The 66,739-nt window shown below is 46.0% G+C and overlaps 3 protein-coding genes across 5 annotated transcripts in view; all 3 read right to left on the reverse strand.

The window, feature by feature from the left end:
* LOC310791930 (stonustoxin subunit beta-like) overlaps positions 1 to 3,750 on the reverse strand; it is a 60,864-nt gene extending 57,114 nt beyond the window's left edge. For both annotated transcript variants that reach the window (XM_083653613.1, XM_083653612.1), the window contains exon 1: positions 3,675 to 3,750. In XM_083653613.1, coding sequence (XP_083509739.1) covers positions 3,675 to 3,724 — 50 coding nt within the window. In that variant the 5' untranslated portion in view covers positions 3,725 to 3,750. The remainder of the gene's footprint in view (positions 1 to 3,674) is intronic.
* A 3,305-nt stretch (positions 3,751 to 7,055) lies between these two features.
* Positions 7,056 to 20,965, reverse strand: LOC310792206 (NLR family CARD domain-containing protein 3-like; the record flags this gene model as incomplete). The annotated part of the gene is made up of 5 exons (XM_083653934.1): positions 7,056 to 7,122; positions 7,392 to 7,652; positions 11,159 to 11,365; positions 14,584 to 16,366; positions 20,875 to 20,965. 5 exons carry the CDS (start codon positions 20,963 to 20,965, stop codon positions 7,056 to 7,058), a joined length of 2,409 nt encoding a protein of 802 aa, XP_083510060.1.
* A 16,515-nt stretch (positions 20,966 to 37,480) lies between these two features.
* Positions 37,481 to 60,739, reverse strand: LOC310791931 (uncharacterized protein). 2 transcript variants are annotated; one of them, XM_083653614.1, is made up of 6 exons: positions 60,648 to 60,739; positions 57,267 to 57,309; positions 54,991 to 55,090; positions 46,026 to 46,172; positions 45,149 to 45,267; positions 37,481 to 37,611 (listed from the first exon to the last, which is right to left on the reverse strand). In XM_083653614.1, the coding sequence occupies exons 3-6, from the start codon at positions 55,070 to 55,072 to the stop codon at positions 37,543 to 37,545; spliced, it is 417 nt and encodes a 138-aa protein (XP_083509740.1). In that variant the 5' UTR covers positions 55,073 to 55,090; positions 57,267 to 57,309; positions 60,648 to 60,739; the 3' UTR covers positions 37,481 to 37,542. The 2 variants fall into 2 exon arrangements, with proteins under 2 accessions (XP_083509740.1, XP_083509741.1); XM_083653615.1 differs by lacking the exons at positions 57,267 to 57,309; positions 60,648 to 60,739 and adding an exon at positions 56,444 to 56,567.
* Between the last annotated feature and the right edge of the window lie 6,000 nt (positions 60,740 to 66,739).

The raw sequence follows: 66,739 nt of genomic DNA on the forward strand, positions 1-66,739 counted from the left end.
AATAATAGCCTATAATTATTGTTGGAAGAACGTCTAGGCTACAACGAAATGTGTCTTTGTTGCTTTATTAGTTCCAAAGCCGATCTGCTGTGAATTAGTCTCAAATGAAGCTTAGGTGAAACTTCAGACCAGAAAGACCTTGTTTGTTTCACACTAACTCATTCCCCTCTCTCCTTTCAGCTGCCCTGCATTCAACTGATTAGGGGAGCGTTAGTGATTTTTCTAAACCAATCACAGTTGGCCACATCTTCCCATTCAGCCAATCTCAGCCTTAGCGGCAACCTTTAAAAACTGCTCTCTTCTCATACACAGTCTGCTGTTATTTCAGTGTGATTGCTGCAACCCTCCTCCACCCCATTCTCCTCCAGGGGTCTCATCTATCAAACCTTGTGTAGAATCCCTACTAAAACCATGACTAACCTGTCCAGTGACTATCTACTCTATCCAATCCGTGTTTCACCACCCAGTATGATATCGTCTTGCAAAGGTATCCCACACAGACGTAGTTATGTAAACAACAAAACGGTTAAAAAGTCAACAAGACAACTTATGCAAATAATCTGCACCAACCCTGACACTTCTTTAACTCCAGCGCCCCCAGTGGTTTAGTGGCAAAGAGAAGTCAGTGAGAAGTGTGCACAGGCGCACCTTATCCTACACAAACTACATTCCAAAGCTGAAATGCCAGACTGCTGTCCAACTGAAGTGCGCTGTTCCCCTCTGTTGGTTAGTTAATTTGTCCTGTTGGAAAATTGCTTTGCATCTGTTGTGACAAGCGGAGATAATTGTTGTTTACAGTGAATGTGTTTGGGAAGTATAGCCTATGGGTTGTAAAAAATATGTTTTGAATTATATCTCCCATGACAATAGAGTCTGTTTTTTGCCGTTCACACCTCTCTCAGCCTCAAGTCATTGGAAATATTTAGAACTTGGAACAATCATTATTCTACCAGTCAACACTGGAATCTTCTCTTCTTCTTTTTATCTTTGTGATTAATGATTTAAATCCATGTGGTCATGAATGGGCTGTTAATGGTCATTTACGGTATGTATGTATTTATTTTCTGTCTATATGAATAGTTCATTTGCAAAAACAGATTTAAATCCATTCTTAAAATTAGCCCAATAGACAACATGCTGATACGCCATAGCCTATGAAAGTACATAGAGGATAATTTCCTGTGTTCTCAGACTTGTAGGGAGATGCTGCTGCTTTATCCACAAAACTGCATGTCAATGTAATAAAAAGAAGGAAGAAATAGGCTATCAAATAACATGTCGGTGATGTCAGGTTATGGACGTGATCGCGATGGGATGCATGTGAGTGTCAAAATGCGACATTTACACTTCAAGTTGTACTCTTTGATTGAATGGTGATAAGAACATATTGACGCACATAATTAGCGAGCAGGCGACAGATTACAGAGAATTTTTAATGGCAGAAATCGGTTAAAAATTAAGCAGAGAATCAATGGTTAATCACAGGCAGGTTGCCTGTGTCTGTGCGCATTTCCAGCAGCGAGAGGAGGAGAGGAGAGGCACACCGCTGACTGAGAAGTGAATACAGTGATTAATACATGATTTTTAAGGTGCAATGTTATACCTAATACACATGACATTCTGAATATCAGACCAAATCCCCTTTTTCCCTCCATCTCCAAATCGGACCACTTTTTTACTTTTTTCCTCAGTCGCGCTCACTGCATTCACCACAGCCACTGGTGGCACTCTCTCGACATTTTCTTTTTTCATGCCTTCGCCATCATGGGGGAAAAAATATCGCGTCCCTCAGTCCGCTCTCGACATCAACGCTCTTCTGCTGATTTCTCGGTGGATACAGCTGCTTGCAAACATGATAGATCGCTGGCTAAAAAGGAAAACTACGTCCTCAGAAGGGGGACCCGCTCAGAAAAAACAAACAGGACAAGTCGAACAACAAGGCACTTCTAGTTGAAACGTCAACACAGAGTAACATCACTGTCAGTGATGTTTAGTGTTACGTTATTGACGATGAAGAATTTGATATCGATAAGGAGGGAGGAGCCCGGCCGGGTGGCAACCCACGAGCCCGGTCCCTCTACGTACCAGAGCCCTCCCCCTCCACCGGTCCCGGCAGAGTAGTTCCGGAGCAGCGGATTGAGTGGCCCTGACCACGTGACCACCTTCGACCCTTCCTAGAGGGCTGACCGTGGGTAGCTACTGGGACGTAAGTTGGAGCTTGGCCAGCCCCGGCTGGGTCACCTGGGCGAGGGTGTATGATGTTGCGAGACACGAAACATCCTATGACCCCACGGTACATCACTGAGGAGACGTCCCAGTTGCATCCATGCAATGTTTCTTTCTTTATTAGTTAGCCTGGCTTAGCCAGTGACTCATAGGAATAGACTACGTGACAACCAGGAAAGACTAGTGACTACTGGAGAGTCAGTTGACAGCCCGAACAGGGACGGCACCCGGGTAGCAGTATGGGTTAGCTCCCCAGCCTGCGTCTTCCGTGAGGAAGAAGCCCAACAATCCACGAGAGGCCTTTTAGGAGGGCCATTCAAGCCGCAAGTGGAGTCTGCAGTGCCACCAAGTACTGGTACTGCATGGTATCCACCAAGATGCCATCACCTCGGAATGAGATGTTTGGAGCGGGGGAGTCTGGTACAGCGCACAGGTCCTAGACCTGGAGAGACGAGGGAGGAGCCCGGCCGGGTGGCAACCCACGGAGCCCGGTCCCTCTATGTACCAAAGCCCTCCCCCTCCCCCGGTCCCGGCAGAGTAGTTCCGGAGCAGCGGATTGAGTGGCCCTGACCATGTGACCACCTTCGACCCTTCCTAGAGGGCTGACCGTGCGTAGCTACTGGGACGTAAGTTGGGGCTTGGCCAGCCCCGGCTGGGTCACCTGGGCGAGGGTGTATGATGTTGCGAGACCCGAAACATCCTATGACCCCAGGGTACATAGGATACGTCCCAGTTGCATCCATGCAATGTTTTTTTCTTTATTAGGACGTTAAAACGTTAATCCTCCTTATGCCGAGTGCCAGTGATGTCAACGCTGTTGTCGCCACTCAAATTACATTTCTCATAAAGCAGCCATGAAAATTTGGTGGAAGCATTTAAAGTGAAATGACACACAGATGGTTTATAGTCACTTCAATAGAACTCTCCCCAATGCAAAATTCGAACAGGTTTAGTTGCCAGTAATGACAGTAAGAAAGGCAGATGTAGTGAGCAAAGATGGATGATTTAATATTCCATAGCTCTGACCTAACAAAATCTAACTGACATCACTATTGTGAACACAAAACAACACTTCTGATAATATGATATTAGTGTTTTAGTAGAGTGTATCACTCAATACAAAAAATAAAGGCTTTCATAGAACCAAAAGCCTATGGCTTAGTCTGCAGAAAAAACGACAAAAGCCATAGTAATTTAGACTCAGGTGTGCATAAACTACTTCCTTTTTAAATACAAAAATGTGAAATTACAGTATTATCGCTTATTGGACAGGAGAAGCAGGTATTTGTCGGTTATATTGCCTGAAAAAAATCCCCCTTAAAGTCTATAGATCCCCCCGAAAATCTATAAATCCCCCCTATCTGAAGAACATAAGGGGGGAATTCCCCCCTAGTTTACAAAGTGAATTTTAAGCCCTGGGTCTGTTGAACAGTAACAGTGATCCTGACCTGAGAGTCTCCAGTCTACAGTGTGGACTCCCCAGTCCAGCCGAGAGCATCGTCAGCCCTAAATCTTGTAGGTCGTTGTTATTCAGGTCCAGCTCTGTCAGACTAGAGGACTGGGAGCTGAGAACTGAGGCCAGAGCTTCACAGCTTTTCTCTGAGATCTGGCAGACACTCAGCCTGAAGGACAAGAAGACATGTTTTTAATGTTATTCTGTTATATACTTATATATATTTTATATTTTATGTCAGTATTGTATTATTTCTACTGACAGACTGTAAAATGAGGCTAATTGACTAACATAGCTAACAGCTAGCTATAATGCCAGAGGCTAATACTGGCTATTTACTGTATACTGTACTGTATTATCTGTCTATCATGTGTCAGTCTTCAGACCACTATAATGTCTGACCTCATCACCGTTCACCAACAGCTTATTTTTTGGACTTTGAGCACCTGAGTGGTCATCCCCTTTTTTCAAATGTTTTGCTGTGGAAACGTTACATTGATGATGTGTTGGTCATTTGGGGAGGAAGGGCTGAGCAACTGAATGAATTTCACATCCTGCTAAATGAATTATCGCCTCACCTTAAGTTTACTATGCAGTTTGATGTCAATAAACTAAATTTTCTTGATCTATGGATCATAAAGGAAGATAACAAGTTGTACACAGATCTTTACACCAAGCCAACAGACCGTAATACATTACTGAGGGCCGACAGCCACCATCCTCTTCCCTTGAAAAAGAGCCTGCCATACAGCCAACTATGTCGCGTGAAACGTATCTGCACTAAAGACACTGATTTTGAGCATAATTCTTCTAAAATGCTGGCTAAATTTGAAACAAGAGGCTATAAAAGAAAACTCTTGAAGAGGCTAAATTAAAAATCTCTCAAAAAAACAGAAGAGATTTTCTAAAACCTAGTCCAAAAAAGAAGTCAGATGTAATTGTTTTCAGCACTAAATACACAAAGTGTGCGGAACAATTTAAAGGAGTAATCTTGAAACACTGGCATATTTTGAATTCTGATAAACATATTGAACACTTATATAAAGAGCCCCCTCTGGTGGTTTTTAAAAGGGGCCGCAATTTAAGTGATATGTGTACTGCTTCAGATCTTCCTCCTACTCCTATGTCCTCTCAAACTCTCTTAACTCCTATTCCTAATGGTAATTATAAATGTGGTGCATGCGCACAGTGCAATAGCACGAACAAAAACCAATTTTTTCGACACCCACATTCAGGAAAGAAGATACCTGTTAGAAGAGTTATTTCATGTACTACAAAGGGAGTGATATATTTACTTGTTTGCTCCTGTGGCAAGGGGTATGTTGGTCAAACAAAACGCCAACTTAAGCAAAGAATTGCAGAACATCGCAGTGCTATTAGACGCAAAGATGAAACCTCTCCCATTGCAGTCCATTTCATGGAAGCTAATCACTCTATCTCATCACTCCGCTATACAGGGATTGAAAAAGTATTTCTGTCTAGGAGAGGAGGAGATCTAGAACGTAACCTGTTACGAAGAGAAGCATACTGGATGTATGAACTAAATACACGTTATCCTAATGGTTTAAATATTGATTATGACCTGAGGCCGTTTCTTTGAATTATTATTGAAATGCTGTGTAAATTGAGACAATTAGGCCAACTTTGTTGCCTAAATAGATGCCTTGTTGGCATCACATTTAAAAAAATATTAATGATTGTATATTGTAATTGTAAAATGCTTTTTCCTAAAACAGATCAATGGATTGTTGGAAATGAAAAACTGTACCTTACTGTACCTTATTGTATTTATATATGTTTTAACCCTTTTTGTAATTGTTTCACCTGCAACTGATTGGAGAAGGTGTGCCCTATAAAAAGGGTCACACCTCCTTATGTTGTACTGCACCCTGACGAAGGCACTTTTGCCGAAACATGTTGGTGTAACCATTAAAACACAGCAGAGGAGATTCTGAGTGTGCGACTTCTTTTCTTTATGTTACTTGGACTTTGAGCACAAAATAAATACAGTGGCTAACAGTGTGGCTAATCAACAGACCAGGTCATGACTCACCAACACATTAACTATCTTACAAATGACAAAATACACTGGAGGGGGGCTTTAATCTCATTATTGTATTATTTCTACTGACAGACTGTATTAATGGGGCTAACTGACCTTATATTTAATCTCATTATTGTATTATTTCTACTGACAGACGGTATTGATGACGTTAACTATATTTAATGTCAATAATGTATTATTTCTCCTGACAGACTGTATTGATGAGGTTAACTAACTCTTATATTTAATGTCAATATTGTATTATTTCTACTGACCTGACAGACTGTATCATTGAGGCTAACTGACCTTATATTTAATCTCATTATTGTATTATTTCTACTGACAGACGGTATTGATGATGTTAACTATATTTAATGTCAATAATGTATTATTTCTCCTGACAGACTGTATTGATGAGGTTAACTAACTCTTATATTTAATGTCAATATTGTATTATTTCTACTGACAGACTGTATTGATGACATTAACTATATTTAATGTCAATAATGTATTATTTCTACTGACAGACTGTATTGACGAAGCTAACTAACCCTTATATTTAATGTCATTACTGTATTACTTCTACTGTCAGACTGTATTGATGAAGCTAACTAACCTTATATTTAATGTCATTATTGTATTATTTCTACTGACAGACTGTATTGATTAGGTTAATTAACCCTTATAATTAATGTTTTATTGCATTATTTCTACTGACAGACTGTATTGATGAGGTTAACTAACCCTTATATTTAATGTCTGTATTGTATTATTTCTACTGACAGGCTGTATTGATGAGGCCCTGGTCTAGAGCAGGTCCCAGTGTGTTTGCATGGTGCTGTATACTGAGCTGAATGGAGCACTAACACTGACAGGGAAACTGGTTAAAACTGGATAAATCCACCAAATGGTGCATGCACTGTTACGCTGCACAACAGGCCATGCAATAAATACATACATACATAAAGTGGGTATAACTTAGGAAACACTTTAAAAACAACATAATTTAAATAATAATATAAATACAAATATGAGAAAGAAGATGAAGAAGGGACCAAACAGATTACACAAAATGGCACAAAAGCAAGTCAATAAATGTGTGTTTTACAGAGTTTTAAAGATGATAGTGAATCTGCAGCCTCAAAGTGAACCCACTTTCAGTGTTGAATCTGAGGGAAAGTTGGGAGGACCTGAAGATCTCAGCTGGCCCTCAGCTCACAGGGAACTAAGCGCTTCACAGTGTAATTCAGGAACAAAACTAGCCTGCTTTAAATGTGTTCAGTGACCTTTTAATATGAATTATCTATCTAACTGGTAACCAGAGGACAGGTGTTAAAACTGGGAGATGATGATGTCACATTCCCACTGGTTAATATCTAGCTGCTCTATTTCGAAGCAGCTGGAGATGTGACATTGAATTATGGCTGAGAGGAACAGGGGTAACCTAAGAGGGGTGGTAACCTAATAGCAAGATATCAGAGCATGATTGATCCTCTCTGTCACTGAGCTTCAGTGCTGTGTATATGAAGCTGGATCAATACAACTCAAATCCTTGTGGAAAACCTGCACAGCGACCTTTGCAGATTCAGGAATCCTTTTTTGAGAGAACAGACCTTAGTTTGGAGAAATGTGTCAAATCAGCTGAGAAAAACTGTAAACTGATTTTACCTGAGAGTCTCCAGTCTGAAGTGTTGACTCTCCAGCTCAGCAGAGAGCAGCTTCACTCCAGAATCCTGTAAGTTGTTGTTACTCAGGTCCAGCTCTCTCAGACACGACAGGGGGGACTTCAGAGCTGAGACCAGGACTTCACAGTCAGACTCTGACAACCTGCATCCACTCAGGTCCAGCTCTCTCAGATGGGACGGGTTGGACTTTAGAGCTGAGCCCAGGACTTCAATGTACGCCTCTGACAAGTTGCAGCCACTCAATCTGAATAAAGAATAAAGCAAAATAGCTACAGGTATAAGATAAAATATCCCTGAAAGCTTTCAACAATCGAGTGTTTCATAATCCAGTGGACTTCAGCATCTTGTCAGTGTGGATCAGCATCCTGTCAGCCTTATAGAGTCTTTCCATCTGAAAGCAGCCAGGCTGTCACAAGGTTTAGTTAAATTTCAGAATCCAATTTTTACAACATTGGACACCATTTTCAGATGGTAGTTTCCTGACAGTAATGGTAAAAAGCAGAATCTGAGTCGGATGGGGAACTTAATCCTGACTTAACAATAACTTGATCCTAAATTAACCTTGACTTGTTCCTAAATTAACCCTTGCTAGGCTGGAGGTAGACATTTATTTAACAAGCTACACAAACTAACATGTTGGTAGTTAGCACCACCATAGTCTGATTGGGGGAAAGCAGCATGGTGGACTGAAGGGCTCATTATACTCAAGCAAGCTCCGTGGGGGTGGAGCTCCGCGAGTCACCGTGCGGACCTTGCGCTGGGGCAGATGCTATTATACTCAGAAGTGATCAGCGAAGTGATCAGCATGTATTGTACAATGGTAATAGTGAGAACAGCCTGTGAAAAGTCGCAATGAAACGTTATTATGTGCAGTACTGAGTGCGCTTTCACTCTCAAACGACCGTACATCAGCACATGAATGAATCACCAAACTTGTTTTTACTGAAAGCCGTTTCAGTTCTCAGCCCTGATAGCCTACTCTGTGCTGCTTTTAAACTCTCTCAATCATGCTCTCAACACAACACATTTACTTGGTGAAATGACTAAAAACGAACAGTTGCAAATCAAAGTTTATAGCCTACCACATGGGTCAAGAAATGTGGGGAAAACACAGCTCAGTGTTCAGGGCTCAGTGGCTTGAAAGCGGCCATGTTTGGAGAGAAGCTGTGCGGAGGTCGCGCTGTGAGAAAAAAAATCAGGCACACGGTGGCCGCCCTATGGAGGTAGCGAATAACCACGGCCAACAAATTTACGTCATTTGACGCGCCCGGCCCTCGCTCCACCCCCGCGCCCTTCACGGCATGGTGAGCATAAAGCAGCCTTTACCTCTCTCATTGGTGGCGACCATTTCAGTCGGTGCCGGATGGAAATCCCATTTCGCTCCCTGCAAGCACTGCATTGGCTCCGACCCGCTCTGACTGCGGCTGCGACCATATTTGGATTTCCTTTCCAAGCCCCCGTGTCGAATCTGTATGCCTGCTGCTGTACGTGTCGAATCTGCTGACCTCAAATGCCTGCGCCGCTGCCTTTGAAACAATAACAACAGCAGTGCTAGTTGCTAGCTCATTGCTACACGCTGAAAACGATTGATGTGGATTATGCAATGAAGCAGCCTGCACATGGTACGTTCGGTGGATGGCTGTAAACAGCTTTTCCCCCCTCTAGTCCACAATAGAAAGCGTCCCCAGCCAGACTCACCTCGCCCCTTTGCTGGGAGAGTCCGGTAAGCGAGACTAGCACCACCATAACACTTAAAGCCCCCCCCCCCCTCCAGTCAGTTTTTCATACCTGTACACCATTGATGTTCTATGAAAACGTACATGAGCGCGTGCTGTAATAACACACGTCATCATTTGAGCCAAAGATCATATATTAGAACCAAAGGCTTATACTTTGTTCCACTGCAACATCATGGCTGTAGCGCTGTTGTCCAAAAAAGGAAAAGAGCCTCGCTCCTGCATTCAATATACGATCTTTGTCTTCCTTCCAGGCCAACACAGTCTAGGTGGTAGACCGGAAAGGGTATGGCTGACTACCTCTGCAAAATGTTTGTCCAGAGGCCACAATATTGTTATTAATATCAACAACCAGCCAGTATATATCAAAGTTATGGAAAGAGTGTGAATCAAACTGCTTGACAGTTATATCAAACTGGTCATTAAGTGGCGTTTTACTGCCATGTAACTAACATTCACAGGCTAACAGCTAGCTAATGCCAGACGCTAATGCTAACTATTCACTGTAACTCATACAGTAATTATTATTATCTGAATACCATACATCAGTCGTTAGACAACCATAATGTCTGTCACTGACGTCATCACCTGTTTTCCTTAGCAGCTTATTTTTAGGACGTTGAGCCCAAAATAAGGTTATTTGTCATCAAAATAGACTGGCGAACACTGCAGGGTTGTGTCGGAACTGGTGCGGTCGCCCCCCCCTAACCTCGAACCCATCAAAGTTAGAAGCTTATCGCATAATAGTGTGTTCTAATCATATGTATAATCACATAATAATGTATTCTAAGGTAATCAAATGTAACCCATTACATTTCATGTAAACTGCATGAAATTTATTGTTGTGCCATAACTGGTCAAATTGGGGGGAAATACTCAAACACAGTAAAAACTATAATTTGAAGCCTTCCCTCCAGGATGGATGCTTAACATCAGGGAATAAATTACTTTTGAAAAATGGCCAAATATAGCACTTTTGAATGGAAGTCAATGGAGGGCAGAATCGGTCAACCCGGGATGTGTAACAACTAAACTAACCCAACACAAAACTTAAGATCGAGGGATTTGACACGCAGGGAGCGGAGCCGGTCAGTCGGAGCTGGTCGGAGACAATGGCAGAGCTTGCAGGGATGTCCTTCCGCTGCCAACTGAAATGCGTAACCTCGTGCGTAGCTCGGATGCTGCGTGGCCTCGCCTGCTCTATTGGCATGCGCAGTGCACAATTGCTTGCTCTGTGGGCATGCACAAGTGCACAATTGCTGAACTTCTCATCACTGATGACATCACTGTCACTGATGATGTCACAATGCCTATGAATTCATCAGTGCCCCTGACATCATCAGCGATGTCATAAGATGATTTTGGTCAATAATGCTGGCACTGATGACGCTGCCTCGCCTGCAGCTCTGCTGCTGTGTGGCCTCGCCTGCTCTATTGGCATGTGCAGTGCACAATTGCCCAACTTCGCATTACTCGTGACATCACTGTCACTGATGATGTCACAATGCCTATCACATCAGTGCATGACAACATCAGTGATGTCATAATGATGATTTGGTCAATAATGATGTCACTGATGACATCACTGATGTCATAGACATTGTGACATCATCAGTGGGGCAAAAATAGAAACAAACATTGCCCACTTGCTCCCTTTTATATAAAGGAGAATGTTCATTAATGTGCGTTGTCCCGCAAATAAATAAATGAATAAATAAAACATTTTTAAAGTAACACAAATGTACTTTTACTCTAGTACTTTTAAATAGGCTACTTTTGATTAACTTGTACTTCTTGAGTTAATCTTCACTAAAGTAACACTATTTATTTGTACTTGAGTAGGATTTATCAGTACTCTTTCCACTTTCCACCTCTGGTGAAAACAACATGAGCAACATCTGAGATCTAAGCCTCTAAAACCACATCCTGTCTGATTTCAGATGGAACAACTTCAGATGCCCTCAAAGTACAATATTGAAATCTCATCAGCACATTATTAAATATGATGTCTGACCTGAGAGTCTCCAGTCTGCAGTGTGGACTCTCCAGTCCAGCAGAGAGAAGCTTCACTCCTGAATGCAGCTTCCATTCTGAATCCACACTCAGCTCCCGAATCAGGTTGCTGTGACTCAGGTCCAGCTCTGTCAGATGGGAGGGGTTGGACTTCAGAGCTGAGGCCACGACTTCACAGTCAGTCTCTGACAAGTTGCAGTACATCAATCTGAATACAGGATAAAGGAGGAGATGGACTTCAGAGCTGAGACCAGGACTTGAGAGCTGAGGTCTCTGAGCGTTCAAAGTTGGAAACTCTGTTTACAGATTTAGCCAAATGTAACATATCAAAACAGAGCTGAGACTAAGTAAAACTTATAAAGCATTTACAACAACAACTACTACTACTACTACTACTACTACTACTACTACTACTACTACTATTACTACTACTACTAATGATGATAACTACAATAATTGAGGCAGTTTGGTTCAAATTCTGGTAACACAGTTCCGCCTGACACCATTAGACACAGATTTTGTTTGGGTTTAGTTAATTTTATGGTTTACAGCCTACCACATTAAATTACAACTTTCCAAGTCATATTTTCCTGTTTGTCGGCTCGTTCATGTCACTCTCTGTAATTCTGATATTTCTCACATGAGCTGAAGGCAGGAGAAGACGAGAGGGATCTTTCATAGATATTAGACCAATAAAAAGTTGAACTCGACTAAAGAATGAAACTCAAGAAACAACCGATCTGCTCAGTAATGGAATATAAAACTGAACCAGGGGTAATCTGCTGTGTTGTTACAGACATCGTATGTTTGCAAACAGTGATTATGCATTTTGTGGGCCTAGCCGAACTGGTTGCAGAAAGTGACAGCTAGCGATTCAGCAGTCATAGAAATATGGAAGACCTGGATGCCTTCACGTGTTTCAAAGGTTTGCCAGCAACAGACAGGTTATCTTACACAAATAAGCTACTGTAACTCTTTCGATGGGGTGAGGTTTCCTGACCAGTACTCGCTGTCAGGATTGGTCTTGGATCAAACTACATCGCCAAAGTTCGGTGCCGGACATCTGCATATTCCTAGTTGGAAAGCCCAGCGCCTATACGGCACAAGACGTCTTTTTCCCTTATTCCGGGGATCTCTCTAGTTTCGGTTTCACTTGTTCCCTCAGATTTTCTGGTACCGCGATGCGTGCACAACTGCAGTGACATAACCCTGTGACGTCCACTCCAAATTGCTCTATAGGCTGATGACTAGAGCAGGGTTAAACTGCTGTGTTCTCTCAAGCCCCTTTCACACAGTCTGTGAAAGCTGTGAATTCTGTGGGATTATTAAGACTTGCCTCCTGTGTGAAAGTCACAAATGCGGAGTGGTGGATCATTTTGTTACGCCTTTCGTTCCACCGGTGAAGGTAGTCATAGCCCCGAATCAACGTCTGTCTGAAAGGGTACCCGCGGGAAGACGGCTCAAATCTCAGCTCTCATTAAAGTAAATTACAGGGGAAACCATCTCACACAGCAATACAAAGGGGAACGGTTTAAATGAAAGTAAAAAAAAAGTAGCCTATGCAATCCATGACTGCAACAGGGGCGCCAGGAAGAATGCTCCGTACCTACAGTTTATGAGTAAGTAGGTTAGGCTATTTTATGCTCAAACGATGTTGACATTAGTAGGCAAAATTCTCTACCTCACGGTGAGAGAAGAGAAGATCACTCATCATGTGAAGGCAGCTTAATTGTTGCATGCTGCCGAGCTGCGCATATTGATGAGAACGCTGGGAAAAAAATCTATACAATTCTCAAACAAATCATTGGACCAAACCTGAGGGATTTGATGTAGAAAAATCATCAGAAACTAAAAGAGAAAGCTCAGAACCAAAATGTGTTGCGGGGGAACGAATTTCCACTTTAAAGAGTGCATCAATCAAACCCCGCCACTCTCGCATTTACTGTAGTTGAGCCGAGCATGTCTTTTTTCCCCCTTTTTTCCGAGAGATTTTTTTTATCCCATTTTTATCGCCCATTACTGCTAATTTAATTTATTTATCCTGGTTGCTGCTTCACCCTCTGCCCTCTGCTGAAACTGGATCCATGCTTCCTCCGAGACATGGGCAGTAGCCAGCCACTTCTTTTCACCTGACAGGGGAAGCTTCACCGGTAGGACATAGCACGTGGGAGGATCACACTATTCCAATGAGTTCCCCTCCCTCTGAACAGGCACCCCAAACGACCAGAGGAGGCACCACTTCAGCGACCAGGATATTGCATGTTTTTTGTCAGGGGTTCCGATATGAAGGAAACCCCCAGGGGGCCCTTTTGACGACCCCACCTGGGCGGTGGGCATGCGGACGGGCACGCACTCTTTCAGCGCTCACAGCGTCCCAGGTGGGAATCGAACTCAGGACCTTCTAGCTGTGAGGGGACAGCACTACCACTGCGCCACCGTGCCCCCGTCGAGCCGAGTCAAACCACAACGCAATTTCATCCATGGTTATGATGTGCTTCGCCTGTATCTTCTTTGTCTCAAATCTGTGTTGAAAATGTGACCAAATTCTCCAGCAACTTTAATGGATTACCAGTTTCCGCGTTGTCGGCATATTTTAGTGAGCTCTCGTCTTTTCTCTTTGATCTTTTTAACGACCAGTTGCACGTGCATCAGCGATGCACCCCCCCCCCCCCCCCCCCCCCATATCAAAAATGGTGTCAAGCAGTGGGTTTTCAAAGTCTGAGACTGTGGGCCTCCCCCCAGACAAAGCTTGGAATAAGGAGCCCCCCTCGCTCAATTCCTGGATGCCTGTATTGAATCATGATTATGTTATTTGATTCCATAACAGTTAAGCCAAAGGCCTGATATTGCTGGTTGACATACTACACCAAATACATAAATACTGTAAATGTCTGTCTGATGGCATTTATTAGTTCTGACTGTGGGAAAGTGAAACTGCTTGGAGGCCCCTGGGGAGGGCCCCTCCCACTTTGAAAACCTCTGTTATCGATATTTTCCTTGGTATCAGTGTCGAAGTTAGGAATTCTAGTATCGTGACAACCCTATACATTTCAGTCTATACCACACATGGGCAAAATTCGGCCCCAGGGGCCGGCCCCTGGACCATCTCAATCCGGCCCCCAACATTCTCAAAGAAAAACAAAACAACACCCAAAAACTCAATAAAAGGCAGAATTGTGTTAGTAAATCCCATCTGCTACAATCATTATATTTGTATCATTATGTATATAATATTGGGGAATTAACAGGAGAAATTCCCAATGACAGTGGGAGAGAGGGTTAAAAATAGGGGGACTCTTGCGAAAATAAGGAGTGTTGGCATGTATAATGTCCAATGTGCGGCTCTTTGGTTACTTTATGTAAGACAGTATGGCCCTTTGGGAAAAAATCGACACTGTTGGTATTCACAATCACATCAGGACTAACCGAGCCTTCCTGCAGTTCCTCACAGCTGGGATCAGTCTCAGTTGTCCCTCCTGTGATATGTTGTAGGCCTCCAGGTCCAACACATCCAGAACTTCCTCTGACATCTCTAGCATGTAGGCCAAAGCTGAGCAGTGGATCTCAGAGAGTTCAACCTCTTCAAATTCATCCTCTTCATCCACTGATCTGTTCTCTGACTTCAGGAACTGTAGGATCTGCTTATGTACTGACTTGTCATTCATCTCCACCAAACAGTGGAAGATGTTGATGCTTCTGTCAGGAGAGGTATTGGAGATGGCCAACTCCTTCAGGTTGCTGATGGCTCTCTGGATGCTGTCTGGTCTGCTCTCTGTCTGACCCAGCAAGCCTCGTAGGGGTTTCTGGCTGGACTCTAGTGAGAGGCCATGAAGGAAGCGGACAAAGAGGTCCAGGTGGCCATTTTCACTCTCCAGGGATTTGTGCATGGCTGTCTGCAGGAAGACATCGAGGGATTGTCCACTGTCATCCATGTTTGTGTGACAGTGGAACATGTAGACAGCAGCCAGAAACTCCTGAATGGTCAGATGGACAAAAGAATACACCATGTCCTCCTCGTACAGCCCACACTTCTCCTCTTTAAAGAGCTGTGTGAACACTCCTGAGTACACTGATGCTGCTTTGGTATCAATGTCACACTCTTTCAGGTCGGCTGCATAGAAGATCAGGTTGCCTTTCTTCAGCTGCTCAGAAGCCACTTTTGCCAGAGAGAGAATCATCTTGCTGGTCTCTTTAGTCCAGTGTGCATCTGTCTCAGCTCTCCCATAGTACTTGACATTCCCCCATTTGGACTGAATCACCAGGAATTGGATGTACATCTCAGTCAGGGTCTTGGGCATATTTCCTGTCCAGCATGTTTCCAGAACCATAGCAGTGATCCAGCAGAAGACTGGGATGTAGCACATGATGTGGAGAGTACGTGAAGCCTTGATGTGGGAGATGATTCTGCTGGCCTGCTCTTTCGTGAATTTCTTCACATCACTGAATCTCTTCTTGAAGTACTCTTCCTTCTGTGGGTCAGTGAACCCTCTCACCTCCGTCACCATGTCAAAGCACTTAGGAGGGATCTGATTGGCTGCTCCAGGTCGTGTGGTCATCCAGAGGCGAGCAAGGGGAAGCAGTTTCCCCCTGATGAGGTTTGTCAGCAGCACATCCACTGAGGTCGACTCTGTGACATCAGTCACGATCTCGTTGTTCTGGAAGTCTAGAGGAGGTCGACACTCATCCAGACCGTCAAAGATGAACAGAACCTGGAACTTGTCAAAACTGCAGATTCCTGCTTCTTTGATCGCAGGAAAGAAGAGATGAATAAGTTCCACCAAGCTATAGTTTTTGTTTTTATTTCTCTGCAGATTCAGCTCTCGGAAAGTGAAGAGAAATATGAACTTGATATCCTGGTTGGCTTTGTCTTCAGCCCAGTCCAGGGTGAACTTTTGTGTTAAGACTGTTTTCCCAATGCCAGCCACTCCCATTGTCATCACTGCTCTGGTTCGTTTATCTCTTCCAGGTAAGGGTTTAAAGATGTCTTCACATGTTAGTGTTGTTTCTGATCTCTGAGGTTTCCGGGATGCTTCTTCAATCTGTCTGACTTCATGTTCATAATTGACCTCTCTACTCTTTCCCATTGTGAGGTAAAGCATTGTGAAGATCTGGTTCAGAAGTGTTTGGATTCCGCCTGTCCCCTCAAACAGATACTGTAACGTATCTAGTTGGAGGAGTTTGTGTTGTTGACACACAGCATCACAAGTTTCTGAAAGAACAAACAACAGATGGAATCAATGAGTTATTTTACACATTAATAATTTAGACATTCCCAACTCCCTCCTGGATTATTAGGGACCAAAGATAAACCCAAAATTAAACAAGGTAGTATAGGCCTGAATATTAATGGCTTCCTAAGCTTTGACAAGGCTGCAGTTGCTGACAGTTTTTATCCGTTTTTTTTTACAACAATAGCAAGTGACTTAGTGCAAAAGCTTCCTGCTAATACAAATGACTTTGGTGAACCTGCAGTGAAACAGTACTATAAATTCAAAGGGATTATTGGGGAGCAGTTCTCCCTCTCCCAAGTTACAATCCCAACAGTCACCAAACTGCTCAATAGTCTGGATCCTAGTAAAGCTTGGTTTGCCATTCCAGCCAAGTTCTTGAGAGATTCTGCAGATGTCATTTCTCCATATGTCACACACATTGTAAATCTGTCTATCATCCAATCAAAGGTCCCACAGGAATATAAAAAAGCTAGAGTGACTTCCCTTTACAAGAAAGGCAGTAAAATTTATCAAAGTAACTACAGGCATGTGTCTATTTTAAGTGTTTTAAGTACAATTTTAGAGAGAGCTGTTCACAAGCAGATTTTTAAGTATGTTAATCAGTTTAATATTTTATATGATTTTCAATCAGGTTTTAGACAGTCTCACGGATACTTGTTTGACCTTCTTAACAGATTTGATCAAGAAACAAACATTGACCGTGGAAAGTATTGTGGAATGGCAATGCTCGACTTACAAAGAGCATTTGACACAATGTCAATCACCAAATTTTACTATGTAAACTGAAGGCAATAGGTTTCAAAGGGGAGGCACTGAACTGAGTACAGTCATACCTCTCCGACAGAGTCCAAAGAGTAGAAGTAGGAGGGGTACTCTCTGAGCCCAAAACCCTCACCTGTGGGGTCCCCCAAGGAAGCATAATTGGTCCTTTATTATTTCAATTGTACATTAATGACATGGAATGTGCCTGCTCATGTCCTTTATTTCTGCACCAGATGACTCCACCTTGATGGTAACCGGAGAGTGCTTAGAATCAGTTAGATCATCACTTACCAAAGAGCTTTATAATGTAACCACATGGTTATGCAACAATAAGCTATCCCTGCATTTAGGAAAATCTGAATGTATTGTCTTTGGATCAAGGTATGAATTAAGGGACCAACCCAATTTCCCGGTGGAATGTAAGGCTATGTTCACACACAGCACCCAAGCCTTGCCTACGCCTTGCCTTTACCCACGCTTTTAAATAGGCGCCTTTTTAGTCAATGAGGCTGTGTACACAGGGCGCCTCAACATGAACCTTGCGTGTACCCACGCCTCGCCTGAGCTGCACCGATTTTATCATTTAGGCGTGAGTTCTATTTTCAAGCCGACTAGGTGCGTGAAGGCAGACTTTTTCTGTCAAGCCATGGAAAAACACGACAATATCCGTGGGAAATGGCAAAGTCAACTGAATTTCAAAATAAAATGGTGTTACTACATGTTGAGCAGAGAGAGAGAGAAAGAGAGTGATTGACGGGTGGCTATCACGTGGGGCTTTCTCCCCGTCGGTAAACAAATCTTCAGGAGAGAGAATAGCGACCGAAGAAGCAAGATGGACAATGAAAAGTTAATTCACTTAGTACAACAGCATCCAGTTTTCTATGACAACAGTGACCCAAGAAGGAGACCTGGTTATACATATCCAGCATCAATAGCACATTAAATATATCAGATTTATTTTACCTAACCATGATAATTTGGGACCACACGTGACAAAAAAACTCGGCTCAGGTTCAGCGTGGAATAGGCGTCCAGTGTGATCGCAAAAGCGTGTGATAGGTTCACGCCCAGCTCGAGATATGTAGGCGTAGGCGTGGGTTGAGGCAATGGCAAGGCGTAGGTGCCCTGTGTGAACGTAGCGTAATGGTATTAAGCTACAGGAAAAGTGTTGTGTAACGTATCTGGGATGTCAATTGGACCAGTGTATGTCGAGTGAGGCTAAAATCCACTCGGACAAAATACTTGACAAGAATATCCAAATTCCTGGACAAGAAGACCATGAGACAGCTACATCCTTAATCCAATGTCACTATGACTACAACTGTATATCACGGTACAGTGGTTTAACCAAAAGATCAAAACAAATTAATGAGGGTTATTCTTAACCTCAGCCCTAGAACGCACATTGGCCCAATTAATTTTAAAGAGTTGAATTGGCTCCCCATTGAATGTAGAGTTCAACAGTTAAAACTCATCATGGTCTATACTGCATGACCTATGCCCAAATTACTTCAATAAGTATTTTCAGTTTATTCGGGATGCCCATGGCCGGAACACGAGAGCTAGTGTGGCAGACTTGAAACTTCCTATCTAAAAAGCAAGGTGGGGAGAAGTACATTCCTCTACACCGGGGAAGAGGAATGGAACAAGATCCCCAACAAAATTAACACTGCAAATTCCTTGATCGGTTTTAAGAACCTTCTGAAAAAATTCCTACTGAGTAAGTTAGAGTAGTGGGTGGAGCCTTTCTTTAATTTGTTTCTGGATTTGTATTGCTTGTATTCTCTTGTTTCTCTAATTTGTTTTCTGAACTTGTATTGCTTGCATTCTCTTGTTTTTCTATATTCTTGATTGATCTGTTATTCATTCTATGTAATGTGTAACTGTATGTCCTGTTTTTGAGACCAGGGACCAGGCTGTAAATAAGTGTCCCCACTTTTGCTTGTTCATCCCTTGGATTTGTTTTCTTTTTTATCCATAATGAATTCAATCATCAGCTCATTAGTGGTGGGTGGACACGCAGCTCCTGACTGGGTATAAATAAGGGAGCTGTTTTAGAATAATTTATCATTACTAACCAGGTTTCATGCAACCTGATTCCTTAAAGCAGGGATTCCAAAAGTGTGGTGCACCTTTGAGGGTATGTGAGCGGCCTCTATAGGCTAGTGGGTGCGCAAGATTAATCATTTAATATTTTGTTATTTAATGTTTTCAAGTGGGATTTTTTCATCAAATAAAACATTAGGGTTGTGCTACAAACCAGTTTTTACGAGTGAGAACGAGAGCTCTCACTATTGCCATTTCGCTGCCACAGCAGTGCTTCATTTTTACTCCAAAAATGACCTTTTTTTATAAAAAAACAACCATCCACCAGTAGGTGCCATGGTATGCATGAGAATGGCACGGCACCCACTAGCAATCGCTGTGATTGTGTCACGTCCGCCCAGCTCTCATGCCCCTCACTCAAACTCATCCAGCCCACTGCGCAATCGACGCATCGACGCAGCAAGGCTGGCTAGTGAGAGCTCTCATTCTCACTAGTAAAACCTGGGTTGTAGCACAACCCTAACATTTTACTTCTTTTCGAACTCAAGCTCTCACTATTGACAACTTCAACCGCCCTTGCTGCAGGGAGCACTCCTCAGAGCGACCCTGAGAGGCGTAGGTTAACAACGGACGCATTGCAACTGCCCATGCTCATGTGGCATCGGAGTGACAACGGCACTACCGCCTAACAATTGACAGGACCGCACGCACGAAAAGCGAGCCGGACACATCACAACTGTAGGACCTAACAACGTGTGATGAGAGGACCATGAGGCCACTGCGCACATGTCCTCCACGATACACCGCACAATAATGCGCAAGATGTCGCGACGCCTCGCGTATAATGCACCTTGATACCCTCCGGGGGTGCCTTATAGTATGCCAAAGCCTCCACTATCCAGTGTGATAAGCGATCCTTGGAAAGGGGTCCACCCTGGGCTATTTGCCCGAAACAGACCAACAACTGGTTTGAAGTGCGTAACGGGCGCGTCCCCCCCACGTAGGCCGAGAGCGCCCTTACGGTACACAGCATGTGCAAACGTCGCTCCTCGTCCGAACTGAACGGCGGGGGACAGAAAGCTGCCAAGTCTATGACCATGAACCTAAAGCTGGCAGTAATATTCCTAGGTTGGTAAGCAGGGTTAGGCCGCAACGTCAACCTGCATCCATCACCAGCGAACACCATGCAGGACTGCTGCACCGAGAGGGCAATCAGGTCACCAACCCTCTTTCCTCATGACAAGGCCAGCAGCAGCGCAGTCTTCAAAGACAGAAGCTTCAGATCGACAGAGTCCGGATGACCCGAGAGCCTGTCCAGCACCGTGACCAAGTCCCATTTGGGAAAGACGCACCGAGATGGTGAGCGCAACCTACGCGTTCCCTTCAAGAAGCGCGATCCCCCCCCCCCCCCCCCACGGGCCGACTCGCCATTCCCGTGAGGCAAGCGGAAATCGCGGCTACGTAACCTTAAGAGCCTGCGGGGACTTACACTACGGGCCGCACACCACAGTTCACTGGATCCACTCCTTTGTCCGTGTACCAACGCGCAAAGACCCGTGTACTGAGAGCGGGTCAAAGTAGCCCTAGCACTCTGAATAGTGCAAAAACCATTTTTTCGGGCAAGCCCTGGGCTAGCAAATGGTCCCGTTCAGGAAACAGGCTGCTAATTTTCACCCACTGGGGGAGGCTCCGCCTGGGATAGGAGATCCACCCGTGACGGCAACGGCCAGGGCGGTCCCTGTGCCAAGGAGATCAGGTCCGCAAACCATATCTGCTTGGGCCAAAAGGGGGCCACAAAAAAGAGCCGCAGGTGCTGTTCCCTCACTCTGTCCAACACCTGTCGAATCAGGGGGATTGGGGGGAAGCATAGAGCCCGTCCTGGGGCCAAGCGTGCGCCTGAGGGTGGAGGCACCACTCTGTCTGACTTGGGTTGCCGCGAGACATCAGGTCGGCCCCCCGAAAATTGAGCCGGCCTGGCACATGAACCGCTGACAGCGAAAGGAAACGGGGATACGCCCACAGGTGAATCCCCGCCACTAACTGGTTCAGTGCCGCGGACCGCACAACGCCCTGTTTGTTCAGGTGGGCGATCGCTGCCGTATTGTCTGAACGGATCAGAACATGGCGCCCATGTATCAGCGGTTGGAAGTGAAGCAGAGCCAGGCAAATCGGCTCCAGCTCCACGTTTATGTGGCGAAGCTCCTGAGCTCCCCACCGGCCATTCGCCGAGAGGCCTCCGCACACCACGCCCCACCCAGGGGAGCCAGGGCTATCGCCACGCACACAGTGAAGGTCCATGGGCTCAAGGACATGCCAAACGGCAGGACGCAGAACTCTTTTCCCAGGAAGGAGAACCTCAGGTATTTGCTGTGCCTCTGAACCACGGGGACATGGAAGAACACACCTTCCAGATCCACGGAAGTAAAGAAATCCCCCGGCCTCAATGCTTTGAAAGGCGGGGAAGGGTAAGCATACGGAACGGGAACTTCCTCAGCGTCCCGTTGAGGCGCCGAAGATCCAGAATCGGACACAAGGAACCATCCTTCTTGGGTACGGCAAGGTACCTGTGATAGAACCCCAAGCGCTCCTCCGCCTTGGGGACCGAGCGTATCGCCCCCTTGGCGAGCAACGCGGTTGGGGGGAGAATTTGGGGGCAGCAGGGTGTGAGAGGTTGCGCCCACCTGTCACACGGCCTGCTCCGCAGATGCTAGGCATGCCGGGGGAAAGTCCTTCATGCAAACTCTGACGCGCCAGGTCGGGCTGGTCCTCACGCCGTGCGGCTTTCAGGGGCCGGGGGGCCTGCGGGGACGAAGGCCTCTTTTGTGCCCGAGACCGAAGACGGGCGTCGTATGCCATCAATGGCGGGCTAGCAACTCCACTCGGCGGCCTGAACCGCCGTGGAACACCCTGGAGGCCGTACACAGATCCCATGAAGGCTCCCAGCCGAAGTCGGGCCCTGGGCCCTGACGATGGTGAGCCGGTGTCCCGGGGTGTGGTCCACAGGAGAGCTCCCGACCGATGACGGGAGCCCGGCGCCGTCAACGGTGGGCTTGTCCTGGGCGCTACAAACCCAGGACAAGCCCACCGCCCATGGCCAAGCTGTGGCCATGGGCCAAGGTGATTTGGGTCCCCTGCCAGGCGCCCTGCGCTGGCAGGGGCGCCCCAACGAAAGGAATGGGACCCAAGGAGAGCTCCTAACCGAACTCGGGCCATGGGCACCGAAGATGGTGGGCTTGTCCCTAGAGCTACATGCCGAAGGCTGGCACTAAGCCCCGACCTTGGCGAGCTGACCGGTGGGCTTGTCCTGGGCGCTGCAACCCGAGGCCAGGCCGTGGCCATGGACCAAGGTGCGCTGGGCCCCCTGCCCGGTGCCTTGCGCTTGCAGGGGGCGCCCAACAAAGGGAATGGGACCCAAGGAGAGCTCCCAACTGAACTCGGGCCCTACAAAGCTGTCAGTCTCAGAAGAAAACTCCTCAGCCGAGGAGAAGGTCAATAAAGTCAGTAGAAGCTATTTGCACGGCGGCAAAGCAACACTTAGCAGACAGAATGAGCTAACAAAAGGAGGCGAAAACACTCTTAGCTTTCAATGACTTTGATGAAACTGGAACCGCCGCCCGAGGCGAAGAGGACAGGTTCGGAGCCCCGATGCCTGTCTGGGTCTCGCCCGCCGAACGCCTGTAGTTTGGTGGGCTGTTTAGACGGAGTTAGCTTCGGCTAAGAATGCAACTTCAGTTAGCAATATAGGAGCAACATACGAGCGACCACACAGTGGGCTGGATGAAGCGAGAGTGAGGGGCATGAGAGCTGGGCGGACGTGACGCAATCACAGTGATTGCTAGTGGGTGGCCGCACCATTCTCATGCATACCATGCCACCTACTGGTGGATGGTTGGTTTTATAAAAAAGTTCATTTTTGGAGTAAAAATGAGCGATATGGCAATAGTGAGAGCTTGAGTTCGAAACAAAGTAAAACACGGAATTTAAAGATGTTACGGCAATTGGGTTATGGTGTGTTCATTTAAATGACAAAAGGTGGTTGGGGGGGGGGGGGTAATTGAGAGAGGAAAGATAATTGAATTTTCTTTTAAAAAAGAGCTACAACTTTGAGAACATAACTTAGTTAGTTACAAGAATAAGATCCAGGGAGAAACATAAAAAAATATCCTTTAAAGGATAAGACCAGTATTTTTTTAAAGCATTGCTTCCTGTCACCAAATCCTATGAAAACAACAAAATCAACTATTAATTTGTTTTGCTTCCAAGTCTGGTCCATGTAATTGTGCTAAGTGCAGCCTTAGAACTCCACTGTATTAAAAACCATTAAAAAGCCATCACAGAGCCATGCTGCTCCTCTGCAGCATATTATATCACCTTTTATCACAATACCTTTGGGTTCTGAGCTGCTGTTTGACAATCTCTCCACTAGATCTGTTCTCTTCATCTCCATTAGAATCTTCTTGGTCACCTCCAGAGTGTCTCTGGTGTAGGTCTGGGCCATCCTATCCACTGTGTCCATATTGTCTGCTTTCTCCAACAGGCAGGTTTTGATGGCTGGGAAACGTCCCAGGCTGCCAGGCTGCTGCAGGGACCACTTGAACCTCTTGAACTCTTCCTCTCCCAAATCATCCAGCGTTTCCAAGAGCTTCTGTTTATCCGCCGCCATCGTTGCTCCCTGTTAAAATCATAGTAAATAGTCAAATCCAAGCACAATTAAACAATAAAAAACGATTTGCACTTAGTAAAAGAAAATCTCCCCATACATAATTTGCATTAGTTACAACAGTGTAACTAAGCAATCTAAGTCTAAAGTCAAGAAACACAATGTATTTTCAGGTGTGTGTGATGGTCGCAATACCTTCTGCTTAGCTGGTCCTGGTGACATGGGACCCCTCTCTCCAGGAGACACCAGGGGATCTGTCTCTCCAGTAGACACCAGGGGGTCTGTCTCTCCAGAAGACACCAGGGGGTCTGTCTCTCCAGAAGACACCAGGGGGTCTGTCTCTCCAGAAGACACCAGGGGGTCTGTCTCTCCAGTAGACACCAGGGGACCTGTCTCTCCAGGAGACACCATAGGACCTGCCTGTCCAAGTGTTCCTTTGGGTCTCTGAAGTTCATTTGATCTGACATCTCCAGGAGTCCGTGGGAGAGAGAGCTCTTCAGGTGTGCCTCCCTCTACCTGCACAGACAACCAACAGGAGAAGCAGAACAACTATTTACTTCACTATAAGTAGAAAAGAGATTTATTCCAACATGGTATTTCCCCTGTAGAAGGAATCTCCTGCGCTTCAACCCCTCCACAGAGGGAGGTCGGTGCTCTCAGAACAGGACAAAACAATGTAAACAGGTCAATGGTCAACGTTTCGACGCGCACTGCGTCTTCTTCAGAGTCAAAACTGGTTTTGACTCTGAAGAAGACGCAGTACGCGTCGAAACGTCAGTTTTGTACCTTTATTAAATTTATTTAAGTGACTTCGTGTGCTCCAGCTCACTCATTGGGTTAGTCCTTTTGGAAGTGGCCCATTGACCTGTTTACATGGTATTTCCCCTGTTTGGAAAGAGTGCCCTCAAGTCATCAACCATACAAAGTGATTGATAATGTATTCAACTCCTGAAGTTTGAAGACGGTCGACACAACGGTCATCGGCCTTATCCAAGACGGCAATGAGTCTGCATACAGATGGGAGGTTGAACAGCTGGCCCTTTGGTGCGGTGAGAAAAACCTTGAGCATCCAGTCTGTCCTCTGCAACTCCATCTCTCTCTGGTATGGGTCTGCCACCAAACAGAACAGGCGCGATGTCGATTTTTCACCTCATGTCATGTTTTTGTTAGGATTTTTGTCCTCTGTTGTTGTTCTCTGTGCCCAGCCTCTCTCACACAACCCCACAGTCTGTTCCCCATTCTCAATCACAGTAATGAGACTGATGTGAGTCCAGCCATGTAGAATCAGGAGGGGGCGTGGCATGGCGTGGTGTGGCTGGACTGGATAAAGAGGCAGACATCAGAGGGCCCAGGATCGCACTGTTGTTACAACGCCGTGTACACTGCCTTTAGTGCATGGTTTAAGGACCAGGGCTTCGTTTTCGTTCGTTCCTGAAGAAGCATTCTTTGTGTTGGACTCCTGACCTGGAGACTTTCAGCTGCTTGGCGTTGCCAAGATTTCCTCTGTTCCTGAAATAAAATGTTGGTTTTTGTTTGAGACTGCCTGTGGCAACCAGCCCTGCCTACAGTCACTAAATAAAGACTGTAAACCTTTCTCTGCCTCCTGCGTTTGGATCCGCACTCACTGGTCCTGATAGAACAGTGCGAACTAATGGATCCAGCAGAGGCCGACCATCTGCGCCAGGCTGTAGGCAATCAAGGACAATTACATTACATTACATTACATTACGTCATTTAGCAGACGCTTTTGTCCAAAGTGACTTACAATATCACAATTTGTCAACAGTACAGAAAACAACTATGCAACACAATCAATGACAGCTAAGATATTGTGATAGACTAGCACCATGTAGGAAGTAGTTTGAAAAGGAATAAGTAATATGTAGCATTTTCTTTATTATTAAAAGATATTAGTTCAAGAAGGGCCCAGGTGTAGCCTGAAAAAGTGAGTTTTTAGTCTCCGCCGAAAGATTGGCAGTGATTTGGCCGTTCTGACCGAAGGGGGGAGCTCATTCCACCATTGTGTGGCCAGGGCCGAGAAGAGTCGCGATCGGGAGGGGTGACTTTTGAGCCCACGTAGCGGTGGAGGAGCGAGGCAATGTAGACGGGTGGAGGAGCGGAGGGAGCGATGCGCAGTTTGGAACTTGACCATAGATTGCAGATACGAAGGGGCTGACATGTGGACTGCCCTGTAGGCCAGTACCAGTGTCTTGAATTTGATGCGAGCCGAGATGGGAAGCCAGTGAAGGTCACGGAAGAGGGGAGTGACATGAGAGAATTTTGGTTGGTTGAACACCAAACGGGCTGCAGCGTTCTGAATGAGCTGAAGCGGTCGGATGGCTGCAGGAGGTAGCCCAGCCAGAAGAACATTGCAGTAGTCCAGGCGAGAGATGACAAGTGCCTGGACCAGGAGTTGTGTTGCTTCCCTGCACCCGATCTACTATGAATCACCTCATTCAATGGAAAGGAATTTGGGTGGGTGCAAACGGACGGATTTTGCGGATGTTGTACAGGGAGAACCTACAGGAGCGGGCAGTTGCTGCGATGTACGCTGAGTTGGACAGCTGATTGTCAAGGATCACTCCAAGGTTCGTAGCTGTTTGAGAGGGAAACACAGTAGTGTTGTCAATGGAGATGGAAAGGTCGGTGAGGGGACAGTCTTTCCCGGGGAGGAAGAGTAGCTCTGTCAGAGATTACTGGGCCATCACGACTCGGTCCTTCAAGATCTCTCCGCCGAGGTTCGTGGACTTACCCAAGCCATGGCTGGGCTCCAGACATCTCCACTGCCAGCATCTTCCGGCTCCACACCATCTGCTCTACATGCCACGCCCCGACCATCTAACATCAAGGCTCCTCACCCCAAACGGTATGACGGGATCTCGGCAAGTGCGGGGGCTTCCTCCTCCAGTGCTCCCTGGTGTTTGAACTTCAGGCTGATGCTTTCACCACCGACCGGTCCCAGATGGCGTTTGTGATCAGCTGCCTGAAAGGCAGGGCTCTGGAGTGTGCCAAACCATTATGGGAAGAGCAGGGCAGGCACGCCAATTCTTATGCGGCCTTCACCAGGGAGATGAGCCGGGTATTTGATCACCCCGTCAGAGGTAAGGAAGCTGCCCGCAGGCTGTTACATCTACGCCAAGGTTCCCGCAGCGTGGCAGAGTATGCCGTGGAATTTCGCACTCTGGCCGGTGAGAGCGCCTGGGGTGCTGAACCTCTCATTGAGTTGTTTCAAAATGGGCTGTCAGAGGTTCTCAAAGACGAGCTCGCCTCTCAGGACGAGCCGGAGGGCATGGAAGAGTTAATTACCCTTGCCATTCAAATCGAGAACAGGCTCAGAGAGAGAAGATGGGAACGTCGGGCCCCATCACCCCGTGTTATTAGCCTGACAGCAACAACCATGTCCAGCCCATCTCAGGAGACTCCCGCTCCTGCTGAGCCGATGGAGGTCGGTGCCTGGGCCCCGGGACGTGACAAGTGCTCTCCTGAGGAGCGGCTCCGCCGACGTCTCATGGGGGGCTGCTTTTACTGCGGTAAACAGGGCCACCAAAGCTCTGCATGCCCCAAGCGACGGCAGGGAAACGACACCGCCCACTAGCAGGAGTTGGCCTGTTAGTGGGCACTAGTTCGACCATGCCAAGCCCCGCCGCTGACCACGTGGACGGGCTCCCGCCACCAACCTGTTTCAAGGTACGGAAATTCCTGTAACTGTGTTAATTGATTGCTGAAGGGGACCTAATAAGTGAGACTTTAACTAAATTGCATAATTTTCCACTTCATCAACTCCAATCTCCTATCCCCATCCGAGGACCTTTTAACTCATTGAGTGCCAAGGACGAGTATGTTCATCAATTTAAATACTAACGTAGAGTGCCAAGGACGAGTATGTTCGTCAATTGCGTTTTTTGACGGTGGGACGTGGATCAAAGCCTCTTACATCTCCTATTAAAATATGGGAGCTATTGAATGTGTATCACCTATTTTACAGACCCATTAGGTGGCGACAGTGCTCTCCAGATTAGAGAAAGGTCAGGAAAACAGCAGGAAAAAGCCCCGTGATGAAAGAGAAACCGCTCATGCTGCAGCCAGAGCCATATAGATGGCTCTGGCTGCAGCTGACGTCGGCTGCGAACAGCAGTCAATCCGCGCCCACAACTGAGCCTCTCTGTCTCTGCTGTATAGTTTCTCGATTAGCCGCCAGAAAAGCAGCACCCGACGCCGAAGGGCCAAACCATTCTCAGCAGTCCGGTTTGGCTTTTCCGTGTCACGCTGGGAGCCGGCGCACAAAAACGGAGCACTCCGAAAATAGACGCTGGGTGCGTGAGGCTGTGTGTTAGTGTGGGGAGGAGTTTGCAGCTGAGGGGGGGAGAGGGGGGTGGGGCACGCAGGGCACCACACAACTACACCACGTCACTACATCAGAAAATATTAGCTTCAGACTCAGTGAATGTGCTTGAAATGCTTCATTTCACAAAAGGCGGAATATCTCAGCTTCTAATTTGAAACGCTGAAATTTGCTGAAAACAACCTATCTTCTCCGGCTCATAACTAAAGAACGGAAAATGGTATCAATAAACTTTTTTTTTGCTGATGATACAATAGAATCTCCTCGTTCTTTGTGCGTGTTCGGTGTTTACATAGTAATATCACACAATATTCTGTGGGCCTCGAGAAATCACTGAAAACGCTCTGAAACTCTGGCACTGGGAGCATCCGTTCTCCAAAAGTGGCTGGCACTCAATGAGTTAAGGAGTCCAACTTATCCGACATCACTCATCAGACCGTTGGTTCTGTTCATGAACGGTAATCACCAGTCGCAAGGAACATTTGTGGTTACTACTATGTCTTCGGACTTTGATATAATTCTAGGTAGACCATGGCTAGCTCTGCAAAACCCTCATATTGCCTGGACCACTCTGACCATGGAGTGGAGTGATTACTGCTATCAACATTGTCTCATGTCTGCTCTAACTCCTCCTCCTTCCACAGAACAAGGAGGACAGCCGTTGTGCCCCCCAATCTGTCCAAAGTCCCCGCTGAGTATCACGATCTGGCTCCTGTATTCAGTAAGTTCAAAGATAAAGGTTTGCCTCCCCACCATCCCTATGACTGTGCTATTGATTTGGTTCCAAACTAAGTTCCCCAAAAGTCAGTTGTATTCCCTGGCTAAAGCAGAACGCGCTGCCATGGAAGCCTATATTAAAGAGGCACTTGCCCTGGGCCATATTCGCAGATCCTCATCTCCCCTGGGAGCAGGTTTCTTTTTTGTTGAGAAAAAAGATACCACTGAGCTCCGACGATGTATCGATTACAGGGGGCTCAATGACATCACGATCAAAAATGCCTATCCCATACCCTTCATGGAAGCCACCTTCGCGTCCCTCGAGGGGTCCAAAGTTTACACCAAATTGGACCTCCGGAGCGGCTACAATCTGGTTCGAATTCAAGAAGGTGGTGAGTGGAAAACTGCATTTAAGACTCACCAGGGACATTTCGAGTATCTAGTCATGCCTTTCGGACTAACGAATGGCCCCGCAGTTTTCCAAGCATTTATCAATGATGTTCTCCGGGACTTTCTGGATAGGTTTGTGGTAGTCTACTTGGACGACATCCTGATTTTCTCGCCTGATTTGACTTCCCACATAAATCATGTACGCCTAGTGCTCTGCCGTCTCCTGGACAATTATATGTTAAAGCGGAAAAGTGTGAATTCCATGTCAACAAGACCACGTTCCTAGGCTACGTCATTTTGGAGGGCCAACTTAGCATGTCCCTGGCCAAGATTGATGCTGTGGCAGAGTGGCCTGCTCCCACCACTCGCAAACAGCTTCAGCGATTCTTAGGATCCGCTAACTTCCACCGTCGATGCATCCGTGACTACAGCAAAGTTGCCGCCCCCCTCACGGATCTGACTTCCCCCAAAATGCCTTTCAAATGGTCGGACACAGCGGACATGGCATTCAGAGACTTAAAGGCCCAGTTTGTCTCTGCTCCCATCCTCACTACCCCCGATCCTGCCCTGCAGTTCGTAGTTGAGGTTGTCGCATTGAACGCCGGCTTGGGCGCTGTGCTGTCCCAGCGATCTTTATCTTTATCTTTATCTTTATTGTTTATTTGAACAGTACACAATAAACATATTGCACCAGAGATAGCTAAGAGCTAATTTGCATCTGTAGTCCCTGGGCGCACAGAGTCCTGTGCGCACATAGTACATATCAAATACAGTAATAAAAGAAAATCCTAATGTCTAAACAATCAATATACATGGTACAAAAAATGATAATACTTACTATTAGTAATATATAACACAGTAAAATATAACACATAGGTAGATAGCAATCCCCTAAGATCACATAGTGGTAAATGAGGAGATGATCAGAAATAAATACACAATGTCAGAACACAACAACATGAGACCACACTAATGCCTATAGGTGGCCACAGGACTGACCCTCTCTCAGCCACTTCTTGACACGACTTAAAACCTTTAAAAAGTACTGCAGCCTTTAATGACTGCTGGCAGGGTGTTCCACAGCCCGCCCGCTTTGACTGTGAATGCAGATTGACTGAATTTCGTGGATCTAAATGGCACGCATCAGTCTCCTATAGTGGAGGCTCTTGTAGTTCTCACACTGGTGTTACGGTTTGTCACAAATTTGTTGAATGGGGGGGGGGGGGGGGGGGGCAAGACTGTGGAAGATCCTATACAACAAACTGACATTTGCCATCAGCAGGAAATTCTCGAATGTTAGAAAGTTATATTTCTTGATAATGTTACAGTAATGATAGCTGTTAGGTTTTTTATCCAGGACCTTCAACGCTTGCTTGAATAGAGTAAAGAGTGGCTGCGTCATTGTTTTATTGGCCTGGGACCACGTAGTGGCACAATAAGACAGATGTGATAGAATGAAAGAATGAAGATACAGTTTTGCCGCCTCTCCCGTGGACCAGAAACTGCACCCGTGTTCCTTTGTCTCCCGCAAATTGGATAAACATGAACAAAATTATGATGCTGGAAATAAGGAATTGCTGGCAGTTGTCTGGGCTCTCTCAGAATGGAGACATTGGCTCGAGGGTTCGGTCCAACCAGTCATGATTATGACCGACCACAAAAACCTCACTTATATCCATAAGGCCAAGCGTTTAAACTGACGCCAAGCTAACTGGGCCATTTTCCTCAGCCGGTTCAATTATGTCCTGACCTACAGGCTTGATAAAAAATATCAAGCCAGAATGCCCTCTCTCACCAATTATTTGCGGGAAAAGAGGAAGAGGCTGGAAAAAAACATTGTGCCCTCGGAGCTCATTATTGGGACCGTTATATGGGAGATCAAGGAGTAAACAAGGCAGTAGAAAACCAGCCTGACCCGGGGACGGGACCCCCCGGCAAAGAATTTGTGCCGATTCAGCGAGGGCCCAGGTACTGGACTGGGCTCATTCTTCCAGACTCAGCTATCATCCAGGTATTCGCCGGACCAAAGAGTTTGTGCAGAGACATTTCTGGTGGCCTACGTTGACAGCGGATGTTATGAAGTTTGTGAGTGCTTGTAATGTATGTATGTGCTCGTAACAAAACATCGAATCAACCCAGTGCTGGCCTGCTCCATCCTCTACCCGGTAGAATGAAATAATTATTGTTATTTAATTTCTTCTTCAGTAAATCACAGCGTCGTATGGACAGCTCCATCATGTTCAACTGAGCAGAAGCAGCTGAGTTTACAGACAGCATTCTGAGCATGATTGTTACAGACATGCTCCCACTATCCATGGTGGAGGATGCAGAAAATGATTTCCAGTTTCAATCCCAGGTACACGCTTCCATCAAGACATCACGGCAATCAAGCTAAAATGAATGGATGCTATCATACCACCAACTATTATTTTGCTTTCTCAGCTATTTCTTAATGCATCACTGTGTGTGTGTGTGTGTGTGTGTGTGTGTGTGTGTGTGTGTGTGTGTGTGTGTGAGTGTGCGTGTGCGTGTGCGCGTGGGTGCGTGCGTGTGTGTGAACGGATTATACCGCGTCATTTAACGTTAAGGGAAATAACCATGCCTAGTCCTTGCTTGTTGCACAGCACTGATAATCAGCTGATGATGTTGAGCTAATGATAGCCGCTAATGTCAGGTGAGGTTGTGCTTTGTATTTCTCCTCACAACAAGCCACATCAAAAAACGTGTGAATGCTGCAACTACCTGTAATATTGATCAACTAGCCAGCATTACAACTAGCTTTAAGCTTGATTAGTAATCATATTGATTTAACTACGTTAACTTAACGTTAGTTACCTTGTCTCAGGTCCTGGGTCCGCTCCGTTTATGGATGTACGGTCTTACAATAGACACACTCCACTGAGTTTTCGTTCTTTTTCAGCTTGAAAAGATGCCAAACCTTAGACAGATTCTGTCATTTTCTCTGGCCTGTCTGGCCAGTTTCTTCACTATTTTTTCTTTCTTTCTCCACTTTGCAGCCGTTTGCAGCCTTGCCTTCCACAATGGAAGCGTGTTGTGCCACCATTGACTGTATAAATAACCTGGACAAACTGAGCTCATTGGCCGCTGCTGGCCATTTGGGTGCCCTAAGCATAATTTTTTTCATTGTGCTCCCACCCCCTACCGCATTTTTTTTTGTTTTTGTTTAAAGTGATAAAAGATTTCTGTTTTGTTCTCTTGGTAATTGCAGGTGAGATACAAACAGTGTAATGTCACGTAATGTATACTGCAAAGGCTTCATCCAAATGGACATAGCCTCAATCAACATTGTGAGTGACTCTTTTTTTTTTATGAAAATCTTTGAGATTATAACTTTCAATCAGGATTCTGAGAATAAAGTCAGAATTCTGAGATTAAAGTCAGAATTTGAAGTTACTGTCAGAATTTTGAGAAAAAAGTCTGCGGGGGAAAAGAAGCATATGTTACCAGGGCTGTAGTGGTGGCTAAACGCACATAAACGCCGTTTAGGTACCTTTTCCAATGCTCTGCAGTGTTTAGGCACCTTTTAAGATAGTTTACTCACATTTTTAAATTGTTTATGCACTTATTATTGCACAAGTTTTAAAAAGTTTGAGTAGGAAACTCTGTTGATGCGGAGACCACGGCAAGCACGTCATACACCAAAACAAAAGAAACAAGAGATGACACATGGCACTGACCAGGAGCTCCGCAAACCGTAGCCCACTACTTGTGGAGTGCTCCGCGGGAAAGGTAGGCTACACGGCCACGGTCACGTTGGTGCCTTTCTCGAGCTGCGCTTGCCTGCCCAGACAAACAACTTGATGGTGCCATTGTGGCAGCGATGCGCAATGCGCATTTGGAGACGCGCATTTGGAGACCAGCTCATAACGTATGTTGGTTAAAAATGTGTGTCAGGAGTGGGGAAAATCATATAGGCCTACTGTTTTACAACTGAAGAGTGAATCACTGGTGTAAGAGACATGATTGATTTCCCTCTGATCAAGTAAAGTTTGTAACATTAGGTGCGACTTGAATAGTCCAGGTGCTACTGTATAATATAAAGCCAATACGACCATGTTGAAAACTATCTAGAAACACATACTGGTGTTTGTTATGGCGACATCTGTACCCCTGGCCTGGCTGCCGGCAAATTCACTAAATGTTTTATTATTCGTGAAAAGCAGAGGGCGAATTACGGCATGCAGGTTATCTTCTTCACAAAATTAAGACAACGTGACAATTTCTGACGCAGAAGAAGCAGAATGGATTCGTCAGTTTTTCACAAGTAACCCGAAAAAACGAATATTGCAAATGGTAAATTGCTTGTTAAATCAGTTAGTCAGATTAGCCTGACATTATTGTTGTCAAGTAGCAATGACTGAAGCTTGATGTGCTGAGCTCAATCAAGCTAATGTTATTAATTGGCACTGCTCTGGCTGTCATTAGGCATTGATTAACTGAATGCTATTGCTAACTGTTACTTTGAACATCCATTTGCAATGATTCTGGCTGGATATTAACTATTGTAAATTTGTCACAATGAATGCACTTTGTGTACAATGTGTAAATACATTTTATATTGATTGTTTAGGCCTAATTATTTGTAAAGTCATAACACATTAGAGATGTGTGTAGTTCTTCATAGATTTAGCCTCTTCATTTTGCTCTCAAATGCACCAGGTTGACGAATTTTACTTTAAAATGTACAAAATTTTCTTACGGGGGAGAATCCCCCCGGACCCCCCTAAAGGTCCAAGGCCCATCCCATATTTTTTAGCCAGCTACTTTTCCTATCTGGCTGGCTACTCAGAAATGTGTGGCACCCCCTGATATACCTTATAGGGCTATTCAGATTAAGTTGTTCTACTCTCATATTTTGTCTTGTATATCGGTCACGGAAGCTTATAGTTTATCCGCCGTTATAACACTGGCGGTGCCGCGTGAGAAAGCTGCCTCAAAAGTATAGTTTACCCACTTTTTTTTTAACCACTACAGCACTGTATGTGACATCACTGACGATGTCACTGATGATATTTTCGATGGTCTACCGGAATTTGAAATGTCTCTCGGGTCCTTAGATTTTTGTGACATCAAAATAGGGTCACAAGCCGAGGGGTAGAGGTAGCTCTAGCGCTCTGTATAATGTACCACATTCAAAGGCAAGCCTTGAGCTAGCAAGCGGTCCCGCTCAGGGACCAAGCTGTGAACTCCCACCTGTGGGGGGAGGGATGGATTATCTCCCCATCCGCCTGCGACAGGAGGTCCGCCCGAAGCGGCAGTAGCCACGGCGACCCCTGTGCCGGAGAGATCAGGTCTGCGAACCAGATCTGCTTCGGCCACAGTGGGGGCACCAGGATAAGCTGTAGACCCTGCTCCCTCACCCTGTCCAAGACCTGTGAATGAGGGGAACGGGAGGGAACACATAAAAGCTCTCTCTTGGCCAACGTGCGCCAGAGCGTCGTGGCCCAAGGGACTGCCCCCCTGGACGGAAAACCACAGTGGGCAATGTGTTGCGCGCCGTGATGCAAAGAGATCTATGCGGGCGTGGCCGAACCTGGCCCAGATCTGCTCCACCACCTGGGGGTGCCCCTCGACAACAGACCCGCACCAAAGTTCATCTGGCCCTGTATGTGGGCCGCCGACAGAGAGAGCAGGTGAGCATGCGCCCACCGATGTATTCTCAGTGCCAACCGGTCCATGGCCCTCCACCGGACACCGCCCTGGCCGTAAGAATGTATCAGTACATGGTGACATGTTCCCGATCTCAGAAGTGGCGTAGAACCTAGTCTCATTGCCAGACCCATGAGAGTTCTTATGCTGATACACTACGTTACTGCATGCTGCAGAGCTCTCACTGGGTCAGCGACGCTTCCCCTCAGCCGGTTGGCGAGGGAACATCCCCCTCCTCATAGCTCCGGACTGAAGTGGGACACCAGTTCCAGGAGGCACCAATACTTACCTGGCTCCGTTTGGGGGAGCTAAGGGGGCCTGGAGCACGGAGCTGGGGGTAAGGGGGGGGGGGGGAACTGATGCCTCTTGGCTACGGCCCTGATATACAGCTCCCTCCCCCCCCCCCCCCGTAGGCTGGTGGAGGTGTCTCCACACCCGCCCCCCTGCATCTTACTCACCTCCTCGTCACTCGCATCCAGTTTGGGGGAGATTACGTCATCAGCACCAACGCACGCCATCCTGGCTGTCAGCCAACTGATGAGAGTGAGAAGGGGGCTCGCCAACTCATAAAAGCTGTAGATTACTAAAAATCATACGCTCTCCGTGGGCAGCCGGCCCACCTGACCCCAGGGGGGGGCTCTATTCTCATAAGGATGAGTGGTGACGGTAACGCGGTACAGCGGAGGCTGTAGGAGGGATCCCCCAGCGTCCGCTCCGCATGCCTGCATGGGACCCAGGCGGAGTACGCAGGCAGCAATAGGCTGCAAATGCGCGCACTTGTTACACACGGGCATGCGGCCTTGTGTCGGCTACTCGTCCAGCAGCAATAGCTGTGGTCAACAGGTGATGGCTAGCGAATAAACAGCACCATAAACAGCCCAAAGGGGGCTAATCAGCAACCCTCAAGCTAAAAGCTAAGCTTTCCACTCTATATACTATATTTAGCTAACTCGATGGCCAATATGCTGAGGGGTAGCGAGTCAATCCTAAGCAAGACGCAGGCATTGTGGCAATCATAGCAACAAGCTAAGCGGGATGCAAAGCAACCAGCTAGCAATACCCTGGTAACAACCAGAACGGCTAGGTAACGCTGTGGCAATGTAAGCGCCAAGCTGACACCAGCCAACCATAAACGTGATACAAGCCAGTGGGGTGCGACACAGCCGCTGGCGTATTTCAGCATAACAACAACCAGCGAGGTGCCGCACAACTTGTGGCATGAAAGCTAACTATCAAGCAAGCCAAGACACTAGTCCGAACCCCTATGTGCAGACAGCTAAATTAGCAACGCTAACGAAAGATAGCAGAAGCTTATCTGACCGAACGGGGTGACACCAGTCAGCCCGGTATAACAGCCGAGCACCAGCGGGAAGGCAGGGGACACCTCGGCATTCCGAAATGTCGGCACTCCGAAATACCGGCATTCCGACAAAATTGAGATCTGTCTCGCCATTGCGAAAGAACCCTCCCCCAGACCCTAACCCTAAACCTAACCTCTCCCACCCCCCACGCCTAAGCCTAACCTCCCCCAGAACCTAACCTCTCGGCGAAACATTTTTTGGAGATAAAAAGGGCCGCCTCTCCGAAAGCATAGAAGTCAATGATCAGAATGCCGACACTTCGGAATGGCGAGGTGTCCCCGGGAAGGCATGCCCAGTCCACCAAGACCTAACCAACTCTGTAGTAGCTATCATAAGCAGGCTGCCATATTTCAGGCAGGCCAAGCCGTAGCAAGCGGTACCCCTAATATTTCCCTCTCCTCACACATGGGAAGGTAAGGACAGCTCTCCATACTGCAGCTAAGAAAGGGTGCAAGCAGCCCGGCAAGCTGGAAGCGGAGATTTGATTTGATTTGATTTTATTTTATTTTATTTGACCGTTACAAATTGAAATACAATGTACTAAACAAAGTACAGACATGGATCTCAAAGAATAACATCAAGGATAAAGCACAATAAAGTCAAGACTTATTTCCATTGTGGTCCTTGGTCTAAAACAGGTAGATATAAAAAACAACAACAATATAAACATGAATTAATTAACAGAAGCATTCAATACAGTATGATTTATGCAATGAGAGATGAGAAACATATCAAAATACACAAAAGAAGCTGTACATCAGAGCTTAGACATGGACTTGATCAAGAAGCCACAATTTGACATTCTTCTTGAAAACACCTTGGCTGCTTGTACACTTTAAGTGGAGGGGCAACATGCTCCAATTTTTGGCCCCGATAAATTTAAAAGAGCACTTACCTAGGTTTGTTTTAAAGCCAGGTAGACGTAAGTCAGCAGTACTGGCTCTAGTGTTGTGGGAGTGTGTATCTCCACTCCTCTGAAAGTGATTGCTAAGATAATCAGGGGCTCTGTTGTTATAGATGTTATGGACAATGTCCATTCCAAATTGCAGTTATTGAGTCACTTGTAGGATACGTTTGAGGGAACATTACTTCTAAAAATCGTTGAAGATGTCCTCAGCATCAGTGAATCCTACGTAAGTGCCCGTTGGAGAGGGATACTTGTTTCGGATCGCAGTGACGATACAGCTGGGCAAGAGTCTCTGGACTTTATGGCCGAGCTGCTGTCCTCTCAGTGCCCACTCGAGCACAACGCGGTAGGCAACAAGTCTGCACTGCCTTTAGGAGAAACAAAAGATAAAAGAATAAAGGAAAACCTTGATTAGAAGAGACGAACAGCATAAACAGTTTATAATGGCGATTTACAGATCAATCAGAAATTAGAGGAGAAATAAATATCATGCATGTAAATACAACATTTGTAGGCTACTGCGAAACGATAGAGAGGAGAACAAAGGACAAACTTGATTAGAAGACTATACAAGAATAAACAGTTTAGAACGGCGATTTATTGATCAATCAGAAATTAGAGGATAAATAAATCTCATGCTTGTAAATAGATAATTTGAACTTACTCAATGGAAAGTTGTCAGCTCCTCAGCTGTATACTCTGGTTCGAATAAATAAGGGCGGCCATCGTGGACAAAGTCATCGTCCATATCCTCGTTATCAGAAAAATATTCAGCCATATTTCACAAAATCTTTCAGGGAGCTAGTCTTCTGTGTGTATACAGGCCAAACGCGCGAGAAATTCTGAGCTCTGGACCGGTGATTCCAGGTAGTTGGCCAGCTGGCAAGAAAGTATCGCGGGACTTGACGAGACTTGACGAGACTTGGTGACCGAGATCATGAATGAGGTAATTTGACCCCTGGAAGAGTCCAGGAAACAGCCCGGGGGGAAATATCAGTCTGGTGGTTGTTGAGGGATGAGATTATGACGACATGTGGCGAAAACGGGAATAAAAATGGCTATTTAGATGCAGGAAAGACAGGCTCCCACTTGGCCCCCACAGAGCTCCATTTTACGACTGGCTTGGACACTATTGATCTCAAAACAATGCTAGGACGGCCAGGAACCCTGCGGAGATCGCTGGGTGAGTGGTCAGATCATAATTAATGTGAGGAGTGATAGATTTAATAACTTATTCCACCCCTGTAGAGATCGATTTGATAACCTATACCACCCCTAATTTACTCCTCAAACTCACATATTATTATATATTATATTCTATTGTTCTCCTCTCCCTCTGGAGTTCCTGCTCTACCTTAATTGCCTGAGGAGCAACAGGGAGCCAATCAACCCAAGGGTTTGGTTAAAAGGAGGTTGGAATGGAGAACATGCAGAGCTTGCACACACCCACAGCAGCAGCACCTGGAGAGGGTTCTCCTCTCCAGTGATAATTATTACTTTGTACTTAGTTTGGTTGAACTTTGTTCTGTTATTTTGTTTATTTGTTTAGGCTGAAGTCCCCGGTAGTTATGTTTTCGTATGATCCTGTTTAAACCTTTGTTCTTTTGTCTCTTCAGGACATCTAGCTGGCTTCGACGGCCCGAAGGGGTTGGCCCAGGCCTTTTCCTTAGTTTGGCCGGATCTTCAGCCTCCTTTCTTTATATCATTTGCTACTTTGGTCATTTTCTTCATTTTTGGTTAAACTAAACATTTGAGTAATTGTGCAACCTGCCTGGGGTCCTAAATATGTTCTGGTCTTCGGTTGAGCCATATTTCATGTGTTGAAGACCGTAACAGTTTCAATGCACCAAATGGTTTCATTTCTCATCAGTTAAATTGTCCCCTCCACAGATAGCGACAGGGTGTCTCACACCCCAGTTGACAGTTTCACACCCCAGTTAACAGGCAGAGTTAAAAAAAGCACCATGGCAAACACATTTAGGGAAGTAGTTGACAGCCTACCAGACAGTAATAATCAACTTGCGGCCCGAGGACCAGGCAGGGTACAGGGTGGCCCGCGGCCATACCATATGAAGTGTCGCATTGGTTTTTATTGTGAATGAGAATCTGATTCACAATGATAACTAATGTGAAATAAAGTTTGGCTGAGCGCCAGTTAACTTGTCAAACACTGCTGTCCAACAGCTATAATTGGTTTCATTTAATTGGTTTTCTTTATTATTATTCATCTATTATTATTACTATTATTACCACTCATTTATTATTATTTTTGTTATTATTATCTTTATTATCTTTTGTTGTTATTCAATATTCATTCTATTTGCTATTCATTCTAATTGCTTTATTGATTCAAGATGAAATTTGCCTGATTGCTGACAGACCCAAAAACTCTTTGCCCTAGTCAACCCAAAAAGGCCTCAGTCAACTGAAATGCATGCCGACAGGAGTATTTTGAAAGTTGTCGTTTAACACCTCCAGATAGAAAGAGTAACACCATTCTGTCTTGATGGTGGTTCAGTGGTAGAATTCTCGCCCGCCACGCGGGGAGGCCCGGGTTCGGGTCATGGCCAATGCACCATGCTGTAAGGTCATGAACTTGTGTTTTTACACTGTTAGATGATCTCCAATCTTAATGTTTAATAAATTGCAACATATTGCCATAATTGTTTCTGTATTAACAAATGTCTTTCTTTTCAAACAGCAACAAACAAATGCAAATGTTTAGCATAGTGAATCATCTTAAATGATTAAAGCAGTATTTCTGAGTAATGTTGATAAAAGGCTAAATTTGCTGGCTAGCTTGTAGAAACTGTAAGGTCACATGTTTTTGAATTCAGGAGGCCTAAATGGGGTAACATTTAAGTTATGTGGAGGTTTGTTCAGAAACTTTAGTCAAAAGCCTGTTTATTCCCTATACCACCCTCTCTGAAGCATGAAGGACCAGTCGCAGAATGTTGCATGTGTGCTAAACAATGCTGAATAAGGGAATTTAAGGGGTATTTGTTTATCTGTTTATTTGTCTGTGTGTGTGTGTGTGTGTGTGTATGTGTGTGTGTGTGTGTGTGTGTGTGTGTGTGTGTGTCTGTCTGTCTGTCTGTGAATGCAGGGGAAGTGTTACATACAGTTTGAACTGTTTCTTTTTTGATAGAAGTATTTCCTGTCATAGAGTGTCTCCCCAAAAACGGAAATGTCCTTTTAAGGCAGCTAAATAAAATCCCCCATAAAGCAATATTCCAAGCAGACACAAAAAGCAGAAGTATCAACTGTTCAAGGAAAGCATATAAGACAGCTCAAAGAGGAAATCGCCAGAGAATCTTCCTTGGACGCAGACAGCCGGTGACATCTCGACAGACTCATCCTGCCGACGCCTCTACTGAACATTCCCTCCAGATCTGTAATTGTATTGTATTTACTTGACCCGCTCTGTATTTTTATATGCAATTTAATTCTATATAAAATAACATATATATATCAGATTGTTGTCAATAACTGGTTCTTATCCGTCTGAATCCAAATTGGGCCACGCCTGAACAGGTTGTATGGGCCCAGGCCCATACAACAATAATATCTCTAAAAAACCTTCTGAATGTGGGACTTTTAGCACTTGTGTTAAGCTGTGCTATAGGAGGATCTCCCATCAGGAGAGGGGTCCAGGTTAAAAAAACGAAATTATCCTTTAAGTTAAAGCTGGACATATCTAGCATCCATGGGGAGCCAGCCCAGCTTCTGGAAGAGTTCTTTTCCCACATGGTCTCTAGGGGCTAGGCCTAGAGTTAGCCTTACTAATTGGTTCTGGGAAACCTGCAGTTTCTCCTTCAAAACCTTGGTCAAACCTCCGTACCAAGAAGAGATGGCATAATCAAAGCAAGGAGAAACCAGAGAGTTGGCTAACAAAAAAAGAGTGGCCTGGTCCAGAAAGGGGGCTTTTCTGGCGAGAAACAGTTCGTCCAATCACTTTGGTAATTGTTTTTAGGGCCATGGTATCGCCTCCTAAGCTACTGTCTAGGTGGCAGCCTAAATAGCTGACTGAGGCTTTTGCCTCAAAGGACTGGCCCTCAAGGACAATGGTAGACGAGACCAATTTGTGTAACCTGGGTTTTGAACCAAAAATAATATATTCAGTTTTGGCCATATGAAGGGAAAGTTTGTTATCAGTAAGCCAGGATTTTATTTTCTTAAATTCCTCACACAGAGTAGCTTTAAGTCTCTCCACGTCCTTGTCAGAGGACAGGATGGCAGAATCGTCGGCATAGACAGAAACATGTTGACATTGCAGGGAGACAGTTTAGAAAAGAGCAAATCGTGGTCGACAGTGTCAAAGGCCTTTTGAAGATCGATCAAAATCATGCCGCAGAGCTTGCCAGCATCCATTTCTGTTCTAATAAAATCTGTTAAGAAAAGCAGACAGGAATCAGTAGAGTGAGACTTTCTGAAACCAGACTGGAATTTGAATAACAGGTAAGAGTCGTTTAAATACTCATACAGCTGTTCGTGAATGACTTTTTCAAGGACCTTGGAAGTGACACTGAGAATAGAAATCGGCCTGTAGTTGCTTGGGTCAGACCTGCAACCTTTCTTAACTCATTGAGTGCCAGCCACTTTTGGAGAACGGACGCTCCCAGTGCCAGAGTTTTCAGAGCGTTTTCAGTGATTTCTCGAGGCCCACAGAATATTGTGTGATATTACTATGTAAACACCGAACACGCACAAAGAACGAGCTGGCTCTATTGTATCATCAGCAAAAAAAAGTTTATTGATACCATTTTCCGTTCTTTAGTTATGAGCCGGAGAAGATAGCTTGATTTAACCAAAAGCAGCCGTTTTTTTCTAGGAGCTGAGATAATGAGCCTTTTGTGAAATTAAACATTTCATGCACATCACCGACTGAAGCTAATATTTTCTGATGTAGTCACACCTCAAAAATAATTTCCTTCAATAGAACAGCGAAAACCAAGGAATTTTGTTTGGCAAAACAATATTTTTTAGCTGCAACCAGCAGCGCTGGCCCCTGCGTGCGCTGCTGGTTGCAGCTTCTTGCTGGTCTTGATTTACTGCTGGTGGGCATCAGATATTCTAGCTTGCGTTTGCCAATCCTGTCCTGCTGTCTGGGTGTTGTATGCTGCTCTGCGTGCTCTGCGTGCCCCCCCCCCATCCCCCTCAACTGCACACTCCTCCTCCTGGGAGTGTCTCTGGGGCTTTCTGCTGCGTTTGCTCTGCACTGAAAAGTCCGCTACATCCAGATTTTTTACAGCCGCGTGTATTTGTCACCGGCTCCCATGCTTCCAGTTGAGAATAATAACAACTCCACGGCTGATCATGCGGATGGGCTGTCGCAGCGGACACGGGGGTGCTCAATTGTGACAGCAGATTGGCTGCTGCAGGCACAGCTAACGTTATGCTTCATGCATATCGATGCATACGGACGGATGCGATGCAATTTCCTTTTCCCCAACGACTTCTTCTGTGTGTTTTACTCCACTTTCTCTCATCTGGAGAGCACTGTCGCCACCTAAGGGTTCTGTAAAATAGGTTAGACACGTTCAATAGCTCCAATATTGTAAGAAGCGATGTAAGAGGCTTAGATCGACACCCCCCCGTCAAAAAACGCATTGGACGTGGAAAGACGTCCTTGGCACTCTACGTCACTATTTAATTGGACGTGGAAAGACGTCCATGGCACTCAATGAGTTAAAAAGAGGAATAGTTTTAGCGTGTTTCATGTCATCAGGAACAATGCCTTGTGCCAGGGAGAGGTTAACAATATAAGCAACAAATGGTGCTATAGAGTCGGGCGCGTCCTTAAGGAACCTGGCTGAAATGTTGTCGAGACCCGTGGCTTTGGCACATTTAAGGCCTTTTAAAAGTCTGGCGATATTTTCAACCGAGACAGGTTTAAACGAGAAATTATTGGGTATAACACCCAAACGTGCATAAAAATCAAGGAGACAGTCCCGGCCAAAAGTAACAGGGCCAGAGGGCAGGCAATCAACAAGCTTACGAGCAATTGAAGTAAAAAAGTTGTTAAAGTGATCGGCAATTTGTTTCTTGTTACTGACAATCTTCCCATCAACCTGCAGGGATAAGCAAGGACTGGAGTTAATATTGGATTTGGTTGTACAACCCAAACTTTTTAGGGTTTTCCACAATGGCTTTGGGTTATCCTTATTCTCCATTATCTGGCCAGAGAAATAGTTTGATTTAGCCTCTCTGACTTTGAGCTGAACTGTATTCCTAAGATTTTTAAACAAAAGAAAGTGTACATGATCCCTAGATTGTTTAAAAACAGACAGAGCTTTATCTCTATCGCATAGATAGCGAGCGTAATGTTATCAACACTAGTGACTAGCAGCGCTAACAATGAAGGTAGCAGGAGCTATCTAACTCAACGGTGTGGCAAGTAGCCCAACCCGGTATAACAGCCGCGGGGAAAAGCCGCAGCCATACGTGCATAAAAATCACATCCCCGTGGAAAACGGAGGCCCGATATAACAGAGCACACAGACACTGTGGCAATCATCAGGTGCCAAGCCAGCACCGCACTGGGTGCATGGTTTAAGCGGCTCTGCCCTATCCATACCATAGCTAAGGTGGGATGCGAGCAGCCAAACCTAGCGGGAAGCAGTGGCTAAGCTAGCGAACCCAGACAGGAAGCTAACGAAGCAGCTAAGCTATGCAGTTTTCAGCTAGCGTAAGCCGAAGCTAGCCCGGACCACGAGGAACGGCTAGCGACCTGAACAAGCGCTAATATTTCCTTCTTCCCTAACACGTAAGACAGCTAGCGGATAATTCTGGTTGAGCTAAGCTAAGCAGTCTGTAGCTAGCGTAAGCTAGAGCTAGGTCGGACCAAGAGGGGCGGCTAGCGACCTGAATTACACCTGACTAACCAGGGCTAGCAGCTTTCTAAAGCAATAATTCACCTGGACGGTCGGCTGTCGGTCCGCTCATCCTAATTGTTTTTGGTGAGCATGTTAAGATGGAGTTTGCCACTAAAGCTAAGAGCTAAAGAGTTGCTAGCAAGGTCTCAGAGAAAGGAACAAGAGTGAGTCCCCCAGATTGGGCAGACGTGAACGTTGTCAGATGAGTGGTTGAGGGCAGTTGCGCCAATCATAGCCAAGGTGTGCCAAGACGCCTTAATTGGTTTTATAGTAATGGTCTTTTTTAGAGAAACAAGGTCAAACATCCAGCAATCGTTACAGGAGCAACTTAAAGGAGAATTTAGTTTTTTTTAACCTTTTTTTAACCCTCTCCTCACATTAATTATTATCTGACGACTCACCCAGTGTTCTCCGCAGCGATTTGGACCGTCGTAGGCGTTGTTGTGATCGAAATAGTACTCCAAGCCAGTCCTTGAATGCGCTCCGTCGGGGCCACATGGCAGCGTGCTGTTCCTCCATGTAAATAGACAGTTTTATTCCCGTGTTCTACCCATATCGTCATTATATGAGCCCTAAAGAAAGATCAGACTGCTATTCACCCCGGGCTATTTCCACTAATCTTTACAGGGATCTCATTTCCTCATTCGGGCTGAGTTTCACCAACTCTCGTCAAGTCCCACGAGACTTTCCTGCCGGCTGGGCTGTGTACTGACTTGACGGAGCGCATTCAAGGACTGGCTTGGAGTACTATTTCGATCACAACAACGCCTACGATGGTCCAAATCGCTGCAGAGAACACTGGGTGAGTCGTCAAATAATAATTAATGTGAGGAGAGGGCTCCAGGTTAAAAAAAAAACGAAATTCTCCTTTAAACATATGTGAGAATCGAGTTCAAAATGAAGTAAAACCCCTTTGTGAGATCATGTGCAAAATAAATCAGCATTATTTGTCAGTGAAGTTACACAACTTGATACCAAAAATATGCTAAATGTTCAACACTTACTAAAATAATTTCTACTCAAAGATCACCTCTTTGGCCTTTGCAGAACTGTCAATCAGCCTCTTCAGAGATGTCAGAGTGCTGTCGCTCTGTGATGAATGTGATGAGAGAGACAGGGTGTCTGTACACGAGGGCCCTGCTGGAGACTCTGAGAAGGAAGCCAGTATGCATAGTCCATTAAAATAAACAAGTACAAGATTTTGCATTGATTTGGCTCTGTTAACTGTTACTGTCTAGTCATTGTGATAGTACAGTATGGTTTTATTTGTATCTCCCATTCTTTGACTGAATATTTTCACGCTGGGCTTGTAATTGAATATCAGAATAGCAGTGCACTGGTTGCATGTTGAAGCTGTAACCCTTCATACACGCTATAATCTGTGGTGCACATTTTTCATGCTTCCATGCAGAGGATAATGTCAAACTTTCCCAGCCTTAAAAACCAGATGCCCTTTTAATCACTTATTGTCTTCAGTGTGCCAGTTTTTACTGTCCACAGCTTTCTGCAAATAAAACCTTTGCACGGTGAGCAGATATTTAGTCGTTTGAACATGTGTGTGTAGTGCACATGACATAAAGAGGATAAATGCCCACTGGCTAAACTACTGTATGTTAAATTAACTGGTCATTGATTCCTAACTTTGTCACATCATTACTTTAAAAACTCAATGTAACCTGTGTGTGTGTGTGTGTGTGTGTGTGTGTGTGTGTGTGTGTGTGTGTGTGTGTGTGTGTGTGTTATGTATGATGCGAGGAGAAAAGCATACATTTTAGGGTTAATATATTCCCAAAAAGCGATGGTTAGCACATTGTACACAACACGCACAATTGTAGTTATAATTATGGCTGCTGATGTGTACTGGTCCATTTGTGCCCATGACTTTATCTGTACAATCTCTTACTTACCAATCACTGAATGGGCATCAGCAATAATCCAAAGCATCTTTGGGTTTTGCTCTAGGACATCACTGAAGACATCTTCATCAACCTCAACCTCTGTGTCATCCATCAGATACACTCTACTGGCCTCGGGGATGCTGAACTTCTTTTTGGCTGAGAATACACAAATAAAAGAATACAAATAAATGCACAGAAATACTGTCATCTGATGTGTCATTCCATACCTATCCGTGTTTTATTATGTAATGTTAACATAATTCAGGGTCCCCACACCTTCAACATCAAATTCAAATTCAAGGACTTTTCAAGGACTTTCAAAGCCCAATTCCCCAAATTCAAGGACCCATCACAACAGAGTTTGAGACATGGACCAAGGTTAATTACTGTTACAACACTGAGAATATTTAGAATCAAAACTAACAGAAGCTCTCAGACAATTAAAGACAGAGGCTTGAATGTGTGAACACTTCTCAACTGTGCTGTGTTCGTTCCTATCACAAATGACAGAAACCCACAGACTGCAATGCTTGTTAGAGAAATATTTAGTTTTCACTTGCCGAAAGCTGAAGACGGAGAGCGAAATTGAGGGAGAAAGTTGAGGTCCCTCAAATTTCAAATTTGAGGGACCTCAACTTTTCCCTCAATTTCGCTCTAATGCTCTATGCAGGAAAAACCCTAAATTCAAGCACTTTCAATGACCCGTGTCTATTATCAAAAACGTTTAATGCCTTGATTTTTTTTCTTCAAATTTACCAACTTTCAAGGATTTCAATGACCTGTGGGAACCCTGATAATTATTACTAACCTTCAATCAGCATGCATGCAAACGTTAGGGTTGTGCTACAACCCAGGTTTTACGAGTGAGAACGAGAGCTCTCACTAGTGCCTACAACGCTGCAACGCAGCCCTATGGAAGACTGTTATTTTGCTCCAAAATTACTTTTCATTAAAACCGACCAGCCACCCGTAGGTGGCGTGGTACCCCCTGGGACTGACACGGATCCACGTGACTACGTCACGTCCTGTCAGCCCAGGGATAATCACTCTAATTTCTTCCAGCCGCTGAGATCCGACGCACCCCGTGACGCATCGACACAGCAAGGCTGGGTAGTGAGAGCTCTCGTTCTCACTCGTAAAACCTGGGTTGTAGCACAACCCTAACGTTTTACTTCGTTTCGAACTCAAGCTCTCACTAGTGCCTTAATTCAACCGACCTTGCTGCCGGGAGCACCCCACAGGGCGACCCGAAAGGCACCGGTGAACCACAGCCATATGGCAACGTTCATGCCTGACCGTCTGACATATTAGAGTGGCAACGATACTACCTTCTTGCCACCGACAGCACCGCGTGCGCGAATTGCGAACCGGACACGTCGAGACTGTAGTACCAAACAAAAGTGTGATGAGAGGACCATGAGGCCGCGGCACACATGTCCTCCCCTGAACACCGCGCAACAACGCAGAGGATGTCGCAACACCCCGCGTAGAATGCGCCTTAATACCCTCCGGAGGTATCTTACCCACGGCAGAGTATGCCAAAGCGATCGCCTCCACTATCCAATGTGATAAGCGATCCTTGGAAAGGAGGCCACCCTGGGCCTTCTGCCAAAGCCGACCAACAACTGGTTTGGAGTGCGTAATGAACGCGTCCTGGCCACATAGGCCGAGAGCGCCCTTACTGGGCACAGCATGTGCAAGCGTCACTCCTCACCCGAACTGAACGGCGGGGGACAGAATGCTGATAAGTCTATGACCATAGACCTAAAGCTGACATTAATATTCTTAGGTTGGTAAGCCGGGTTAGGTCGCAACGTAACCCTGCGCCCATCATTCCCAAAACCACACAGGCCTGCTGCACCGAGAGGGCAATCAGGTCACCAACTCTCTTTCCTGACGACAAGGCCAGCAGCAGCGCGGTCTTTAAAGACAGAACCCTTAAATCGGCGGAGTCCAAGGGCTCAAACGGATGACCCGTTAGCCCGTCCAGCACCGTAACCAGGTCCGATTTGGGAAAAAACGCACCGCGACGGCGGGCGCAGTTTACGCGCCCCCTTCATGAAGCGCAAGACCAAAGGGTACGCCCCCACGGGGCTCCCTTCAATTCCCATATGGCAAGCAGAAATCGCGGCTACGTACACCTTAAGCGACTGCGGGGACTGACCCGCGTCAAGCAGGCTCTGAAGGAAACAGAGAACTGGTCGCACACTGCAGTTCACTGGATCCACGCCCTTACTTGCTGCATAGTGCATCCCACATTATCAGGCAAGCCCTGGGCTAGCAACTGGTCCGGTTCAGGAGCCAGACCGCTAGCTTCCACCTGCCTGGGGAGGGGTGGAACACCTCCCCCTCCGCCTGGGATAGGAGATCGGCCCGTACCGGCAATGCCCAGGGCGGATCTTGCGCCAGGGAGACCAGGTCCGCAAACCATGTCTGCCTGGGCCAAAACAGACTAAAACGAGCCGGAGGCGCTGTTCCCTCACCCTGTCCAACACCTGACGGATCAGGGGGGTCGGGGGAAACGCATAGAGCCCCTCCCTCGGCCACGCGTGCGCTTTTAGCGCGTCATGACCTAGCGGGGGCTGTCCTCCTGGATCGAGAACCACAGTGATCGACGCAGGCGCGACCAAACCTGGCCCAAACCTGTTCCATCACCCGAGGGTGGAGGCACCACTCCGTAAAAGGGGGATTGCCTCGAGACAGCAGGCCGGTCGTAACTCCGCCGTCCCGGCAGATAGACCGCTGACACTGAAAGGAGACGGGGATACACCCACAGGTGGTTCAGCGCCCCCGACCGCACACCGCCCTGTTTGTTCAGGTGGGCGATCGCTGCCCTATTGTCCGAGCGAATCAGCACATGGTGCCCATGTGTGAGCCGCTGGAAGTGTTACCTCCGCAGGCTGGGGGGACTGCGGAGGCAACGTTCTCTTTCGAGTCTGGCCGCACGCGGACTTGTCCGGCAGTGCGGTCCCCAAGAGAGCTCCCAACCAACAATGGGCCCACGGCGCCATTGATGGTGGGCTTGTCCTGAAGCAGAGCCCGGCGAATCGCCTTCAGCTCTAGCACGTTTATGTGGCGAAGCTCCTGAGCCTCCCACCGGCCGTTCGCCGAAAAATGCCCGCAAATCGCACCCCCTCCCCAGAGGGAGGCGTCTGTGCGAATCACCATCCTGAGCGGGACAGGGCCCCACCGAGTACCTCTCGAGAGGTAACGGGGGTCCGCCCATATAGCCAGTGCCTGCCAGGCCTGACCTGTCAGAGGAACCCTGCGATGACGGTCCCCGGCCGAGTCCAGGCGAAGCCTGAGAACCATATTTGGACCACGAGAGCATGTGTAGCCTCCCTAGCGGGAGCACATGCAGTGCTGAGGCCATCAGGCCCAACATCACTGTGCACTGATGCACTGACACCGAGGGCACAGACCTAACGTCCTTGGCTTGCTGTCCGAAGCGTGCGAGCCTGTCGCTCTGGTGAAAGGCTCGCAGGAAGTCTAGCTCGAGCCCCAGGAAGGTCGCCGCCTGCGCTGGGACGAGGCAACTCTTCTGCCAGTTCACCAAAAACCCTAAGGTTTGCCGGTGATCGGTCACCGATGTATGTTCCGTGGCACGGACCCTCGAGTCGGCCGCTAAGAGAACGTCGTCGAGATATAGGAAGACGCGGATCCCCCTCGCGCGGAGGGGAGCCAAGGCTGCCTCCACGCACACCGTGAGGGTTCGCGGGCTCAAAGACATGCCAAATGGCAAGACACAGAACTCGTAAGCCTTCCCCAGGAAGGAGAACCTCAGGTATTTCCTGTGTCTCCTGACCCTGTGGACATGGAAGAACGCACCTTCCAGATCCCCGGAAGTAAGAAATCCCCCTGTCTCAACTCGTTGAACAGGCGGGGAAGAGAGCATTCGGAACGGGACTTCCTCAGCATCTTGATGAGACGCCGAAGGTCCAATTTCGGACGCATGGAGCCGTCCTTCTTGGGCACGATAAGTACCTGTGGTAGAAAACCCAAGCGCACATCTGCCTTGGGAACCGAGCGAATCGCCCCTTTGGCGAGGAACGAATAACCTCCTTGTGGAGTATGTCCATGGCCTCCCCCTCCACGGCCAGATCGGGGGTCCCGTCGAACGTGGGTGTGGGCCTGGCAAACTGTAGCGCGTATCCCCTCTGGAGGGTGCGTAATGGGGACGGGGAACATAGATGCTCCCAGGCATCGAGCCTGTTGGACAAGATGGTCTCTTGTGGCCAAAGGAGCGGAACCCGTCATGAGCATATTGCTGGGCACCGGGACCTTTTGATCCGGTGCCCTGATGGGGGGGCGGGACGTGAGAGGCTACGCCCCCCCGCCGCATGGACAGTTCCGTAGAAGCTGTGCATGCTGGGGGAGAACTTCTTACGCAAGCTCCGCCTACTGACGCGCTGTTGTATCGAAGTAACCCCCCCCCCCCCTGCTGTGCGCCTTTCACAGGCTGGGGGGACTGCGGAGGTAACGTTTTTTCTCGAGACCGGCCGCACGTGGACTTGTCCGACAGTGCGGGATCCAGGCGAGCTCCCGACCAGCAATGAGCCGTCGGTGCCATTGATGGTGGGCTGTCCTAGGAGCCTCTAGCTGAGGCCAGGCCGTAGCCATGGACCAAGGTGAGCCTTGATGATGGGTATGAGACCCTGGGCGAGCTCCCGACCGAACTCGGGCACCGAGGACGGTGGGTCTAAAGCTACAAGCCGCAGGCTGGAACTAAGCCTAGCCTTGGTGAGCCAACCGGTGGGCTTGACCTGGGCGCTGCCAACCGAGGCCAGGCCGTGGCCATGGACCAAGGTGCGCTGTGCCCCCTGCCAGGCTCCCTGCACTTGCAGGGGGCGCCCCAACAAGGGAGTGCGACCCATGGAGAGCTCCCAACCACCCCGGGCCTTGGGCACCAAGGGCGGTGGGCTTGTCCTTAGAGCTACAAGCCAAAGGCTGGCACTGAGCCCAGACCTTGGCGAGCTGTAAGCCCTGCTGGACGGGAAGCGCCAGCAAGGAGCGGTACGTCTATTGTAGCGGAGGTAGCTCGCGCCCAATGTACTTAGCACACAGATACTAACTGCACGGATGCACGCCAGCTATCTGCAAAATACTATCGTTCTGTGCTAAACAGTACTAAATATTGCTATCTGCACGTATGCAAGGCAAGCTAGCTTTCACACTCCTTTGAGAGCGGACCTTGGTCCGCTCTCAAGAGCTTAGCTGCGGACAAGACCGAGGGTTCAAGGCGCCTGTGCAGCGTGCTCGTGCCCAAGGCAGAACACGAAGGGGAGGCACCAATACCCACAACCTGTTAAGCCGAGAGAACAGGCGTGGAAGCCACTAGCTAAGCTAGCATAAGCACTGAGAGACAAGCGTGCGCTAACACAAGCCTGCGCACAAGCCGGTGCAGCGAGTCTCTAGTCTCTACCCTGAGTAACACGGGGAAGCAAGCGTGACCGCAAGCAGAGGCCAGCGGCCCGCGAAGCTAGTCAATCTCAGAAGAAACTCCTCAGAGGGAGTTACAATCTAGTAGATGCTATTTGCACGAGGCAAGCAACACTTAGCAGACAAGCAAGCTGGCTAAGATGGCGCAAGTACTGAGAGAAGCGGCCCACACAACGTGCGGGGCGAGCTCACCTAGCTAGCGATCGCCCAGCTAATATCTCAGAGTGCCCCCTTCGGGGCCGACGCCAGTAAAGCTACACTACATTTATGTAGGTCCCAGCAACGCCTGTGCGGCGTGCTCCTGCCCTTAGGCATGCACACATTAAATTAATTGTGCCGGTCGTAACCGGCCAGCGTAGCCTCACAGCTAATACAGCACCTAGCTGTTCCCCCCTCTCTCTGCTAACAGGAATAACGGGGTTACCGTGCAAGCCGGGAGCAAGCTAGCTATCTAGCTAACTGAAGAGCATGGCTTCTAGCTACTACTCTCGCTTAACACGCGCCCTACACAGAGGTAGCTGGCGCGAAGTACTTAGCACACAGACACTAACTGCACGTGTGCACGTTAGCTATCTGCCACAATAACCGGGTCCGTTACCCTGTCTGGGGACGCAGCCAGATAGCTGGAGTGCTACAAGGTAGTCCAAGCTAGCTGCACTGAGCAAACTAGCTAACTATCTAACGGGCGCGCTCTAAAGCCGGCGCCTAAAGTACCTAGCACACGAAGCTAACCGCACGGGTGCCAAGCTAGCTATCTGTAACAACTGGGCTAATTAGCCTCTTTGTTCCTGTGCTACGTGGTACATTACAGTTTTGAGCGCGGACCTAAGTCGGCCCTCAAACGAAAACGCTGCCCCAGACGGGGGAGCGAAGCAAAGCTACACAGCGGCAGCAAATACCACTACACGGCGGTAGCAGCAGAACTACACGGCGGTAGCAATAAACAGTTAACTAAGGAAGATACTCTTAGCTTTTTAGATGACTTGTTCCGACGCCGCTGGTGAAGGGCACAGGATCGGGTTCCCGAAGCCTGGTTTATCCCGTCCACGCGAACCTCTTGAGGTGGGCAAATCAGACGGAACGAGCCTAGTATCTAAAGCTATGTAAGAGAGCTAATTTCAAAGTTAACCGCGGAGCTTTCTAAACACGTCTTCTCAGCGGGTGGAAGAAACGGAAAGTGATTATCCCTGCCCACATGGAAAGAATCTATATGAACATATATGCAACTATATGCAACCTATATGCAACCTATATGCAGCATATATGAGCATATAGGCCATATATATGCCGCATATAGGTTGCATATAGGCCAGATTTAGGTGCATATATGCGCATATAGGAGCATATAGGCCATATATATGCCGCATATAGGTTGCATATAGGCCAGATTTAGGTGCATATATGCGCATATAGGAGCATATAGGCCATATATATGCCGCATATAGGTTGCATATAGGCCAGATTTAGGTGCATATATGCGCATATAGGAGCATATAGGCCATATATATGCCGCATATAGGTTGCATATAGGCCAGATTTAGGTGCATATATGCGCATATAGGAGCATATAGGCCATATATATGCCGCATATAGGTTGCATATAGGCCAGATTTAGGTGCATATATGCGCATATAGGCCACATTTATGCCGCATATAGGTTGCATATAGGCCAGATTCAGGTGCATATAAGTGCATATACCGGGCATATAGGTCTCCTATAGCTTCTTTATATCCACATATAGGTACTATATGTGCACATACAGGGAATATATGTCTCCTATATAGCTTCTTTATATACACATAAAGGCCCTATATGTTCATAATACAGGTCATATAGGTCTCACTTCTTTATATCCACATATAGGCCATATATGTACACAATACAAGGTATATGCCTCCTATATAGGTCATTTACAAATCTGTTTGTATACACTGTGTCATAATCCATATATACCCAGCGAGCACAAAACGTTTTTTCAACGTTGATTTTTAGTTTAAATCTGGGTGATATTGGGTTTGAACGTCTAAGACCTAATTTCACCCTCTTTTCAACCGGCTAAAATGCGGTTACAACTTAAACGTGTAAAAAAACACAATTTGGTTCATCATATTGTTAAAACATTTCTTGTAGTTTGGAATAGAGACAATATTGATAGTGTGTGAATTGGCATTTTATTGTCTTTTATTGTGTAACTGAGAGTTGAAATCTGATCTACACGAAAACTACATTTCAACGCATTTTATGTCACATGAAATATCATAAATATGGGACTATAGGCTATGTGGTGCCAGCAAAAAGCTTCCAGGACACAACTATGGTTAATAGTTTAGCGCAATACTATAAAATAATGAATTCAGTTCCTGCAGCAACGAGCATGCGCAAGTACTTACTAGCTGTGACTGACTAGACCAAAGCGGTCTGCACCGGTCTGCACCAAGTGCAGAACGAGGTGCTCTGGGCACACTATGTTATTGTAACAGACTATACGAGGCTCTGTGTAGGCCTACCTCCTGAGTCTCTGGTGTTAAATGAAGTTAACCTCTGAAGCCGTACAGCCTACAGACTATAGATGCACACACACACACACACACACACACACACACACAACATCATTTTAGTCTGTTACGATCGTACGCATCACATAAAATAACTTCCCGATCGCTGACAATTGTGGTCTACGTTGTGTGCGAGAGAGTATATAATGTGCCCGGCTCTCTGGTTAGTATAAGAAAATGTATAGCTCAGCACTAGAGCGCACGGCTTGAACCTTGGAGAACGGGGTTCGAATCCTGTGTGCGCTGCTATTTTTTTTTATTTAAAACCCTACATATAGGTACATATATGTACATATAGGTTTCCCATATATGGTGCATACATAAAATTGGCCGATTTCCTATATTATATGTACATATAGGTACATATATGTACCTATACATATAGGTACATATAACATATAATATAGGAAAACGGCCAATTTTATGTATGCACCATATATGGGAAAACTATATGTGGCCCTATATTAAAACATATAGGGTACATATAGATTCTTTCCATGTGGGTGGGCTGACAGGACGTGATGTAGTCACGTGGATCCGTGTCAGCCCCAGGGGGTACCACGCCACCTACGGGTGGCTGGTCGGTTTTAATGAAAAGTAATTTTGGAGCAAAATAACAGTCTTCCATAGGGCTGCGTTGCAGCGTTGTAGGCACTAGTGAGAGCTTGAGTTCGAAACGAAGTAAAACTATTGTTATTTAAGCCACTTTGTAATCAAAATGGTATTTTAGGAATAAATTGAAAGCCCCTTAAATTTCAGGGAAAGACACTAATGTAGTTACAATACCCCAACTACTATTGGAGTTGCACACGGGTAAATGCTGTTTAGCAAGTTTCAACCCATTTCGACATGAGTAGTGAATAGTGTTTATAAGGTGTAGGCTGAGGCAGAGTGAGTTCAGGTTGAAAACTTGAAATTCAAATCTAAAATGTCAACTGGATGATCTTGAGTTGATCTGTTTCATCAATATAAACATTACCTTCCTTGAGAAGTGATGAATATGAGGCTCCATCTACTTTAAGGTAAGACTTCCTCCCTTGGTATTGAACTCTGAACAGCATTGCTGCTATCGTTGTTGCCTATAAAATCAGATAAAAACACAAATTTATCAAATGCACAAGAACTGTTAGTTAACATTTCCAGTGTGACTGAATGTGATCATTTCAAAGGGACGAAAGGGCATCTGTGAGGAATGCAAATGTACATGTTGCTGGTACTTTGGGATCACGATGGGCATTTCAAGCAAGCATATTATGATATTCACTGGGAACTATCCGAGCCCAGCCTGATTGACTGAATTGTCAACTTGTTACATCTGGGAACTATCCGAGCCCTGCCTGATTGACTGAATTGTCAACTTGTTACACCTGGGAACTATCCGAGCCCCGCCTGATTGACTGAATTGTCAACTTGTTACATCTGGGAACTATCCGAGCCCTGCCTGATTGACTGAATTGTCAACTTGTTACACCTGGGAACTATCCGAGCCCAGCCTGATTGACTGAATTGTCAACTTGTTACATCTGGGAACTATCCGAGCCCAGCCTGATTGACTGAATTGTCAACTTGTTACACTCCATTTCCTCCAGAAGCAGCCAAATAAACTCAATGGGCTTTTGGTTCTGCAGACTGCAGCGAGCACCTATTGACCACGTGGGCAAAAGCTGCTTACAACTAATGCTGCATTCGTTAATGGTAGGAGCTGACCAGTGGCAAGTGGCAAACGCATCATCTCCCACCTACGTGCGTTCGAGCTTCAGGATTCAAGTCGCAAAACCATGGATGCTAATAGCCGTTAGCTGTCTAAGCTAACACTATCAGCCATGGCCATATTGACTTTGGCAAGCCAGGCTAATTAATGTTAGCAAGGTAGTTAGGCTCCCTATACCGACCCATCCATAATCAATGTAACATTAGCATACGTTTTACTTTGTTGGGACTCGGAGCCTCAAATTAACGTTAGCTTAGCAAGCAAATTAGCTATATGCTAACGTTAGTATTGCTATTATAGAGTACTTACTTTATTGTTACTTTACTTTATTGTTTATTTGGACAGGACAATGCACATTAAAAGACAGTTATACACGTACAGAATCATCCATACGGGCATCCAACGGTAAAAGTGCCGGGGTTAGCCGAAGCTAATTTTCACCCGCAGTCCTCGGGACATAAGCAACTAAAAACTACAAGATAAATACAGAAAACGGGAATATAAAAGCAATATAATAAAAATGCAAAAGGGATAAAAATACATACACAAGGGATAACAATACATACACGGAACAAAAGCAATACACACAAACAGATAAGATAATAAAATGATAAAAAGATTAAATGTCCAAGAGAAGGCTATTAGTTATGTTGTGTCATTTTCACTGCGGCCGGGAGACTGTTCCATATCTTTCCGCCTACAATAGACAGGACGTTCTTACCGAAAGCGGTGCGTCTGTGGCCCAGCTCGCAGTCTCCTCTTAGGCACGCCCTGGTGGTCATACCCTCCACGGACCTCCGTTTAAAAAACTCTCCCAGAGGGGGTGGGACAAGACCATGAAGACACTTAAAAACAAAACAGGCCTGTCTGAAGGTTTTAAAATGGTCAAAATCAAGGAAATCATGCATCTTTATGATGTTACAGATATGGGCGAAGATTGGCTTTTTATCAAAGATCTTTAGAGCTTTTTTAAATAGAGATTCAATCGGCTTAAGAGCTGTTTTACATGCCAGCGACCAGCTCGTTAAGCAGTAGTCATTCAATGTGGGAAAAAATCATGGAGTGCAGGAACATCAGGGCAGCATCGTCCGTCAGGAAATTTCTGATATGTCTGAAGTTCGCCAGATTGTATTTGACTGAGTTGGTCACTTTCGTAATGTGTTTCCGAAAGGTGAGGGTTGAGTCCAAGATGACGATGATGATGATGATGATATTTGAACTCGCTTACTAGAGCGAGTTCCTCACCGTCATCATACAGACCATTTTTTTTGTATTCAAGAGGAGACAGAGAGTAGGCCTATGCAGGCTGTTAGTCAACTAAGCAAAGTTGGATACGGCTAATTCCTGGTCGGCGTCATGTTAGCTGACATTTTCCCCCTGGATTATTCTCCTCATTTAACATTATTGCCGATGCCACGTTTATCCACACTAGGTACCCCCGCTAGGTAAAGGCCCCCGGTGCTAAAACTATCTGCTAACTATTGTTTTCTAAAACATGATACTAACCAACCAAAATTTAACAAACCAAAGTTATTCCATCTTACTTGTTTTATTTCTCCAGAGCAGCAGTCGTCATCTCACACGAAGCTTGGTGGAAAAAAAGAAATAATTATGAGTTAAGAGTTACGCTAATGTAATCATGTAGCCTGGTAAAATGAGGACCGTATAGACTCAACCATCAAATACACACTGTATTAGATATTCAGCCCGTTCTCACTCCGACGGCGTCCTATATGCTGTCACTGTCACGCACAATGTGCGTCGGATGTTAACTACCAATTATTTGTGCACCCTTGTGCACAAATAATTAGCGCCCACAGGCACAGCGTTAAACAAGCACTGTGCCCCTGTTGGGGCAGACAAAAGTCAAGTTACGCCATGGCGCTGGAGCTGGTCTTCCAAGGTGAAAAGACCCTCTCCCTCACCCTGGTTATGGGGTTGGGTCTCCAGGGGAAGGTTCCGGTTGTCTCCAACCCCCTAAAGGGGTAATGGGGTACGGAGACCCCGCCAGAAGACCCAAGGGCAGGGGTTCCCAACCTGTTTTGGCTTGTGACCTCACTTTGACGTCACAAGAATCTAGGGACCCCAGACATTCAGATTTTGGTACAAGATCGGTAACCATCATCAGTGACATCATCAGTCACATAATCAATCAATCTACCCAAAGCCTAAACCTAACCTGTGCCTCTGAAGGCATAACTTTGCCTCATCCCAACAGGGGCACAGTGTTTGTTTAACGGTGCACCTGTGGGCGTACATTATGTGCGCACAAGGATGCACGTTAACATCTGACAAACAAGGTGTGTGACAGAGCGATGATATAGGATGCCGTCGGTATGATAATGTGTTGCGATATTTAATGGAATATTTTATTAAATATATTATTTAATGGAATATTTTTTGCACTCCTATTTAGTATAACAGAGAGATATTCAAAGGACTTTGAGGGTGTTTTCACACATGTCTCGTTTTGAGCAGTTCCGATACAGGGAGCGTTTTCCCACTTGATGCAGTTCGTTTGGACTGTTATTCGTTAAAAACAACATTTTCATTCTTCAGTTCCTGTTTTGGCGTGAAACTAGCATTTGCATGGATAAACTTTTGGGGGATTTTTGCATGATTGCAATCCAGCAGTTTGGAATTGACCAACTTACCTCTGGTTTCCAATATAGTAAATTAAGCTGTGGTCATCAGAGACAGCCTTCTTCTGTGATACAATGATAATCAGACTTATTGCCGTGTCTTCCTCAAAATATCCATAGGCTATTATACAATTAATTATTAATATTTTATTCCTGACAGGACAGGTGTTCATATGCGCAATCCTCTGCAGTCTCTGTGACAGTAATAGCAGAAGTTACGAGGGTATTTTACCAAATTAACGGAGATAAAAAAAAATTACTGGGGGGGGGGGGGGTTAAATAAATAAATCACCTCCCTGCTTCTCTTTCTCTCTCTCTTCTCGCTGCGCCATCAGACGTACACATATAGGCCTTCCCAATGCACACACACATTAATGTAATACTTCACAGACATTGTATAAGGTTATAAGAATAGAATCTGATCAAATCTCTGGGATACCCTCAGCACCCCCCATCACCACATGAGGCCGGAGGTCTCCTGGCCAATCCAGGAGGTTTGGCCAGCCTGTTTGGACCGTTTGATTTGTGGCTGTGTGAACACAAACGAACCAACACACAAATGCAACAATTGTATCAATGAAGCCCCTGAATCGGAACAAAGCAAACAAGCTACAGGTGTGAATACGCCCTCATTTACCAAATGATAATTGTTTGCACAAGAACACGTCTTTGAATATAACGGCTACTCCACATCCTCTCCTTCCTCCTCTACTACATCCAGATAGTTAAAGTTGGAGGCACTGACTCAATAATAGCTGCTGCCCTGTTGTTTTCATCCAAACATGTTTCAGTTCAAACCAAAACATCAAGTTGATTATCTGTAATCAAATCATTCATCAAAAGGATTTGCCTGTCAGGAATCTTACATTCAGCAAAGCCTGAAAAAAATCGTCTTTGATAATTGTGCAAACCGATTTGGATACCCCCTGTTACCTCTATAACTAAATATTACAGGAACTTTTAATATCACGTCACAGGGCTCAGGTCACATGACAGGTCCCAGATAACAATGACCCGTTGGCACAATGATGACCCACCGTTTGAACTTCCGTTGGCAGAACGCAGCCAAACTCGTGCGCACGTCTTTTTGGCCGGTGGCATCACGTTCGCCCAACATTGGAAACAGGGGGTCTGCTCACTATGCCGACAACCCACAATGCTGATAGCCTGGTTAGGGGTTAGGCTTAGAGGTTAGGGGTTAGGGGTTAGGGCGCACTAAACGCATTGCACTAAAGGCATCAGATTAGTGGGCCATCTGCATTGCGGGTTATCGGCATTGCGGGTTGTCGGCATATAGACGCGGCACCGGAAACAGTCCTATTTACTACAGTGTACTGTAATCGGTCCTCTACATGTACACACAATTTCATAATTTTTATGTTAATATTACTTTCTGAAACTTCCTTTAAACGTATATGGCAGTGTTATGTACAGGTTTAACTATTTATGCCAGATAATTAAAAAAAAGTTGTCCAGAACCCAGAATCGAACTTGTAAGCTCCAAAGTGGAAGCGCTGTGACTTGTTGAGTGAGCTATTTGTTTGCTATAGTCACATTGAGCACCTTGAATATATATAGCTGCATTGCCGTTTTCAGTGGCAAGTAATATGATTCATCCACCGCCTCTGTGACGCCACAGGTACTTAAACGATAAGACAGAAATATATTTTACATCATGTAATCATCATGGAATGGGTCTCGCGCTACTTTTGCATGCTAAAATAAAGCTGATAATGTACAATTTGATTCAAGGGGGAAAAAACCCTTTCAGAGTACAACACAAACTGTCTATTTTGCTGCAACTCGACAGTGCTGCTTAATCCAGGACCTTACTTCCTGGAACTCTTGAGAGTAAAAAACTGGTCCATTGGAGTGAATGGAGATGTCGGAACTCTTCTATTATACGGCTCTGGTCCGACCTAGTGCCAACAGCAGCCCAACCATTTATGTCCAACCTAGTGTGAACGTTGGCCCAACTTTGGACCAACTACATCTTCAGCTGCCGACCGATGCAGACCATTACCAATGTTGAGTCAATAGGTCATTGTTATCTGGGATGCTTTGTGACGGACAATTAAAGGGATCAAATCTAGACTTACTCATAGTTTTGTAAACAGAGTGAAAAACAGAATGTTTTTTTTCTCTTTCCAATAGGAACCTGAGAGTCAGGAGATTTGACTGGATTAAAGCAAGAACAGATAACAGATAACAGATAACAGATAACAGATAACAGAGAAGAGCCTGTCATCTGGGAGAAGGCAGGGCCAGACATCTTTTGTTTACCTGTCGCTTGCAGCACAAGGTGAAGCAAGCCATCTTTGAGTATCAGACTGTTGTGATTTTATGTCCAATTCGCCATATGTGACGACTGTGGAGATGGTGATCTTGAAGACATTTTGGAACGGCACCAGTGATGTCCTGTACTCTGGCTCCTGGGAAGTAGAGAGATCCTCCTGGGAAACAGAGAGATCCTCCTGGGAAACAGAGATCCTCCTGGGAAACAGAGAGATCCTCCTGCAAGCAGAGAGATGCTCCTGGGAAGCAGAGATCCTCCTGGGAAACAGAGTGGGAAACAGAGAGATCCTCCTGGGAAACAGAGATCCTCCTGGGAAGCAGAGAGATCCTCCTGCAAGCAGAGAGATGCTCCTGGGAAACAGAGAGATCTAATTAAAGTCAATTAATAAATTGTGTGTGTGTCTGTGTTTGAATGATTGCATTACCCCAAATGCTTTATACACATACTCTTATAGGCTATTTCTTATAGCATCTCTATAGATACAGTCGGTCTGTGTGGGAACGCCCACAAAAAGTTATTGTTGTGTCAGTAGGACGGTGGGGGGAAACCCCCCATATATCTCAATGGGCTGACTGACCAGCGGAAGGTGCTCCGGCTCTACACTACAGGATTGGGGATTCAAGAGCACATAGACGTCAGATGTTCAGATGTGCGTTTACTGTGGGGGTTGAATCCCCAATCCTGTCTGCGTGAGTTGGACTAGCAGCTTAATGCTAACTATCCTGAATCAGGAGAATGGTCGGATGGCTACCTGCCTCAGCCATCCGGCCGCTTCAGCTCATTCAGAACGCTGCAGCCCGTCTGGTGTTCAACCAACCTAAATTCTCTCATGTCACTCCCCTCTCCCGTGACCTTCACTGGCTTCCCATCTTGGCTCGCATCAAATTCAAGACACTGCAGTCCACCTGACAGCCCCTCCGTATCTGCAATCTATGGTCAAGTTCCAAACTTTGCATCGCTCCCTCCGCTCCTCCACCCGTCCAGATCGCTACGTGGGCTCAAAAGTCGCTCACACAAGCGAGCGGTCTCTCTGAAGGTGTCAACAGCCACTGGGCACCTTATGGGGAGAAGGTATGCAGGTCGGGCTCATAGATTGAAGGTGGTGAGATAGTTGAACGAATTCCCCTACCTCCTGGTTTATTAGTTAGACATCCTATACCGTAAGTGTCCACAATGAAGTAACTGCGGATAGGCTAGTTAGGATCGCCCGAAAGAGAAAAAGGCATGGTGAGAGGAATGAACCAGGTTTCGATTACGCTGTACTGCATAATCCAGCATTATTAACAATTGTCAATTTAGGCATTCCAGCGCACCCCGTACACGCGGCTAAACACCCATTACCAGTCCTTTAATGGTCTCCTCGTTATTTTAATTTTTTTACAGATATTTGCAGCCTTTCCCGGTGGCGATATTTTTTTTCCCGTGATAGCGAAGGCTAGGCCGATTTATACATCACAACGCTATGCATTGTGGGAAATTCCCTTTCCGTAAGTGACAGCTGCTCCCTTACGGTAAGGGGGCAGAAAGGGCTCACTCCAAGCCCTCATTCACGTTGCGACTTAGCCCTCACTCCCTTCACGTGAACGTGCCTCTAAGAGGGTGAGTCAGTAAGGGGGCGGATTGGAATGGGCCAGAGAGAGACAGAGAGGGAGAGAGGGGATGGTTGGACTGGTTTGACCCAGGAAATATCAACGCATCTCTTCCTGTTTTAAATCTAAAGGTCTGGGCATGTTTTGCCTCCTCTGCAGAGGAAACAGAGAAAACAAACACTGCTTCCTCAGTGCTTCCTCAGTGCTGCCTGTCTGTGCTGAGGGTGCGGTCACTCACTTCCTCATAACTTCTGCTTGAGGCAGCAAGTCAGTGCAAGCAGCCTGGGTTGAGTTCAGCCCCGACAACACGAGTAAACTGTTTATTTAAACAGAAATTGCCTTTTTAAACGGCGGAGATTATAAACACATCGCTGCTGATTGGGTAACCCCTCTGAGATGGCCACAAACAAGAGACAACATACCTCAAAGGCTGTTGTGCAACGTTGCACATTACGTTGAAACCCGGAAAACGTAGCATGTGGTGCACACCATTTAAGAGATTGAACACACCCCCGGTTACATAATGCGGAAACCTTCTAGGCTATCTCAAAGCTATTTTTCCCAAGGAAGAAAAAAATGGTTTTAAAGTACCTTAAAGTACCTGAAACTTCCACAGGTTATTTTTGGGTACAAAATCCATTTATGATTAAAAAAAAAAAGAATTTGTAGATCGATGGTTTCAGCCTGAGAGTGAGCGAGTATATACAACACAGTACAATAGGCTACAATACAAGACAAGACAAGACAAGACAAGAAAAGATAGTTTCCACAACATCACTAATGTTGAAGTAGATCTGTTGATATACACAGGAAAGTAAAATAGAAAGGAAACTGGCATGGAAATCGATGGTACAATACCTTTTGTTGGAGAAAGTTACAGTATCTGCGTCCGTGAAGATCAAAACAAAGAGAGGAAGAGAGAGAAGGAAGGGGAGGGGCAGGAGAGAGAGAGAGAGAGAGAGAGAGTGAGAGAGAGAGAGAGAGAGAGAGAGAGAGAGAGAGAGAGAGAGAGAGAGAGAGAGAGAGAGAGTGAGAAGAGTGTGTGTTTGTAGGCATGATGCAGCCACACATTCCACACACAGAGCAGGGAGAGTTTGACAAGTCTGCTGTTAACACTTTCCACCCAGTGGGGTTTGGAAGTGTTTCTCTCCTAGAATTAAGAATAGCTTCACAACTACCATGTTCATACTGAATGCATGGTCTTGTACTCTATGGACACGTAAGTAAGTCAAATATTGTATTCCAAGTGTGTGGAACATTGCAACTGTTACTATGCTTGAGTAAATTGTGATAAACCAAAGGAGAAATGTACATTTGTATCCTCGCCTAAAATGTATTCTTTAGACAGCAGATAACACCATGATGACAATAATCCAATGCAAAGAGAAGCCACAACTACACAAAATCTGAAAGAAATTCCTCAAAGCACATAGAATCAATGGTTTTATTAAGGATATTACCATCCATCTCCATTGCCAAATTGTTTTTTTTACCTCCTGAAAGGCAATCTGGCTACAAAATACTAGGCTACTGACATCCACTACAGGACACTATTTGCCCACAATGCTGCCTTTGGGCATGGCACTTACCCTCGAGAACATCAGAATCTACCATTGTTCACAGTAGCCCAAAGCTGCGCGTAAATTGCGCATATGGATAGCTTCACAGGGAAGTAACGTTGACGGTCATGTGACACCTCTTTGGAAAGCTTGCGATGTTTCCTATAAGATCACATTGAGTCTGGAGTCTGCAACCACTGCACCACGGCCTCTACTGAGAGGATTAGAGAAGCGTGGCAGGGGGAACTTGGCATTGACTTATCTGACATTATATGGGATAGGATTCTGTCCGTGATACAACTCTGCTCAGTTAATAGTAGACACCAACTGATCCAATTTAAAGGCACTCACCGTCTTCACTATTCTAAGCATAGGTTGCACAAGATTTACCCGTCTGTCTCACCACTGTGTGACAGGTGTCAGGTGTCGGAGGGCACTCTGTCTCATGCCTTCTGGTTCTGCCCTTCACTGACCTGGGACAAAATATTTGACTGGTAGGCTACTCAAAATAACCATTTAGCCGGAGGCAGAACTCGCCATCTTCGGCTGCTCTGAGTCCTCTCTGGACTTCCCTACAGCTGTGCAACCATCTCTGACACTGACAATTGTTGCCAAGAAACTCATTCTGCAGGAATGGAAGTCCCCCTCTCTACCTTCTTTTCAGGTGTGGTTGGCGGACATGATCTCTATTATACCGATGGAGAGACTCCTGAGGACCAACTCACTTGGGAGATTTCTGACTGTTTCAGGCCCGTTTCTGGCCTATACCTTGACGAGGTTGGGGTCGACGGATGATTCGCCCGGCTGGTCTCTCATGGACCCCCATGCATATTTTGTTTTACAAGCACATAAGCACCTTATGCAGCTGGTAGCACCAGGTTGTAATATTGGAGTGTCGATGTATTTTTATCTTTTTCTTTTTTCTTTTTATCTTTTTTTTTTTCCTGTATCTGAATTTGTTCATCTTTGTTTTTTGCTGTTATGAAAATGGCAAAATGAAATGTTTAAAAAAAGAACGAAAAAAGAGAGTCTGGAGTCTGCAATATCACCAAACACCATTAGATGGCAGCCAAAGACTGTGTAAGAAATTGAGGCGCTGCATTGCCACTCGCCAATATAGCATCCAGTGCTTCCTATTATGACTGGATAACCACTTGTATGGACTCAAAAGACAACAAAACGGTGAGTAAACGAGAATAGTTGCTTTTGATGACGATCGCTTTGGGATTTGATGGAATGTTGAGACATAAACACAAAATTTGACACGTTCATTCGGAAATGTTGAAGTTTGACTGTGTGGTTGCTAGGGGCTGGCTTGAGTCTACTTCAGGGGTGGACTGTTGTGAAATGGATCTAGCATTGCATTTCTCCTCTTTGCTCTCTTATCTTTTCATGGCTCTTATTTTCTAACTAAAATGTTAAAATGAGTGACAAACAACCATTGTTTGGACAAAATAATATACTTGAGGGTTGATTTGCCGGCGAACAAAACAGGCCTCTTAAGTGTGATGGATTTGGAAAAAAAACACCGTCCAAGCAGCGGAGTTTTAAATAGGCATTAAATATGAATTTACAGTCCATGTTAAATAGATATTAAATGTAATATGAATTACAGTCCAAGCGGTGCTCGGTGTAGTTAACAAGAGTAATCTAATGCAGTAGAAGTTCTTGTAGAAGCAGCTATAATATAATACTTTATTGTAATGAGTGTTAGTCCAGCTGCTGTAGCTTGTAGTTGGGAAGAAGCTGTTCTTGTTGCGAGAGGTTCTGGTCTCGACAGACCTCAGTCTCTTGCCGAGGTGGTGTTTCAAAAGGTTTGTGACCGGGGTGGGAGGGGTCGGCCATGATCTTACGAGACCGCTTCAGCATCCTAGCTGTGTGCAGGTCCTGAAGGGATGGCAGGTTGCATCCGATCACCTTCTCAGCACAGCGGATGATGCGCTGCAGCCTGTTGATGTCCTTGAGAGTGGCAGCAGTGTACCAGATGGTGATGGAGGAGGTAAGGATGACTCAATGATGGAGGTGTACAAGTGCACCATCGTGGCCTTTGGCAGTTTGAATTTCTTCAGCTGCCAAACAAAGTACATCCTCTGCTGTACCTTCTTGGTGAGAGCTCTGATGTTCAGCTCCCACTTCAGGTCCTGGTTGATGGTGGTTCCCAGGAAGTGGAAGGACTCCACAGTGTTGACTGGGGAGTCAGCCAGGGTGATGGTGGAAGGTGGGGCTTGGTTCCTCCTGTAATTCACAATCATCTCGACTGTCTTTTGAGCATTTAGCAGTAGGTTGTTTTGACTGCACCAAGTCACCAGATGGTGACCTCCTGCCTGTATACAGACTGTATTATCTTCTGTTCTGGTACTGCTCTGCCAGTTGCTGCTGTGGCACCCCAATTTCCCCACAGAGCAAGGTTAATAAAGTGATATATTAAAGGAGAGCTCTGTTTTATTTACAACCTATATGATTTTGAAGTCACCCTGATACGTTTGGTTTGTTATACATGCCCTGAAACGATAATATGTTTTGAACTGAAAACTGAAAACGAGGAATACGGGGCATGTGTAATGCTTGTATGTAAGTCCTGTAAATAGCTTATTCTCTGACCCGCAGTGGCTTATATCCTTATTATATCATAGAGACAATGAGAAAATGAATGATGTATTTACCTTGGTGCAGCTGTCTCAGCCTGCTCTGTTTGCTGTCAGTCACATTGACACGACCCTAAAGGGTCTTTTAAGTTAAGTTAAGTTAAGTTATCCTTTATTTATCCCCTTGGGGAAATTCATCCTCTGCATTTGACCCATCCTCTAATAGGAACCTTCCTAGAACTAGGAGCAGTGGGCAGCCACTGTGCAGCGCCCGGGGACCAACTCCAGTTCTTTTGCCAGTACCTTGGTCAGGGGCACTGACAGGAGTATTAACCCTAACATACAT

The sequence above is a fragment of the Poromitra crassiceps genome (assembly GCF_964638095.1).
Source record: "Poromitra crassiceps genome assembly, chromosome: 17".
Classification (NCBI taxonomy): Eukaryota; Metazoa; Chordata; class Actinopteri; order Beryciformes; family Melamphaidae; genus Poromitra; species Poromitra crassiceps.

Bases quoted from the DNA above. Each gene is read 5' to 3' on its own strand.
- LOC310791931 (XM_083653614.1), bottom strand. From the start codon at position 55,072: ATGCTGTTCAGAGTTCAATACCAAGGGAGGAAGTCTTACCTTAAAGTA. The intron at 46,173-54,990 runs GTAATGTTTATA...GTGTATTCTCAG, and splicing joins TTCATCACTTCTCAAGGAAG to CCAAAAAGAAGTTCAGCATC. The intron at 45,268-46,025 runs GTAAGTAAGAGA...CTTCCTTCTCAG, and splicing joins TGATGCCCATTCAGTGATTG to AGTCTCCAGCAGGGCCCTCG.